This window comes from Macadamia integrifolia, chromosome 9 (genome assembly GCF_013358625.1).
Source record: "Macadamia integrifolia cultivar HAES 741 chromosome 9, SCU_Mint_v3, whole genome shotgun sequence".
Taxonomy (NCBI): domain Eukaryota; kingdom Viridiplantae; phylum Streptophyta; class Magnoliopsida; order Proteales; family Proteaceae; genus Macadamia; species Macadamia integrifolia.
Window position 1 is genome coordinate 16176098 of NC_056565.1, and position 72089 is coordinate 16248186.

At 36.9% G+C, this 72089-nt stretch overlaps 4 protein-coding genes across 12 annotated transcripts; 2 read left to right on the top strand and 2 right to left on the bottom strand.

Annotated features, from left to right (window-relative positions):
* Positions 1–4562: 4562 nt before the first annotated feature.
* Positions 4563–8418, top strand: LOC122089290 (protein ETHYLENE INSENSITIVE 3-like). The gene is made up of 2 exons (XM_042658892.1): positions 4563–4721; positions 6056–8418. The coding sequence occupies exon 2, from the start codon at positions 6209–6211 to the stop codon at positions 8039–8041; it is 1833 nt and encodes a 610-aa protein (XP_042514826.1). The 5' UTR covers positions 4563–4721; positions 6056–6208; the 3' UTR covers positions 8042–8418.
* Positions 8419–14630: 6212 nt separating this feature from the next.
* On the bottom strand, positions 14631–20881 carry LOC122088726 (type I inositol polyphosphate 5-phosphatase 10-like). 2 transcript variants are annotated; one of them, XM_042658046.1, is made up of 12 exons: positions 20652–20881; positions 20112–20198; positions 19809–19884; positions 19108–19164; positions 18929–19010; positions 18714–18818; positions 17818–18403; positions 17305–17498; positions 17021–17129; positions 16695–16843; positions 16397–16616; positions 14631–14865 (listed from the first exon to the last, which is right to left on the bottom strand). In XM_042658046.1, the coding sequence occupies exons 2-12, from the start codon at positions 20139–20141 to the stop codon at positions 14848–14850; spliced, it is 1626 nt and encodes a 541-aa protein (XP_042513980.1). In that variant the 5' UTR covers positions 20142–20198; positions 20652–20881; the 3' UTR covers positions 14631–14847. The 2 variants fall into 2 exon arrangements, with proteins under 2 accessions (XP_042513980.1, XP_042513981.1); XM_042658047.1 differs by lacking the exon at positions 20652–20881 and adding an exon at positions 20417–20497.
* A 9202-nt stretch (positions 20882–30083) lies between these two features.
* LOC122088107 (phosphatidylinositol transfer protein 3-like) lies at positions 30084–36481 on the top strand. 8 transcript variants are annotated; one of them, XM_042657260.1, is made up of 7 exons: positions 30084–30353; positions 32136–32235; positions 32833–33009; positions 33747–33845; positions 33980–34069; positions 34151–34222; positions 35612–36481. In XM_042657260.1, the coding sequence occupies exons 2-7, from the start codon at positions 32167–32169 to the stop codon at positions 36047–36049; spliced, it is 945 nt and encodes a 314-aa protein (XP_042513194.1). In that variant the 5' UTR covers positions 30084–30353; positions 32136–32166; the 3' UTR covers positions 36050–36481. The 8 variants fall into 8 exon arrangements, with proteins under 8 accessions (XP_042513194.1, XP_042513196.1, XP_042513195.1 ...); XM_042657262.1 differs by adding an exon at positions 31931–31971 and having other exon boundaries at positions 30101–30353; positions 32910–33009; positions 33980–34222; XM_042657259.1 differs by adding an exon at positions 31931–31971 and having other exon boundaries at positions 30103–30353; positions 33980–34222.
* Positions 36482–52103: 15622 nt separating this feature from the next.
* LOC122088474 (protein PHYTOCHROME KINASE SUBSTRATE 4-like) lies at positions 52104–54258 on the bottom strand. The gene has a single exon (XM_042657753.1). It carries the CDS (start codon positions 54114–54116, stop codon positions 52380–52382), a length of 1737 nt encoding a protein of 578 aa, XP_042513687.1. The 5' UTR covers positions 54117–54258; the 3' UTR covers positions 52104–52379.
* Between the last annotated feature and the right edge of the window lie 17831 nt (positions 54259–72089).

Genomic DNA, 72089 nt, shown 5'->3' on the forward strand with positions numbered 1-72089 from the left:
TATGTTGTTTGCTCAAAGAATCGTCTCTGTTACGTGCACAAATAAGCGGGAATAATTAATTTTGAAATAGGTTTTAGTTGTTTAAGAATTTTCAACTATATGTGAGTTATCGGTTATAGTAGGAGTTATTAGAGAAGTGGTGTTAGCGGAGTAAGATGTTGTAACTCTTTGTAACTGTTATTATATCCAATTTAAGAGTAAGTACCAACAAAAGTAGGGAACGAATGAACTCCTAAATTATCACTTGATCTTATCTTGAGAAGAGGTCAACTACCTCCCAATAGGCCGAGGCGTCATGGCTTCGTTTATAAAGCCAACCATATCCTTTTTTATGTTTTATTAATTTCTTTTATTTAAATCCATTTCTTATCTTAATTTTTCTGTTTTCTCTTTATGGAATCCCTGCATGCATCATCTGGTATCAGAGCTCAGACACGGCATCCATTGGTGGAATTTCTACAATTTTTTTCTGGAGAAACGAGGTCATGACTTCTTCGATAAAGCCAAAGGAAAACTACCAACATGCTAAAGCGACTTGGAAGGATCTAGATGCAATAAAGATTCAATTTACAGGAAGTGGTCCTGAGGACAAGACCAATCTTAACGGGGATGGAATGTTACGTGCACAAATAAGCGGGAATAGTTAATTTTGGGATAGGTTTTAGTTGCTTAAGGTTTTTCAATTTTGTGTAAGTTATCAGTTATAGTAGGAGTTATTAGAAAAGTGATGTTAGTGGAGTAAGCGGTTGTAACTATTTGTAACTGTTATCCTATTCTAATTAAGAGGAAGGACCAATAAAAGTAGGGAAGGAATGAAATCCTAAATTATCTTTTGATCTTATCTTGAGAAGAGGTCGGCTACCTTCTAATAGGCTGGGACGTCATGGCTTCTTCTGTAAAGCCAACCCTATCATTTTTTATATTTCATTAATTTCTTTTATCTAAATCCCTTTCTTATCTTAATTTTCTTATTTTCTCTCTATGAAATCCTTGCACGCATCAATCTCCCTAATAAATAATAGGATAAAATATCGCTACCTGTGGTGGGAGAACCATTTCTTAAATTTATCTAAATTTTGGTGGTGAAAATTACAATTCCGAATTCCGAATTCCTCATTTCTCATTTCTCATTTCTCATTTCTCATTTAATACACCCTTTTAACATAATAATATGGATAAGTTTTTTGGTAGCGATAATCTAGAGAAGTTGGATCTTATAAGTACGATATACAAAAGTTGGAAAAGCTATCCTAAAAATGTGTAAGAGGCATTACGTTTTTTGCTCATGAAAATCTACAATGACTCATTTAGATTAAAATGCAAAACAAATAAATAAATGTCAACTTGTTTTCTGTGTTACAGTAATTCATCCCATAACTTTCTCTATGAATGAAAATTAAAAAGGATAAAATTATGAAAATAAGGCACATCGATCACACATTTAAAATTTCTTATATATCTTATCACTTTAATTTGTACCAACACTAAAATTCAAAAAAGGAAGAATTGAGATTTTGAAACCATTGTTGTCGATGTTGACAGTTATTGCAACCTTATTAAATTTTGGACTCGATGCAATGGCACCAACAAATTTATCCACATTTTTCGAAAATAAAAGATTACATTTTTATGTCCATTTAGAACCAGAGTGACACATAGTTCTAATTCATACTATCATAAACCTCCTGATGTGGTTAGAAGATTAATTAAAGTTAAGTTTGGTTGTCAAGATCCTAGTTTGGCCGAATTTTTCCGAATTAAATAAAAAATTCTGAACGAATCCGAATTAAAAATAAAATTCGGTAAAAATCACGCTTTTTACTAATTTGATTTTAAAACGCGAATAATTCGGCCGAATCGAATTAAACCGAATTATTCGGTCCACTTTAAAAAAAAAAAAAAAAAAAACAAACAAAACGTCATATATGATACCCACGGTACCACCACCAATAGATGTTTTTTTTTTTTTTCATCTTCTTCTCCCCCAAATTTCTACCTCTTTCTTCCCATCTTTTTTCTCCACCTAATTCTTCTGTAATAATCGTACGAATTTACTATTTGTTTCATTTCTTTCTCATAACTTCATCAGTTCATCCTAAGATATGGGAGATATCAAGCCTCGATGGATAATTTGAGGTTCCGGGGGACCAGAACAGATTCATATCGCCGTATCGATCAATCTTCTTTTGTACTATTGCTTTAATTTTGAAAAATTAGTGCGTCTTAGTGCAATATGGGTCTTGTGAACTCAAGCAAAAAGATAGTGAAATTTTTTTGTGGTCAATTTATTTATTTGTTTTATTGTAGTTGTAATCTTGCTTTCACTGTTTTGGGGCCTAATTTATTTCATGAGTAGAAATTGGATTACAATAACCATTGTTTCCATCGCTCAATGACAAATTTTTCATAGTTTTTTACTTTATTGTATAAAGTAATTTTCTATTTCTAAGTATACAAATCAAGTTAATAACTTGATAAATAAAAAATATACAATAAACTATAAAAATAATATCCAAATTTTTTTCCCGATTTTTTTTAATCGAATAATTCTCGAATCCGAATCCGACTTCGATTTTTATTTTGTTCGCTTTTTTGACCGAATCCTTAAATTAACCAATCGAATTATTTCAAATAATTCTCCTCCCGAATAATTCTCGAATCCGAATTTGCTAACTATGGTCAAGATATGAAATGAAAAGAAAAGAAAAAAGAAAAAAAAAAACTGAGAAAAAAGATAAACACATAAGTCAATCACTACATCATAATGATTTTTTTTTCATCATACAATGATTGAGTTATCTGTCTCATAAAAAAAAATATTTTTGAATTTTTTATTTTTATTTATTGACAACCAAACATGGACAAGGAAAAAAAAATTAGGATTGAGTTTAGAAATGACACCATCAATAGTTAAATTTAAAGAGATTCATTAAGGTATTATAGGCATTTTTACAAAGCTATTGAGTGCATCACTAAAATCCCACTAGTCATGAATGTCTTTGAATTAAAAACAAACATTGCTTAAATAAGGATGAATGGTTAAACAAATCTGGTTAATCAATCGTTTATAGTTGAGAACTTGAGAATGAGCTCATTTGATCAGTTGAGTATATTGTATGCTGATTTGCAGTTTCAATTTTGTGATATTAATGTCTATATCTAATATATTGTGGTTATCTTAATCAAGTTTTGATATCCCATAATTATCATTGTATGACAATGCAGCATAAAATTAATTCTTCAATTATCATTTTACCAACAAAAATTCCATAAGTATATAGATTTTAGAGTTATACCCTAAGGGCATAATAATTAATTCTTCAATTATCATTTTACCAATAAAAGTTTCATCAGAATGTAGAATTTAGAGTTATATCCAAAGGGCATAATTGGACGAATCTTATTGAGACTATATTATGCATGGAAGCATAAGCCAAATGCAGTGGGAGTACTGTTATTAAACCTCTCTAGATTCTAGCGGTGAAAATTATAATATCGAATATTTCATTGAATGTATTATTTTCATCGTAATAGTTTGGAGAATTTGGATCTTTTAAATCTATCATGCAAAAATTTGAGGAGCTATTCTAACAAAAGAGGTAAGAATCATAAATATTTTACTCAATTATGCGGAAAATCTACAATGAATCACTTGGGATTGAAATGCAAAAAAATTAATTAATTGACAACTTATTTGATGTGTTATGATAATTCATCCCATAAGTTTCTCTTTAAATGATTAAAAAAAAAAAAATCTAAATACGGCTCACAAATCACACATCTAAAATTTTTTAACTTTCCAAAATTATCTCAAAATTAAATTAAAAAAAAAAAAGGAAAAATCAAGATTTCGAATCCATTGTTGTCATCTTTAACAAATATTGCAAATTTCTTAAATTTTGGACCCAATGCAACAATACCAATAACCTTTTCCGGATCTTTCGATAACATAAAAAGGATTACATATAAATATATATTTTTTATCTCTATTCAAAGCCGGAGAAACACACAGTTCTAATTCATATTAACCAAAACCACTTAAGGTTAGGTTCCATCCTATGGGTAGGGTCCCAACTTCTTCATAACTTTACTTGAGCTTTGTAAATTCTATACATTTTTAAAATCAAATACAAAAATATTTTTATTTTATTTTTATTTTTTAGGTCAATAATTTAAAAAAGAGAAAAAAATAACCAAGTTATATACCATGAATTCATATCCAATTATGCATCTCAATTTTATATTGGGGATAAAATAAGAGACATAAGAGAAGGTCATTTTTGTAAGTTTACAACATAGTGGTATCACCTGACTCATTTCCCGGAAGCTAGGGTTCTGCCGTTCAGGTGGTGCGGAGGTCGCTTTTTAACACTTACGCACGTCGGACCCGCGCTTTCGACGCAATTCGGCCTCGGTGCCTCACATCAATACTTACCAAAAAAAAAAAGAAAGAAAACAAGTGTCACTGCCTCTTAACCACGGTTACATTTCACCTAACCATTGTTACGAAACCCATCCAACCAATAGTTACCGACAGTATTTCTCTCACTCAAAGACGAGAGAGAGAGAGAAAAAAGAAATGAAATGCCCACTGCTCTCTAGTTCTCTTTTCTTCTGTTCCCTCGCTCGTCCTTTCTTTCCCTCTCTCTCTCTTTTTCTCTCGTGTGGCAAAGAGCAGAGCTTGACGAGGAGCTTTAATGGACGAAACTAAGCCTTAACTGGTAAGTGGAGATTTAATCTCTTTGAAGCTTCTGTAAAGCTCGTTTCTGTTTTTTTTTTTAATGTTTCGTTTGACTCATCTCTTAATGGGTATCATATCATCTCTTTGGTATGTGTGTGAATTTTGATTCTTTTTTTCTCTGATCTATATTTGTGCTTGGTTTTTCTTCTTAACTAAGAATAAGTTTCATGATCATGGCCTTTTGTTTGGGTGGGTACGTGATATGGCTTGAAGAAGTCGACTTATCCTTGTTCTGAGTTCTCTGTAACGTTATCCGATTGTTTCCTGAGTTTTTGTTTAACTATTATTATTATTATTATTATTATTATTATTATTATTATTATTTTTTGGGTTTCCGTTCGTGTTTTTGGTCGTTCTAAATTCAAAGTCGATCATTTTTCGAAATGGGTTTTTCAAATACCGGTTAATTTTGTCAATTTTCCGGCGAATTCGGCCTCAGAATCTGCGGAAACACGTTGGATCCGGCCGGTATGGGTGAAAGCTCGTGTCTTTTCGTACTTTGTGAAGGCTTTTGGGCTACTGATTCTTTTCCAGTTAAGTTGGCGGGTTTTCGTTAATTCCTTTATTTTGTATCGATTTTTCCTTTTGCTGGTAAGGTTTGGTTCAAATATGTGGCGAGGTTTACATTTTACAACGCTTCGTAGTGCTTGTGGTTTTCAGAGCGTTAGGATTATCCTTTCTGCTCTGAGGGCGGTTTGTTGTCGGGACTTGTTTTTCCGATAATCAAGTCTCCTGAGATCGGTTGGATTTTCCGTAATCTTCTGACACCTAAATTTGCCACGAACTTACCGGAGATTCTGGGTTTCGCCGTCCCTAGTTAGTGTTGCTATATAGCAAGATCTGATGGTTAGTCGAGGATCCAAATCCATCTTAGGAATGAAACTAATTTGATCTTTGTTCGTTACTGATTCTTGTTGATAACTATTGCAGATTTCATTTTGTTTTGGCTATTTTGTATTTCGTTTTTTCTTTCCAGTTTGTAGTGTTTATCCTGTTTTTGGTCAGACGATAATCTTACTCTTAACTCTCACCACCACCTAACCCCCTTTATCTTTCTATTAATATGTAAAATTATCTTTTTTTAAGTAGTTCTTCTTGTGTGTGTGTGTGTAATTGAGGAAAAAAATCAAGAAAGATCCCTTTTTTTCCTCCCTCTAGTTGTCTATCTGTACGGCATATCATTCCTGTTAACTGATTTTGTTTCTGAATATTTATTGTTTATAGTTGAAATTGGAAATACAGATTTTGTTGTTTTTATCTGACATGTTATTTGTTTCTGGGTAATTCTAATTACGTGTCTGTTTTCTTTTTTAGGGGGAGATCAGTTTCAGATTCTGATAGTTTAAGAGTGAGATTTGACGATTGGCCTTGAAATCAGAGGAAGAGAAGTGAAGTTGGAGAACTTGAAGTGGGTTCGACTTTGTTTTCTGCGAAAGCTTGGATTTGTTTTCTGGGTGTAGATCAGTGATGATGGGGATCTTTGAAGAAATGGGTTTCTGTGGGAATCTTGATTTTATGCCTGCTCCACCGCTAGAGGGAGATCTGGTGGCTCCTGAAGGTGAACCAGAGGCTACTGTTGAGGAGGATTACAGTGATGAAGAGATGGATGTTGATGAGCTGGAAAGGAGGATGTGGAGGGACCGGATGCTTCTGAGGCGTCTCAAAGAACAGAGCAAGGAGAAGGAGGGGCTTGATACGGCGAAGCAGAGGCAGTCACAGGAGCAGGCTAGGAGGAAGAAGATGTCGAGAGCACAAGATGGGATCCTGAAGTATATGTTGAAGATGATGGAAGTTTGCAAAGCTCAGGGTTTTGTTTACGGAATCATCCCTGAGAAAGGAAAGCCTGTGAGTGGTGCTTCTGATAATCTTCGTGCTTGGTGGAAGGAGAAAGTGAGATTTGATAGAAATGGTCCTGCGGCGATCGCGAAATATCAGGCTGATAATGCGATCCCTGGGAAGAACGAAGACTCTAATGTGGTTGCCTCTACTCCTCATACGCTGCAAGAGCTTCAAGACACCACACTTGGTTCGCTCTTGTCGGCTCTCATGCAGCACTGTGATCCACCTCAGAGGAGGTTCCCATTGGAGAAGGGTGTTGCTCCACCATGGTGGCCTACTGGTAAAGAGGAATGGTGGCCTCAACTGGGGTTTCCCAAGGATCAAGGTCCTCCACCTTATAAGAAGCCCCATGATCTGAAGAAGGCCTGGAAGGTGAGCGTGCTCACTGCTGTGATCAAACACATGTCTCCTGATATTGCGAAGATTCGCAAGCTTGTGAGGCAATCCAAGTGCTTGCAGGACAAGATGACTGCAAAGGAGAGCGCAACATGGTTGGCCATCATCAACCAGGAGGAGGCCTTGTCTAGGAGACTTTATCCTGATAGCTGCCCACCTATATCCTCAGCTGGTGGGAGTGGATCTTTTGTTCTCAGTGACAGCAGTGAGTACGATGTTGAAGGGGTCGAGGATGAACCCAGTTTCGAAGTGCAGGAATGCAAGCCCTGTGATGCAAACATGTTCAATATGGGGTTGAGTGGAAACAAGTTCTCTTTGCCTGCCCCAATCAAGGGAGAGGTTACTAGCTCTGATTTCATTCAGAAGAGGAAGACATCATCTGATGAGCCTGAAGCAGCAATGGTGGATCACAAGGTCTACACTTGTGAGAACCTTCGTTGCCCTTACAGTGACTACCGCTTGGGGTTTCTTGACAGAAGTTCAAGGAACAATCACCAGGCGAATTGCCCATATCGCAATGTTTCACAGGGATTTGGAGTCTCCAACTTCCAGACTAACGAGGAAAAACCAACTATCTTCTCTGTGCCATATGCCCAACAGAGGCCAGCACCTCCAGTGCAAAATCTAACTCCTCCATCTTTTAATTCGACCGGACTTGGGGTGCTACCAGATGAAGGGCAGAAAACTATTTCTGAGCTTATGTCACTCTATGATTCCAATCTTCAGCGTAACAATATCAGGCATCCTGGAAATGTTAATGTTATAGAAGATCAAATTCAAGCACAGCCAAGAACTCAACTGGGTGAGAACTCCTTTGCCAGTAACATCTTTGAAGAGACCAGTGCACCTATCAATCATACAATGTTCCCTCGAGATGAAATCCAGTTTGATCAGTGTAAGGTGTTCGATCCACCATCATTTGAGCCCAATGCTAGCGACATCGGTGGAGACTTCAGATTTGGTTCTCCTTTCAACTTGTCATCGGTCGATTTCACCGATGTCATGCCTAGAGGAACGGTGGAGCCATTGGCCTGCAAGCAGGATAATTCAATCTGGTACCTGTGAAGATAGCTTAGAGCAACTGGTCCTCATCTTGGCGTTTCGTTTGGTTAGGAGGGGACCTTGGTATCACAAAATGTAAATTCTTAGAAAGGTCTCTCTCTGTTCTGATCAGGTGAAGCTCATGCCTTCTACCAGTCAATATCCTCTTATGGATGTTAAGAACCTGCAGGGACTTTGTTTCTCTTTGGAACTTAGGAATTTCAGGTTTAGTCTTTTTAGGGTCTGTTTAGTTGCAGGATGGGAAGTGAGAACAGGTCAAGTTATGTTATGGACCTAACCCTGATTCATCGTTTTTATCAAAAGTGTTTCCAGACTTTTGCAGTTTCAATCTTTGTATTAAGATTAAACATAAGTTAAATATAGTTGTTTGGACTTCTGCAGATGATATGCTTTCTTTCTGGCTGTTTTAGACTGGTCTAGATTGTAGTTCTTTCCATTAATTTGTTGGTTCATGTTTTCGTATCTGTTCGGATTAATCTAATGTACCTTATTTTGTTATGTGGATACTAGTTCATGATGATTCTCACCTGAAAACTGAAATTAAACAAACCTTTACTTCAATTTCAAGCCGTGAACTTGGCCAGTTTAGGGTGCTCCGTTTTTTTTTTTTTTGGTTTTCCCCCATTGAAATAAGATGTGGGCAGTTGCAGAGGATCAATCGTCATTTGGTCCATCCTACGAGAATTCCCAAGTCAAATTTAACTTTACCTTATCGATGATTTCAAAAATTCATTTGATCCATCTTGGATATTTCTCTTGGTTCTTGTGAAAACCTTCTTTGACCATTGAAACTGACTTGAAACCGTGACATGCGTCTTCAGTCATGGCCCATCTTCATCTACTTCTCACATGTGCATCAGAATAACAGAGGAGGTCAATTTGCTATCTGCGTCTTCTCTCACGGGAGTTTTGGGGATTCAAACACAGATTTCTTGCATCTCTAACAGTAAAAACAAAAGGAGAGAGAAGGAAAGATAAGGACATCTCTCTCTCTTTCTTTCTCCCTGTGAGATGGGTCCCTTCTTTATCCCTTCCATGTTTCTAGTCATTTTGTGTTTTTTCTCTAGTGGTTGTGGAATAGTTAATCAAAAGACAGATGTAGGAAACCAGAAGGAAGAAGCCATGGATATGAAAGTGCAGCTATTACTCAGTGGTGGGGTTCTTGGGTTCCCTGGTATCTTTGAAGTTCTCCAATGGTAATGGGGACCTCAAGAGAGAGTGGAAAGTCAGCAGACGCCAAAATTGACTGAGTCTTTTGAACACGTGCTAAAAAAATTGAGTGATCTTTTTTTTTTTTTTTTTTTGGTGCGTGATTCCCTTGGGCTTAGGCTTTGAAATGATGAATAATTAATAATAATAATAATAATAATTTAGTAAAGGTGGGTTGTGCTTGTACACCCCACGGGTTTAGAAGAGCCAAAGAAAAAGGGTCTAAATTAAACAGTAGGGGTTTGGTAAAAGATTAGACATAGAAGGTGATAAGCTTTATTCTTTGGTCTAATTGTTTCTTGGTCTTTCTCCCATGAGCACGCAACACTTAAGACTTAATTAAGTGGTCTCCTATGGTCTCAACTCTCAATAGTCTTATAGATGGATCATTTAGAACTTTTAATCAAATATATTGACTTGATTATCTAGGGTACCTCAATTATAGAATTTAGATAAGATAACTTGATTAAAAAACAATGGTGTTTCAACTATGTATGGACATGGGAACCATAGATATATAGACCGTATGTGATCCATTCAAAACAACAAAAGGGTGTCCTCAAGATATTAAAAATTATACGAATACGTAAAATTTGTCTAGTCATAATCTGCAAAAAGCATCTGTATATATATAAAAAGGAACAATAGAATATTGATTTATCTCAAATGATTAAGACTGATTAGGATAGAGTCACTTCATGGATTGAAATATGGATATTTTGAAACGGAAATCTCAAGAAATATCTATTCGTGTGAGAGATGAGTTTCTTCTTAATTATTCCTAGAAGCTTAAACTTGTCGGGTTTCTTCTTAATTATTCCTAGAAGCTTAAACTTGTCCTTCATTATACCTTGATGCTTAACCAATCCAAGGGACACTTCTTCTGAAACCTGCATAGGGATTTCATTGAAGCGGGTATACGGAGTTACCTTCATGAAAATATGTTCTCATGTAGGAGACAAGTTTCCCTATAAGTACATGACAATGAGAATTTTTTATAATCCACAATTACAAAAGCAATGGTAAATAGAATAGAATTTTCCTTCACTCATGGTGTACAAAGAGTATGGTGAATGAAGAATATCTTCACTCACCACCATTATTGCCATTGGACAGGACTCTTTGGAATTGTAGGGGCAGTTTCAGATTTTTTCTATGAGGGGAGTAGTGATTATATGATCCTCTGACTCTGAAAGAATCCCTTCACATTGATGAAGAGAAACTTTCTCCATGGTTAATAGGGAAAAGTTCACAGAATCTCTTCACCCATAATTGTGTAATGATTCATTATTACTCTTGAGCCATCCCCCCATTGACAAAGATCCGAAGTATTTTTTCCATAATTCCCAGAGTATATCCCATGTGTGAAGATATTCTCTCTTCACCATAGATGAAGGTAAGCTAGCTCTGTCCTTAATTAATATTATCAAACTTATAAAAATTGATACTAAACTTAATCTTAGCATTTAGTAAATAAAAAACTTGATCTTAGCCAAAAGGCCAAGAAAGTTATACCTTAATGAATATTATATTATGAATTATACGGTCACGTGGGTATTAGTTCAGATGCCTTTTGTTTATATTTTTAAGTTATAAGTTGGTTGGGGTTGTTGTGATGATGAACTAGTAATCTTTTGTAGTTTTGGACCTTTGGTGATAGGGATAGGAGAATAAATTTATGTGTATGAAAGCTAGAAAGATTCCTCACGCAAGGATGTGAATGCCTTAGTTGTTTCTGATTTTGATGGGCGTGGACCATTAGTAACCCAACTTGGCTTGTTCCTTGACACTTCAGTCTTCAATATTCAATTCTAACAAGAGGAAAGTCAAGTGATTAATCCACTAAAACCACTAGTGGTGGGACCTGTTAGGGTTTGGCAAGCTGGAGTTGGGGCCCTGGTTGGTTCTTCATAGTGTTTGGTGTGAACCAAATGAATGGACAAGTTGGTCTTTAACTTCCAAGGTGATTGCTAGGGTTTCATGCGAATACAGTCGATCTCACATCGGATGTGAATAGACCAATCCTTATAGGGACTTGAGTGCCCTCTTCATTTTACTTTCATTTGAGCGAAGGAGGTTGAAAGTAAAATTTCCTCACCTAATCTTTTTTCACATTGCTTCTTAATTTTAATAATATTATACCTTAAAAACCTTTACCCCAATATACATCTACTCACTATTTTGAACCATGTTGAGAAATAGTATGGTCAAATTGATAATTGTTGGTCAAGACTATGGTCATGGGTCAAATTTGAGGTCTCTCTCTCTCTCAAATAGTGTAAGATGGGGTTACCTTACCACAGTCGTAGTTGGCAAAAGTTTTGATTGTGAAAAACAAACTTCTCTTGATTGAGACCCACGAAGACCACTGTTCATATTAAATTTATGGCATTGTGTTTGATCTCTTAAATTTAATCATAAATATTTGTCACGTGGTAACTTATATAATGACTAATTCAATTGATCCAAGCTAAATCTTATCCTTTCCATTAATTAGGTTTAGGAATCTAATCCCAACTTGAGAAAGACTGTAGGTTCTAGTTCGGATTGGTTGATGTTTTGGTAAAGAATACCACAATCAAGCACAAGGTTTTAATGCATGGTACTGGCGCCAATATCGATCACATTTTTTTTCTCTCAAAATATTGATACCTCAGTTCTTGGGACAATTTTACATTTTTTTTCTTTCAATACTACTAATATGGTAGTGGTGGTAGTTTCACAAACTGCACCCTGGGGAGGAGGTCATAGGATTGAACCCTGTCATACGTATTGTGTGAGTGTGTGTGTGTGTGTGTGTGTTTTCTTATTTATTCTGGGTAATCAATCTTAGGTTCGATTCCTCCATCTATGCATTTATCTGTGTATGTCATCCAGCTAACTATCTTAATCATTAAGGGCAAGATATCCATATTGTTAATCTAAAGCAAGGAGGACATGGATAAGGGCAAGGCCATAGTCGACCCTACCATCCCTAGTTGTCTGTTGGTCCTTTCATGGTCATAGAGTAAGGACCATGATGAACAAGAATTATCTTTGTATTTTTCTTTTTATTTCTTTTATTAACTCACCATGCGTTCGTAGAGTACTAGAACTCTTCTACCAAAAAAAAAAAAGTAGAATACTAGCACTCATCAAGAAGGAGAGACGAAAAAAAAATAAAAATGGTCCAATTATAGGCCAATAACATGTGGACCAGCTGATTTTCCGGGTCAAGGATTACCTTGGTTTTTTCTGGTCGGACACACCATGGAATTGAGAGGCCAAAGATAAGGATGGACAAAGATCTACGAGGAACCCTATAAGGGGTTTCTTCTCATTATGAGTCTCTCTAGTCACTGTTTGGTTGTTGGGAATCATACTGAATTTTCCTTCCTTTTGTTTTTTTTTTTATGATGGAAATGAAAACATGAAGTTAACCTTTAGGTGTTGGTCGGATGATTAGGCCTATAACAGATTGTTGTTTAGATAGGAACTGTTATAAATGACACCACCTCTAACCTTAAGTAGTCCCTTTAAAAAAGGTTGCCTGCACATGATGGATGCCTAATTGCTTCACGTGGCATAACATGATGGATCAAGGAGCTTTACCCAAACCATTAAAAACATTATTTTCCACCTTATGTATTGGTCATATCAATAAAGGTTCACATTAATGATCAAAGTAAAGGCTCATATTGATGGTCCCTCTTTGGGATCATTTGGACGGCTAAGTGGGGTCTAATCAATCTGGTTATTGTTGACTATATACATTCTATCAAAGTCAAATCTTTTTTCTTCTCAAGAATCAAAGTCAATCTGGTGCTTGTTAATATCAACTTTCAGGATCTACTACTTTACTTGGTGTAATAGCAAGTCCATTATAGTTGGTTTTGGAGTGGTTGGACAAGTGTTTGGTCATTCCTCCATGGGTTAGTATGTGGCCTAATGCCTTTCTTCTTTAACCTCTTTTACCTCGGACTATAGTCTTATTTTATTTAATGATTGAGTTCTAAGAAGGATTGAGTTCTCAGGGTACTTTTGTGTTTACTTTTCTTCTCTCATAGATATATCATTTCACAAGACGGAGGAGAGAAAGACACACAAAAAGGCACTAGTGTACATTTCCTAGTTTGAAACTGTTCTTTCTCCCTTTACTTATACGCAGTTTTTTTACAAGAAGATTTTTCACCTTCAAGTGACTTGGCTTAAGCATTCGGAGATTTTTATTTATTTATTTATATATAATCTAAATATGAGAATTATTTACTGTTAAAAAAAAATATATATATATTTTGGTCTCACATTTTGTGTTGCTCTAACGTACATTTGGTATGAACCAATCAAACAGTTTTTATGTCTGTTACCGCAAAGGAAAAGAAAATGAGAAATGAACATTTAGTTCCCTTTTCACAAGTAAACTGAATGGGCTTTCACAAGTTTAAAGAGTAAATTGCAGCAATAGGGCTAGTTTTTGGGTTGTACAATAACCCATCAAGTTAGGGTCCATTCCTAACACCAACCCATTTAATAAAGTGAATTCATGGGCCGAACCCAATAACAGCATCTAATTAGTTGGGCGGGATTCAATTCAGGCGGCCTATGCGTACTAAGTTACCATCACTATGTATTGCTACCTGCTTGCGTGTCAACTATGCCTTAAGGTAATGATCTTTTTCCTTTTAATTTTTACAAACTGGATTCTCTAGTTGAAGTTGATTAATTCAAATTCGAAAAGAGGCAACCCTAACGGCTGGTAGGGAAATCTTTTAGAGGAAATCAGTTTCTATGCAAAGTTCCAGTGGTATCTAGACGATCAAAAATTTTACCCACATGGTAGAATGGATAGGATTCAAATTTTATGGACAAATAGACCTCAAGTCCTGTAGTCACATCTTAAGTTTCTACCCGAAAGGAATTGCTTAAAAATTAAAGTGAATCAAAAAATTTCGATGGGCTCCATTTGTTTAGGGGGAAAAAAAAAATAAAAAGAAGCCTTAGGGTCTTAAGTCATATGATGTGGGCTGACTTAGTTGTTAGTTGGAGTTAGATTATGTTTGTATTTCCATCCTACTTAGGATAAGATTTCCGTTTCCTAGTTAGAAAGTATCCTTTCCTTTTCAGTGCAAGTTCTTTGCATTATAAATAAAGGATACAGGGAGACTGCTAGGGTATAAACATCTCCAGCTAGTTTGATGAACTTGTATATGAAACTGGACTATAATTACTTCAAAAGCATCGATGAATCATGTCGGGATTATTAAGTTTAACAATAGAAGTTTTGTGGGCAGTGATCTGGTGGCAGTGGAATTGTTTCTTCTTCTGATAGAATTGTAACTACTAACTCTTTAAAACCATATAGGATTAACCACAGCAAACACTTCATTTCAGATGCCTTGATGAGTTCCAGTGAAAGTTATGTGCTTTCAATCTAATATACATCAATTTTTTATCTGAGGAGCATGGGACTATTCTAAGTCCTCCAGTAACTCCAAGAAAGAATCACAGTAAATGGAAAAATCAGCACAAGATGAATTGTGTTAGTCCTAGCTTTTGACCTTCATCCATGTCTAGATTTCTTGCAGTACCCCCGAAAAAGAATAATAGCCACCGCATGCCTATTAAGTTTTTTCCACGACCTGCAAAAGATAATGAAAACAAGAAAGCTTAACTACTATAGTTCTAATATTCCAGGAACAAATAATGGCAATGAAAACAGATTTAAATTTTTTATTCATGATGGGTTAACCTTGGAGGTTTTATAGCTCCACACAACATGAGAAAACACTTGTAATCTCCAACTTACCATGTTAAACGACATTATGGTCAATTTGAATTATCCATTTCCCGTAAGCTATATGTTCAGTTGTTCACCATTTATTGCCTCTTTACACTTGTAACACCAGTCTCTGAAGTTTCAAATTTTCAGTTTGAATTTGTTCCCACATGAGAAGGCTAACTTCAGCCAAATCTCTGTGTGTGTGGAACCAGGGATATCACTTAATGAGATTAGTTTTCAAGTAGAATATTTCCTTGTGGGGTTTAATTCAAATATGAATTTTTTTCTGTCTTGTTCATGAAGTGAATCTGTAACTTAGTAATCATAAGATTCTGAAATACATGAGTCTATTAATAATGTTGAGTTGACCTATGGGACTTGAGATCATCCCTCAGTTGAAATTTTATTAGTCATGCATGATAACCACTAAAAGTTGGATTCAATTGTCAGTGGATCCAAAAAGTAATGCTGATGCCACCCTAACTCAGTCCCTTGAAACTTTGGCTTGTTCTGGTCAGAAAATATGGTAATGAAAAGCATTAACTCTTACATGTAGAAGTAATCTTCAATCAGAATTTTTTTTATTTTTTTTAATTTATTTTTTTCTTGTTTTTGTTTAGTTTTTAATCTGGCTAATGCTATTGGTTTAACAACTGCCAGGAAAAAAGGAAAAGGGATAAGAACTCATGTGAGATTCAATTTCTTTCATCATATATAGAAGAACAGAAGCATTAAAATGCATTAATAGACGCTTAAAATGGCTGTATGAGAAGACACACTACTTAATTTTCTTCCTATACAGAGAATTGACACTAGGGAATACTGAAATATATATAATCTGTTTAGGCTTGCCTTTGGTTTCAGACTGTTGACTAATACGACGGACTACAGTAAACCCTAATAAAGCCTCAGAATTGAAATCAATAGGAGGTAACTTATCTTGGGGTGGCTTGCATCTTTGTGCAAGTACAATGCACTGATCCAAGCATGCTGTGGTCTGACTAATATAGGATTATATATGATTTAAGTACAATTTAAGAAAATGTCCTAAAGATGCAGAGTGAACAACACAATACTGGGATACGACCCTGGAAATCTCTACATGACAAGTAAATGTGATCAAACCAAAATCTCCCAAGATATATTTTCAATTGTGCTGTGATGTAACCTTTTCCTTTTCCTCTTTTATTTCATAACAATCAAATGTAAATGATGATAAGTCAGATGATTGAGATCATTGAATCACATTAACGATGTAACTTCATTCATAAAACCCTTCCCGTCTCTGGTGGATGTAAGGTCATCTACGTGTTCCATGCTGCACTATTGTTTCTAGTAGACATCCAGACTACTATGAAGATTGTTTCCCTACTATCTGTGCATTAACTTACACATTGTCTGTGCAAATATCTTGCAGCAGTTGGAGGTAAGAGCTCTTCAATTTCAACTTTCATGTTGGAGTTAGAAAGTGCTTTCTTATTTTTTCCTTCCAGAATTGCTACCCGCACCTCAAAAGCTGCACAAACTGGCCTGTGATCAGAAAACCTTGATTCGCCACGTACGTAATAGAGTTGCTCTATCCCATTCCCACGCCATAGTATTCTATCACACCTGCACCATTTGTAACTATTCAGATTTGCTTCAGGTATGATTTGTGTTTTGAGAGAACAAAATAAGATCTAAATATACCAAGCAGGAGTTCTCCTCTTCTTTTTTGATGTTACACTCTCTCCGGCATAAGAATCTGAGTTGTTGGAGTACTTGTATGTTGGAGGGAAGTAGATTTTCCCCTCTTTCCACCCTTCAAAAACTCGTCCTGCTTCTCGTTCAATCTTGAGCTATAAAAGAAAAACCAGACATGGGATCAATACATTGTTGAGTAAGATCTTAATCGATAGGAGTTTAGAAAGTTTTTGGAAAATCATTGATATCCAGGTATGAGAAAACTAGAAAAGTAGAACCATGTACAACATTTCACTCCCATCAATGTTGGAGATTAAATACAACATAACCACCTGATCCTTCGCAAGAAGGGCATCCCAATCATTGTTCTCCAGAAGCTTTCGGGTTTCTGAGTAGCTCAAAGCAATCCGGTAATTCAAGTCCCCTAACCAAATGACCCGACTGGTGTAGTTTTTTCCAACAAAAGAAGGAAGCAACATGAGTACAGATGGGACCAATAATGGGTTGAGAGAGTCAGATATGTGTAAAAACACGAAAAATACACAAATTCTTCAACAGATACAAGAATGGACACACACACATCCACACAGCTTGATGGGGTCAGAGAAATACTCACTCGTGTTCTAGAATTCTCTCGGGGATCCTACGATGAGGTGCTTTGCAGATTTTTCGAAATTGGGTGCTTTTCAGTATCTCTATGACGTCAGAATTTCTTCTAAGCTCATCTCCTTCTTTTTCCCCAGAAGCCAAGTGACTACAGACAAAGCAGAAGCTTGTTTGGTGCAAAGACATGCTAACAGAGATACACCCCTGCAACCAAAGAATTGTTTTTACTAAAATTAATCTTGAAGCTAACGAATATTTTTTACTATATGACAATGAGAAGGGCTTCAAAATACGGCAAAAGAACACTTCTGTTGATGACTTCACAATCTATTCTAGTGTTCATCACATCTATTGGTTTGATATTGATCCTCATCATTACCAAAAGGAATTTTCCAGCCTTTGTCCTTGTAGATGGGATGTACACAAGAGGAAAATAAACATAAAATTTAGCTGCATGTAAGCTATATTTACCTGTGTCGAAGATATGTCAATGCAATTATATAGCAACAAAATGAATACATACCTTGTTTCCAAGGTATCCCAATATTCCACGCCCAACACAGGAGAGCCTCAAGTGTCCAATGTGCGGAACAAGTTCCTTCCTTGCCCAAACAGTGACAAAAATTCCCACCATCTGCTTGCTGGCTATAAGGCTGTAATTCATCTGGTTAGTGGTGATCTCTGTCATCAGGAAACTGTTTGAACCATCTTCATTTTCTGAGGAAGAGTCATCTTCAGCAACATAAGCTTCTTGGCATCTAAAACAGGAGTCCTTACTATTCTTTCTTTCCAAATCAGAAGGGCAACAATTGCAACTCTTGAGGCTTCTTCCCTTCTGTACCTTTAAGCTTCTACTGACCTTTTTAAGAGAAGGCTTCTGGAAGAATAGTCGACCACCATTGGGCTTCAAATCTTTGGATATTGGTTTTTTGCCAGAAGCTTCAGAAGGAAAGGGACAGTAATCAAGTGGGGGGCTTGGAATGTCGGTGGTGTTGTCATCTGGAGTTTTGTTCAGGGCCTGGTTGATGAGAGCTAGCCATTTTGCCGCTGGCTCATTGTCTTCTATAACTAACACATTTCCAGCATTCAAGGGAACTATTTCCTGAAAACTGAATTCCAAGGAAGAACAATAAAACAAGACTTAATTGACAGAAGAATATAAATTCATAATGACAAACTTTAAGAGAACCATAAAAAAAGTGGATTTTTAGGAAACAAGATTTTTTTGTTTTTTTTTGGTGGGTTCTCAAAAACTAAAAATGGAAAAACATCAGGTTACAAGAATCAGAATATGATGTACTTCAAACAATTCATCAAGTACTAAAATGAAAGTAAAGGTTTCGTAATTCATGAAACAAGTTTAAAGTTTAAAGACAGTATGTAAAAAATCTACAACTACAAGCCCATTGGAGTCCATACCCCAAAACATAAATGTCTGATGGATCTTCCACCTGAAGAAAATCACCAAGATTCAGGTCACTGTGAGGGCATTTTCCACCTGCATTCCAGGTTGCCACAAAAACACTGGAGGGAAAGCAAGAGGAAAAGATTAAAAAAAAAAAAAAAATAGACAGCTGAATAAAACCATGAAGACAAATGGGCTAAAAAAAAAAAAATCAACATCTTCAAAATACCGTAAAGTCTGAAAATCGGGAAAATTTGTCATTGGAGATCGGGGGCTTCTGAATTTGAAACTTCCTAGCCTTGAAGTAGATTCTGTAATTAAAAAAACTTAAAGTTAGGAAGAGATGAGGGGAAAAAAAAAAAAAAAAACAAACAGAATATGAATCATGGACCATTAAACTATCTATACCTGACAAGCTTTTCTTGATGGCTGTAGCTGAAAAAGGTGAGCACCTTTCAAACTCCACTGTTTGTTTTTCACAGGGAACAAAAATTCAAAAAGAGCAAAGCTAGAGAAGATGGGACAGAAACAGAGGAGATATATAATATTTTCTTTTCCATTAATTTCAGGTAAGATAACAAATAGGAAAAGAAAACTAGCAAATACTATGCTCCCACTCCATGCTAACTCAGCTTAACCCAACTTCTTTAAAGTGCCAAAGATGTTGATGTCTCCCTTTCAGTTCCTTCGTTTTCAGCTAAACGTGGTATTTTCTTCCTACTAGGTCTCTTGTTTTTTTGTGAGATTTGGACAAAACAATCTCTCACTCAGAGAAGGATTGTAATTTCTCCAAGAAGGAAAGCTGGGACCAGTTCTTCTAGTTTTCATTTTCATAGAACCCAATTCTTTATGGGTTTGGTAAGAAGCACAATCACTGATTCACATATCCAGAAGATCAGTTCTTACCAAATACTCTGCAGATTCTATCTACTGAAAGGAAAGGACTTTAACCAGACAACTAATATCTATATTCATTTGATGGATCATGAGCGAAGGAATTCTTGCAAAAAGACAAGAAATTGAAGAAGAAACTTTGTCATGTACCCCAAATTAACCAAAAAAAAATTTTGTTGGATTCAATCCAGAAGATAGAAGTTGCTAACACTCACCGGAAGAATCAATTGGTCCTTCCCTCTTCTTCCTTCCTTTATTCTCCCTTGTTCGAAAGATTTTTCGCAAACGAAACTAAAATATCCACAAAAAAGGAAAAAAAAAAAATTGTTATTAGCGGCATGAACCCATCATCAATAAAAGTTGACTAAGCCGAGTAAATTTTCCCCTAGTTAAGAATTATGATTCGTTCAAAAGACAGAAAATAAATAAGAACTAGCATTAAAGCCATGAAAGAAATAAAAGGAAAAGAATAATCCAGGAATTAGAATCAAAACAGATGAAAAAGAGAATCATCAAACCTTTTTCCTTTCGTCATTCCCAAGCGTCATCTCTTAAACAATCCAGAAGCCAAAAAAAAAATCTCAAATCAACGCCAACCCAGAACTCTGTTACATCCACAAAGAGAAATGCAGGGTCAGAAAAGGCTTATTTCGTTCTAATCGAAGAGAAATAGAAAAACCCACCAAAATAAAACGGAAGAGAACTATGAAGAAAGAAGAAAGAAGAAGTCCCAAAACCAGAGAACATGCATGAAATGTAATCAAGCAAACATCCATGCGTATATGTGACGAAAACCTATCAACCAAAACTAACAAAGACTTACAAACCCAATGAGATATGTCAAGTTAGACAAGACCAAGAGCCTCCCAATTTTCTCCCAAGAGAGATGAGAGAGAACCTAAAAACTGAAAGAATGAGAGGAAACCTGAAACATTCTCTCCCTCTCAAGCATTGGGGTCTTCAATTAAAAGTTCTTTCTGACTAGAAGACTTCACGTGGAAAGGTTTCAGTTCGTTCAAAAACCATGAAAGATGGTAAAGTGGGGGCAGTCAACTCACAACTGTGTTGGAACTTTTCGGAGTTTCGAACCATCTCTTTCCAGTTGCCACCAATGTTAAAAGAGCGTTGGAAGCGCCGTTATCTCGTCCTGGTCTGGGCTCTCCTTGTTTTCTTCTCCAATGAAGTTTTTTTCTCTATTTCATATTCAGTTCCCTCTTTTTGAGAGCTTGAGTAATGAGACTTTACTTTCTTGCTGACTTGTTCGTTCTATTGTTTCTGTGGGTCGTTGTAGAGAACCCAGCTTTCCAAATGCCCTGATGAAGAGTGAGGACCATGAGTTTCTCGAAAATATAAAAACCCCCAAAAGAGTGGAAGATTCGAAGGGCAGAGACTCAGAGAAACAGAGACAGACCTTATTTTTTCACTATTTTTGGAGTCTTGCGTGGTCCTTAAAACTTGAAGCAATGTTCCTACTTTCAATGAGCCTTGTCTAACACTAAGTAGGGGACCAAACACCAAGTCACATGACCATTTTGCCCATATTTTGGATTTCCCATTTTAACCCTATAAGTCCATCAGCAACTCAATGATGCCACTAGGGTTTACTAGGGCTTTCCTCATGATCTGTGATTCTGTGGAGCCTCTATTGTTGGATTTTGTTCATTGACATCCCTTGAGGTGTCAATTAAATTCATACTTCATTTTTTATTTTTTATGGGGTAAACTTCACTCCCCTCCCCTGAAATAAGACGAAATATCAACTGGACTCATCATCTTTGCAAAAATATCACTCCTCTCCCCTACAAGAAAAAGATACTATCTAACAGCCCCAACCGTTAGTTCTAGCTGTTAAGTCAAGTTATTTTTCATAATCCCCAAAATACCCCTTGTTATGTTTGCCCTTAGTGGGTTCAACATACCAACGCGGATAGGTTTCTTTCCAAGGGTTCTCCGCAAGCGAGAGTACCCTCAAGCAATTGTATCTTTGTTATCAAGCAACGAATCTCCAACAAGTTCATCGTGTTTCGTGTTGGAACGTGAAGGAGAATTGCCTTATCAGACCGAACCTACTTGCGATGCAACTAGCCGGAGGGATCCCTGATTTTTTGTAGTACTGCGGGAGCCTCTAGACCCTCTCTCTCTCTCTCTCTCTCTCTCTCTCTCTCTCTCTCTCTCTCTCTCTCTCTCTCTCTCTCTCTCTCTCTGGTACTATTCCTTCTAAAATCTGCACTTGGTTGCCTTTCCTTTTAACCCTAGATCTCTCCCAGAATGATCTCTCAAGTCCCATACCTTCCAAGTTTATCAATTGCAAGTATCTTAACAGCCTTATCCTCAGCAAAAACCACCACTCTAGTTCCATCCTTTATGAGCTCTTGGGTCTCACTAGTCTCAAGAAGTTCTCGGTTGCTAATAACGATCTCTTCCTCTTCCTTTCTCTTCTCGATGTGGGTGCTTGCTTCATGATAGTGTAACTGTGTTTTGCTATCATTTTAGTTCTTCTGCCGGTGAATCTGTTAGAACACAAAACCCATCAGTCCCCCATTTCAAAAGTCTTGATGATTTATTGCTTTTCTTTGACGGCTTGGTTGGTAATCAACCTTTCCCATCGATTCAGGTTTTCAATCGACTGTTGGGGGCCATTTCCAAGATGAAATAGTATCCCACAGTTCATTCCCTGTTTAAACGGATGGACCCCTTAGGGATTCAACCCGATTTGTCTACTTTGAATATCTTAATCAATTTCTTAAGCCACTTTGAGTCAGGTGGATTTTGGTTTCTCTGCATTGGATAGCATCCTGAAAAGTGGTTATGAACCAGATTTTGTCACATTGAGCACTCTGATTAAGGGGCTTTGTTTGAAGAATGAAATTGGAAAGGCAATGGAGTTTTTCTACAAAATGGTGGAGTTAGGGTACCCGTGTAATGAGGTCACTTATGGAACAATAATTGATGGGCTTTGCAAGAGCGGAGATCCAATTAAGGCCCTTATGTTGCTAAGGGAGATAGAAGAGAATGGTAGGTGTAACCTGAAGAGAATGGTAGGTGTAACCTGAACTTAATCTTGTATAACATGATCATTGATGGTCTTTGCTTAGGTATTAGACAAATAGGGTGGTATTTTGGGGATTATGAAAAAAATTAACTTGACTTAACCACTAGAACTAACGGTTGGGGCTGTTAGATAGCATCTTTTTCTTGTAAGGGAGGGGAGTGAAGTTTATTTTGTTTTTGGTACAATTTTAGTCTATAGTATAGGTAAAAGGTTTTGTGCACGTCTTCAATCATGATTTGAGGTAATGGTATCATCATATCACCCTATACAATCCTGTATCAATACCATACGGGTGAAAAAGTATGGATCATGGGTAAAACAGTTAAAAACCGGATTTCTTTGGAACCCGAAGGATAAGTTTATCCGATATGGAAATATGGATGTGTATCATTTTAAAAAATGATCGATACCCATTCTGATACCATGCACTAAAATTATGGCCATGCTACCAAAACCACCCCTACTATCGATTCGCACCATCGTCCAACACATAAACTATTCATTTTAGTATAATATATATATTTTTCTATCCAATCATTTCACATGTTTATTTGTAATAAGTGTTAGGCAATGATATTTTTCTTCTTCTGATGATAAGTCAGTTTAAAAATATTTGTACCTTTATTTAAGATAACTTTTGAAGACAGGACAGAGATAATCCGAAAAGATTACATCATTTAAAAATAAATGGAAAGGAATCATACAATCTCTAATTTAATACTAGGACTAAATATGATTGCAATAGAAATCAGGAGTAAAATAATTCAAACATAAAAATAAAAACTTTTATATTCACTCCTTGACATGATTGTGAAAAATCAAATAACAGTGAAAAGTCATATAATAGTGGCCCAAATTATTTGATATCTTAATGGATCTATGTGTAAGAAACTCCCAAAATCAAATATCCTTTCAATCCTTTTTTTTGGTAAACCCTTTCAATCATAGTTATATACGATACTACAGTAACAGATGGGACTTGAGGGAGAAGGCTAATTAGGGGCAGGAATCGGTCAAGTTGATCTACCACTTAGTATAAAGGATCAGACTGTTCTAGTTTAACATTTAGGTATGCCAACATTAAGTAGAGGTAGGAAGTCATTTTATTTAATGAGGAAGAAAAATAGAAGAAAACATGTTTTAATTGTGTGTTTGTGTAAAATCAGTAAACCCCAAAGGGATATAGCAGAGTTGGCAAGTAACCTTCGTTTCAGAAAGTATGTGATTCTAAATTCAATTCTTTTTATCTCTTTGGGACCACTCACATGGGGGTGTTAGTGGTTTTCATTGCTTTTAATAAAAATTGAACAGTTCTCATTCAACCCCACTATGACCCTATTCATATCGTTGTGAAGTCGATATGGCCCGTAGCACTAATCAGACCGACGGCCAGGACAGTCGTTGTTGGCAAAAAAAAAAGAAAAAAAAAAAAAGAAAAAAGAAAAACTAGTTGAAGAAGAAAAATATGTAATTTGGCACAAATACCTACACCAATTCAATATTAATCATAAATTAAATACTACACCTCTCCACCTCATTGGGTAATCTACCTAGGATTTTCCCCAAAGAATCAATAAAAAGTACCCTAAACCTCTAATTTGTATACAATTACAATTTTACCTAGCATGTGTATATAATGGACTTATGGACTCATAGCTGATCCAATATAAAATATACAAACCCAATAAACTACTGTGTAGATAGAGAACTAACCAAGACTCTGACTAGGTATGATAGGCTCCCCTCCCACTTTGAACCACCCATGTCTTGGTTGTTGCCATATCGCCACTGTAAGGGAGAACTTATGGTATCAAGATTTAAGAATTTCTTATTGTGCAGTTGAGACTTTATGCCCTTCATGTTGATGTACTCGAAAGGATATTAAAATATATAACAAGGAAAAGGAGAAGGAAAGCCTACATGGCCTCCCCTCCCCACATCAATATAACTCTCAGCGGCTGCCAATCTCCTGATTTATGGGCCCCAAAACAAACAAAATAAGGAGAAAAAAAACAAGAAGTTGCTACACCGATGAGGTGCGAGGATGGTTTTATACATAGTTGGGTACAGAAGTCATTTCATATAAAAAGGAGAGAGAGAACCATTTTCCATGTTGTTGTTAGATAATATTTCTAATTAAAAAATTAATATATTTATTCTTATGCCTCATTTCAAAGTATACTTATAAATTACTTTAAAAAAACTGTGAGATGCACAAAAAGTTCTAAATCTAAATTATTGATGCATAAAATAAAAGGGAAAAAAGGGAAAAAAATAAAAAATTTAATCCTTTTAATATGTAGAATCAATTATAAATGCAATTAGTATTATTAAAAATGGATATAGCCATATATGTTTAGTATATCTGATATATTGGGAACCATAGAGTTTTCAGAACAGAGGAGAGAGAGAGAGAGAGCGAGAGAGAGAGAGAGAGAGAGAGTTTTGTGAATTCAGAGGATTTCCTTAATCAAAGGGACTTGTGTGTTAATTTATTCAAATAATTTATAAATAAAACTATCAAGGGTTGGCATTTAAAATTTAAAATTTTTTCCTTTTGAAATCCTTTTCAAAAAAAAAAAAAAAAAATATTAGAAGGCTGGCTTGAATGCTTGTGAGTAAGGGTGCAACACGGCCGGGTTGGGCTGGGTTTCTTAAAACCCTAGCCCAACCCTAAGTCCCCTTAATTGGGCCCAAATCCGCCCTGAGTCAGCAAAACTTCAATCTTGGCTCTACCCTTCAGGGTTCAGCCTAACCCTTACCAACCATAATTGGCCCTTATTTTTTAGGGTCGGGCCGGGATGACCCTAATTGACTCTAGCCTTTGTTTGCCATCAATGGCTGGATATACTCTAACACTGACCCTGCAAAATATGAAATAACTTAAAAAAAAAAATATTTATAATAAGGAGGAGATAAAAAATACGTCACAAATTTCTTGGCAAAAAAAGCAAGAGAGATTTTTTTTTTTTGGTAAAAAAAGCAAGAGAAAATGGTGAGAAGATATATTAGGAGTATTGAGGTGTCAATGACTCAATTTCAAATAATATATAAAATTATGTTAAATTCAGAGTTAACATCAGGGTCAACATCAACGGCAAAAATCAGGGCCGGGTTCAGGGCGGGCTATGCAGGCCAAAGACATCAACCCTTACCCGCCCTGACCCTGACTTAGGGTAAAAATTTTCAAGGTCGGGTAGGCTCTCAGGGCCAAAATTTTTGGGTTAGTACTTGTTCGGAATCAGGGTGAGTCAAGGGCGAGTTCGGACCATCAAGGCCAAACTTGCACCCTTACTTGTGAGAAACAACTACTACATTAGGTACCTCTCTCTCTCTCTCTCTCATCCTTTTATATTTGTGTATCAAGTATCAGCAGATATTAGGGTAAATGTTTTTCTGTCCAGGTATCCTATATGTCTCTCTTCTTCCCCTCATGAAATGACATCTTTGTCTCTTAGTTGGGGAGGTGAGAGAGAAACATAAAGGACACAAGAGCCACGCTCATGAACAAAGAATACTTTGCCTAGGACACAATATGCATTCACTTCTTTGATCTTGTCAAGAAGCTCTATAGTGTTATTTGGATATGAAAATAATACAGAACACCCTTTACGCCATCTTGGGGATTTGTCTTCTCTAATTCCCCTCTATTATTGTCTTCAATAAAAATAATCAAGACAACAAAGAAGATATGATGTATATTTTCACACCCTCCTACTCCATAAAATCATGGTCATATTAGGAAAGCGAATAACTTGTAGTCAACAAGAGTAATGGCAATATTTCATTTGAATAATCAAATTTAAGTAAAGAAAGCAAAAAATTTCATGGGCATTATTATGTTCAGTGTGTTTGTTTGATAAAGAGACAATAGAACCTTATAAGAATAAACAAACAGCTTACAAGAATCTTGGGGATTATCAAGGGAATAATGTCGTGGCTTGCATAACCCCTCTCTCTCTCTCTCTCTCTCTCTCTCTCTCTCTCTCTGTGGGGATTAAAAAACAGAACGGACACTACTCCACACACCCCCCACGAAAAAGAAAAAAAAGTGTTTTCGATTGGCATCTTCTTTCTTAACGTGGGAACCCTAAAGTTTGGTTGGGGGGAGGGGGGTTGTTTATGCAACTTGCAGAGCTTCCACAGCTCATCTCCATCTCACTAAAAGATAAGTTTAATAACAATAAGTCAACTCAACTCAACTCATCATTATCATCATCCTTTTCATGTTGTAATGGAGAAAAAATCCTATTAGCGAGTCTTGTGTGGGTAAGAGCATCTTGTAAGGCCAATAGGAGAGCACATAGAAGCATTTTTAATGCATGAGGCTTGGGACAGCATGGTCTTTCCCACTAACCTGTGTCAGGGTGAAAACTCCAGATTGGTAGGGGTTTTTTTTTTTCTCCATTTTGCAATTAGAGAATTCTTGCACCGCATGTGTAGGATGTACATGCATGTTCTTACAAAACTGTGCTGGCCTGGGGAGGGGGGATGTATCATTCATTGAATTGGTCTTTCATCTTTAAGGGTCATGCATCACCCAAAATTTACAAGTTTAGGAAACCTAAAATGATAAAATAATGTTTTCATCATGCCCACCACTTTTCTGCCATGTGGACTAATGATTTGGTCAGATAAATGAGATATGCTTTCGAATTTATATTATTTTTGGCAATGAGATGCCTTCATATACCAATGTTAAAATTTGTTGAAAGTTATCGGCATATCTCAACCATGAGACCCATCATTTATTAGCTTTTTTACTTAATGAGATTATTCAATGGATATTGTTGAGCTCTTGTTGGCCTTATTTCATTGACCTTTCATACATCTTTTTCTAATTCTTATAATGATGCTTGAAGCATAGCCAAAAAAATTCATCCGAATCGAATTAAAGAAAACATGAAACATGGTAAAGAGCAATGAAGACTTGGTCAAGTTTAGGAAATGACCAGATTAGGTCCGAGTCAGTCCAAGTCTTTATTGACTTGGTATTTTTGCTCAAGTCATGTGAAATTCATCAAGTTTGATTTTTTTTTTATTGAGTCATATATCATTCATAGACCATAAGTTTGGTCTACAACTAAAATAAGACCCTAGAATTATTGTTTGTAATCTTAATAGTATCACTTTTTTTTTTCTCTTAATTTGTGAAGCAACCATAACCTTAATCCTTCCTCACTTGGAGAAGGAGAAGAAGAAAATTATTAAAAAATTAAGATGAATACATGACTCGCTCTTAATAGGTTTGAATCACTAAACTCACTAGGTTTTGAAAAGGCAAGTCGAGCCAAAAAACCTAGTTTTCCAACTATGGCTTGAAGATGTTAGATTGTTTTGAAATTTTAATAATAGATGATGATATATATGGATAACATGTTCATTAAATTTTGATCTAATTAAATGCTTCATGATAGATTACAGAATCATGACAAAATGAGTGCAACATAATTGAGGGAACGATGGTACCCTAGCCCCTGACTGCTGATAAAAAATAGATGGTCTATTTTGGTAAAAATAGAACATGGGCCACATTAGGCTAGACCCAATTGAATAGAGCCCAAAGTTGAGGCCGAATCAGGTTCATGTGCAAGATTGTTTTCATGCGATCCTAGTCCTAGCATTTGAAATCCACTGAGTTTCACTGCATTTAATGGATTTCAAATGACAAGACTAGGAGTGTATGAGAACAATCTCGTACGTGAACCTGATCTGGCCTCCCCAAAGTTCGTAATCTCAGTTATCTAATTAGGATCAATCTCATTTGTTACTGATCCGAATTGTGGTGAGGGGAAATCAAAAGAGGGTAATGGAAGAGTACAACAAATTGGACAAATGTCACAAAATAACTTGCAATTATTGCAAGGAGGAATGTCATAAAAAGAAGAAGTGCAGAAGGCGTAAGGAAGATAAAAAAGACGAAGAAAATGAGAATGAAGATAAATCATCAAATGGTGTTGTTGTGGAAAAGACCTAAAGTGATGGAGATATTACCCCAAGGGGGTTGTCCCATTGGTAATTCGTAATGGTTAAACCGTTAAAGTGCCTCTGGAAGGATCTTACCTAGGTTCCCTTTGATACCACCCTTGTTTTTTCCTTGGGGCTCTCACCATTTTCGGAGTGGAAATGGTTTGTGGAGGCCCGTAGGGACTATTCCTACTCCAAAGGATAGGGGATACCCTTCGTTATCCAAAAAAAAAAGTGATGGAGATATCCTTGTCACTACTTTATCTCAGGTACGAAAACTTCATATTAGGTTTTAAATTCTAGTTGCTCATTATATATGTGTTTAATCATGATCCTTTCACTACATAACATACATATGATAGCGGCACTGTCAAAATAGAAAATAATATTGAAAACAAGGTTGTCATGATTGGGATAGTATGAATTCACATGTTTGATAGGTTGTGTGAATTTTAATTGGTACAGGGCATGCCCAATTCTAAATAATATGATTTTATTGGGAACATTGGATTCAAGAGGTTTTTATATGTTCATTTGAAAGTAGAGTTCCCAAGGTTTCTAAAGGAGCCATGGTCGTGATACAGGTACAAATGATTGGAAAACTATACAAACTTGTAGAGAGTATTATTACAAGTGGAGCTATTGTTGAAACTCATACAAGTACAAGTGGATTATAGATATAATATACATGGTTCAAATGATGAACAAGTGCAAGTGTAATAAGAATAATGTGTCTTCCACTTCGGATTTAGTGAATGACAGTGATCTCTTGGAATAGGTTGTAGCAGTAAGCGGTGAGTAGTACGGAACACCACCGAATAGGGATGTGGGCTATGACAATTTAGGATATGGTGAACAAGAAAAGACACCATAGGTGGGGTGTGGGCCATGTTGGTTGGGTATGGTAGATACGAAGAGGCAATGACGGATGTTGAAAAATTAATAACGTTGGCCTTGTTTAGGATGGCTAATCAAGCTGGATATTATGTCTCATATTATAAAGTGGCTCATATAATTACTAGAGGGTTTATATATAGCAGATTTTGAATCAATTACATGTATGAGAGTAAAATTGTAATTATGGGAGAATTATGATTTTCTATATTATTTATGTATGTCGCGGGGCTAGTCAGGTCGAAGGCTTAGGTACCCATCTTTAATTGAAAAAAAATATATATCTATATATATATATATATATTTATGTATGAAAAACACTAAACACAAACAACAGGAGATTTCATTCTTTCCTCAGTCAATTGTTTTCAAATGTGATTATTAATCATATCCAACAAAAAATGTCAAATACTGGATAAACCATAGTTGGAAAGATGGTTTTCTGACAAGAATCATAGTTTCCATCGCATGTCTTGGGGACGGAAAATGATTTTATAGTACTGCGTTCTTAGTTCTTACTTCTTACCATCCATTTTATCGCTGCCGTCAAGGTGTCACACGCACACCCGCTCGTCAATAAGTATAACCATTGGATTAGATGAGCAGATTTTGTCCTTATCTTTCTGTTTTTTCTAATAAGATTATGGTTTTCGTTTGTGGTGATTAAATTTCTTTCCAAATTGGTTAATTGGTGTCTTTTCTGGTTTTCCATTTTATTGTTCACCTCAACATTCCTCTGTTCTTCTACCAGAAAATAAAAAAAGAAAAAGAAAAAAATTCCTCTGTTCTTGGGAAAGCTTATTTCTGTATGGGTCAGGTCGAAATCCCTCTGAGAGTCTCAGACTAGGTATGCATCTCTTTTCTTCTTTGCCTTTTTATTTTTTTTTCCATAAATCATTATTTTGAATTTCCAATTTTCTATTGGGTTCGCTAAAATTTTTCATGTTTGGGTAATTTTTCCCCCCTCTGTTAATTTGGGGTTTGATTGAGTATGCTTTCTGTTGTTTCATATGGGTTCAATTTTCAGAATCAATGACGATTTTTTTTTTTCTTTCTTTTTGACATGTGATCGTTGTTGTTCCTTCATGTTTTTCAATATTCTCTTATGGGTGCTTTTTCCCGCCAATGGTTTACAATGAGATATGGATTGGATTTTTGGAAATGATTTTATGTTGCTTTATTTGTTAATTTCTTTTGGTTGAAAGGAATGATAATGGTTGTGGAATTGATCATCGACCCATAGGGCATCGTTTATTGAAGATTCTGGGTTTTGATGAGTTGGAATAATTTTTGTGAGTTTTGGGTTCATATGACACGGTTCAAGAACCATCTTCACCCCTTTGCTGTTTGGAAAAGGCTGAAGGAGCTTTTATATAGTTATGAGATTTTGATGCCCCATGTGGGTAGTTTCCAAGTTAAAACAAGCATGAATTTAAATTTTGATCAGTTGGTGCAGCCTTCATGCTTAATGGGACTAGATTTGTAGATAAAATTAATGGTTGTTTTGGCTGAAAATCTTGTGGAGAATGCCAAAATTACCTGGGAGCATTTTTGCTTGGATTCATTTTTTGTTGTGATATTACATGGTTATTTACTGCATTCTGAGGAAGAAGTAAGACAGAATGTGAAGTGTAACTTTCGGAACTTGGCCCAATAGATTCGTAAAGTAATAGAGAATGTGAAGTTGAATCTTCCCTGTGAAATGGGTGGAACCTCTTTTGTGCTAAAATTTGCAAAACTCTGTTAGATAGATAGATAGATAATGTAAATCTCCACATTCAGTTGAGTATAAGAGTTTCTCTGATATCAGAGGGGTTTTGTTGATTAAAGAAACTGAGGACATTCTTTGCCAGGTCTCCTCCTCAAGCTTGGACAGCTTCATTAAGACATATGTTGACCTTCATCTTTGAACTTCTCATAAACATTTAAATCAGGCAATCTGTTCAATTTTCAGTCGGTCTATAAACAAGCAGGCTCGGTCAGGTCTGCGGGCTTGGCCTGAAATTGACACCCCTATCTTAAGGCACAGAGGCACTAGAAATATTGGGGTAGTAGTTTCTTGTCAATTTTCATCTATATTAACTTATTATTTATGCTATAACAATTTCTGCAGCATTGTAGAGCTGGGTGATATGGTTACTTTGGAAGTTGACATAGGGATCCATACAATTCCAAACTAAATGGCTTCATTATATGAATCCTTGTTTTGCCATTCTACCCTTTTCTGAGCCATATTTGTTAATCCCTGGCCTTGCATGTCCTCCCTTGCCACTTCTCTCGAAGTCATTTTAGCCTTGCACCATGAATTGATTTATTATTTGAATGCTCTGAATTGGTGCATATATCCAAGTATTTTCCATGAATTTTACCAAATTCACTTGATTAAAAGTTGACACTGATTATGCATCCGACCTTTTCCAATAGGAGCTTTGGTGTGGAAAATCTAACATTTCATTTATTTAAAGGTACAAGATATTGTGCATCCTCAGAATATCATATTATACACATGTTTTTTCATATTGAACTGATCAACTAACCTAAGATGTCTGCTGGAGCTCTGACATTTTCTATGTTATAATTAACTTTGGAATTTATGGTAATTATCATTGATTCCTGCAATCACCTTCAGCTGTGTATTAGATCCATTTATTTTTGGAAAGATGTCTTCCATCAAACTGCAAGGAAGTGGGATAGAAAGAACTTTGTCACATGAAGAGCAGCAAACTAAGGTACATTTGAATTTCAGCTGCAATGATTGATCGGATATATTTATCTTGCCTGTCACTGTTCTTAAAATGTTATTTTAGTTTCAGTATGAATACCCACATCAGAAAGCTATGTTGAAGCCATCCTCTTGCCTCTAGTGTGCATCTCACAGACCTCCAAAAGGGTAATTGTTATAATGAAAAATTTGTTCTCTTCAAGAGCATTTTGTGAGTGAATAATTAGCCGGTTGGATGAACGTGAACATCCTTCAGGCAGGATTTTGGTTGGTTGCCCGCTTTATTCACCAATGTTGGAAATAGATGGGATTATGGGGATCATCTGGTCTGGAAGATATTTGGATTGGGATGCATAAATAATGGTCTCAGATCCTTTAAATGTGTGCTGGCTTGTGTGCCAGATTTTACGCATACAAAATATATAGGTAGGCAGCATGGGAAGCTTCTTCGTGCTCCTGTCGTAAGGGGCATTTTTTCCCTTCCAACTGTTCTACAGTATAGGATTATCCTTAATTGAAAAGTGCTTGTTATATGTCAACAAACTACTCAAGGAAAAGATACTGTTATTGGGTGAAACTAATGAGAGTTGCAATTTTCTTTCAGATCAATGAAGTTAGACAGCTTTTAGGTCCTATTGCTGACAAGCTGCCGAATTTCTGTTCGAATGCTTCAATATTAAGGTATCTCAAAGCAAGGAATTGGAATTCGAAGAATGCATGTAAAATGCTGAAGGAATCCTTGAAGTGGAGGCTGGAATACAAGCCAGAAAAAATCCACTGGGTATGCAACTGTCTTTGTAAAATTTTTTCTTATGGGTGATTAGGTTTCAGAGAAAAGATTTGTGGACATCCTGCCCATAGATTCTTAGGTGGAAGGATCTCACATTTGTGCCATGTGTAAAGATGATGTGGTAGTTTTCACCATTGGATATCTAGAGAATGGTATGGATTGGCCACGTGTCAAATTTCACACTAATTTAATCATTTACCCTCCCATGTAATTTCATACCCTGCCATGTATGTCCATGCATCCCCTTGGTGGTTCTGAATTTTTCAGTTTATATTCTGGCATGTGACAAACTCCTTTTGGATGAAACTACCATATCGGTCGGGAACCTCGGGTCTACCAGTTTACCAAATTTCAGCCCATCCAACCTGCTATGTGGCACAATTTGGTCTTCTGTCCATCTAAGAAAATGTGGCCAGCCTGTCCACATAACCTTATATATATATTATAACTATAAGGAAGTTTCAACTTCTCCCATCTGCTAATTAAAAAAGTAGAAATCATGAAAGTTTCGTGGGTCTTATGATGCCTAACAATTGTGGAATTGTGGCACACTTGCTCATCTGCATTTTGTTAGCCTAGTGTGTTCTTAACTTTGGAGCTTTTAGTGGGAGTTGTCACCAGTTTGTGACAATGGGCTTGATAAATAATGCAGACATGCATACCCCAAACTAAGAGAGGGTTGGGATTATTTATTCTGTTACTGAAGTATTTACACTTGTGCTTTGCAGGAGGATGTTGCCTGTGATGCTGAGACAGGGAAGATCTACAGGTCCAACTACTTAGACAAGTATGGAAGGACTGTTCTAGTCATGAGACCTGGTTTCCAGGTATGTAACATAAGATGCAAACCATAGATTACATGAAACATTGGAACAATGTATAGTTTAAATTTTTTATTTCCTTATTTACTTATCTTTGGGGAGAAGTATGGTTCAATGGTTTCTTTCTTTCTTTCTTTCAGAACACAACCTCGACAAGAAGGCAGATAAAATATTTGGTTTATTGTATGGAGAATGCCATAATGAATTTGGCCTCAGATCAGGAACAGATGGTATGGCTAATCGACTTTCAAGGGTGGACTATGGGGTGTGTATCAATGAAGGTCACTCGTGAAACAACTCGTATATTGCAGGATCATTACCCTGAGAGGCTGGGCATAGCAATCCTCCATAATCCGCCAAAAATTTTTGAGTCTTTTTGGACGGTATGTCACCTAGTATTGTTAATTTTTCAATACCAGCATCATATCACGAGCTTTAATTCTCAACCATTTTGAGCGTTGAACTTTGCAATTAGCCTTGGGAACTGAAATTACTTACAATGGATTCAAGTTCATGGTATTATAGGCTCTTCCTATGTGCAGATATGATACTTCGACAGTATGGCATAGGAGTTAGAACTTGAATTAGATTTTGGATTCTTACACTGCGTTTATGACCACAAATGGACTAAATAGGCCTATGGATTATGGGCCCAGAAAGAGTTAAGAGCTTGGAAGTTAGAAGTTATAACATAACTAGAAGTAAGAATTAGTTTGAAGCAAGCTTCAGGAGACGCGTCATATGAAGTAAGTTTCAGTTCCTGCAACTTTTAAGGTGGTGATCAAGTACAAGAAAAGAAGGGCCAATGACAGTTGCAGATTTTCTGTTCAGATCCCTAGTAGTTTCCGCAACTGCTGTTTCATTTCTTGAATCCTGGTTTTTAACTACACAGAAAATAAGATAGTTTGGAACCTAGTTGTCAATTTCTTTTCATTTTGGCTGAAAAAACCCAGAACATTTCGTTTTGGTGTCTCCACTGAAATTATTTAATGTAGGAGCTAGTTCCAGGTAAGAACCAACCCTACAGTAGGATCGATATTCCAGTAGCTGATAGAATCTCCAAGAAACTTGCTTTCCAGAAATCCAAATTTGATGGTGTCGCAGGAAACTAGTAACAAAAATTAAAGATAAACAAATAAACAGAAAAATAGAGAAGGGCAAGGGGGATCAGTTGGGTCGAGTATCTCACTCTTCCCTAAGGCATCTAACCCAATCCGTCTCTCACAGCACAGCATCTCACAGTTTTCCAGTACAACGCTTTCTTTCTTAAGGAAGAGTATCTCACTCTTCCCCAAGGCATCAATCCCCAATGCTCAAGTGCTCCTTTTTTGGATGCTCATATGACCTTCCAGTTTTAGGTTAAAAGGCTGTGGAATATTCAAGTTTCAGTCCAGCAAGAGTTTCCCCACAACCAGTCCAAAAGCCCTGTTTGGAATCTGAGCACTCCCCTATTTATAGAGGAGCTTTCCAACAGTCAAATTTCTAGCTGTTTTGCCTTTTAACGGATCTATTTTAGAATTCACCAGTTGACCCCTAATTAGAGCCGGTCTCTTGCTACTTTGGAGATTAAATATGAATACCTCTTGGACTCTACCGGTTGATTGTCCGGTCGGCCGCTACATCAACCGTCTTCCTGAATTTCCATGGATTTGTTTACTTCCTCAATTTTCTGTGTTTTCAGTTCTTCAATGAGTAGTAATGCAATTCCACGGGTTTGAATTCTTCTGAATATACTGCACTGCAAGCTACAATAGGTAATTTTTTCATTACAGATGGTGAAACCCTTTCTAGAGCCTAAGACGTACAAGAAAGCGAAATTTGTATATTCTCATTGCCCAGAAAGCCAAAAGATATTTGAGGACCTTTTTGATATGGACAAGCTTGAATCTGCATTTGGAGGACGAAACACAGTTGGGTTTGACTACAAAGAATACAGTGAGCAGATGAGAGAGGATGACAGGAAGATGACTGATTTCATTAACTCAGGATATTCGCCTCCATCAGTTTTATCTGATTTCCCGCAGTCAGAGTCATCAGTTTCAGGATGTGGTTCATATGAAGAAGTGTCTTGTGGAGATGATAGAATTGATCCGGCAGGTAGTGATGATCTTACAGATGAGAAGATACCTGGCCACCTTGGCTGCAAAGATTGTGCTAATGTGCTTACAGAGGCTCAGGAAAAGGTGATGCAAATGAGTGAGTCAGCTTAAAACTTGGGAAACATGGGTAAGGGCTTAATCCATTTCTTGTCAACCAGTATATATGTGATGGCCAATGAATCTATTCCAGGATTCACCATATTAATTTTATTCATTTAGCAGCTTTATATAGGCCATAGCTACGCATATGCAGGCACAAATTCACTATGTGATGACGCGTAGTGGGTCATGATCTTGAGGCTAATTTTTTTGCATAAACCAGGTGATTGGGCGGATGAATCACCACCACAAATCTCCTTCAGAAGGAACTCTGCTTCAATTTTGTCATTGTATAAATTTAGATATTGTTAACTGTGATCGTCTTGATTCAAGATCCCTGGTTTGTCTGGATTATATCATCAGTGGGGGTGGTTGTAACTCTGTTGGGAAAGAATCGCATAACCTTTCTTCAATTTAGTGGAAAGTACATTTAACTGAACAAAATCTCTTTGAAACCCTCTCCCCAATGCGTCAAAATGGTCTGCAGTGAAGCGGTGAGGTGCACTGAGCTCCTTTAGCGATTTTGGTCAGTTGGGTTCTGTCTTGGGTGCCCGCTTCAGATTGGGTGGATCATGGATGACCCTGTGGGGCCTAAGCCAAGCTTTTCAGCTAGCCCCACATCTTTGGGTCGTTTGGTCTGTTTGTCATATCATTGCCTGTTGCGCACTTTTACTATAACAGATTTAACTAGACTAAACTAAGCTCCCTTGCGCTCTCAAACATGAGGTAATAAAATGGCCAACTCACCCCTACCCCTGGATATGCTCAAGCTCTTCCATTGACCCTTCACTGGCGCATGAGCCACATAGCTTGACGGCAAATCCCTTCCCATATATGATAAAGAGTCATTAAGACTAAGAATGAATTAATAAATTGACATGAGAATTCTTAATGTACAGTGATTTATACATGGTTAGACTACATCATTTTCTCTTTATGTGCTCATGAAGTGGGAAACCCTCTCCCATCTGTAAATTCTGGAGCCTTTTTACTATGATTCGTCCACCAATGTGCTGGTTCTGTTTTCACAACAAAGAAAGTTGTAGCTAGAGCATCCACATAACAACCATTCTGTCCAGCCCCGGTATGGTGATGTTGTTCAAAGAATACACTGACTAGAGCATTATTGCGAAAATTACCAGAGCTTCCAGTTATTCTCCCAATAAAACAAAATTCCCTGAATGTGAAAGCACAAACGTTACCCCTAGCTTGATTTACAATCCAACTGGAGGGGTAACCATTCTTCACATCTGGGTAAATCGCAGCCTCAGGTATTGAAACTTCTCGTTGTAGATCAATACCTATTCCACTTTCATTCATATCAAATTGCACCATACTAAGAGGATTACACGTGTGCCAATCCTTATTATAATACCTTAATATATCATCAAAAAAGAGCCTCGGTCCTGAAAACTTGGTAGCAATAAACTCAAACTTCACATATGTCCCCATCTCGTTAACAAAGATTCGATTCATCCTTTGCAAAAATCCCAAGAAGTCGGCTCTTCCACCTAACACCCGAGAAGGGGTGAACTTGACATCTTCTAGCTTTATGCTTAAGTTGTTGCTGGCATTAATAATGTTGGTGTTTGGTTCTTCAGGAGCACTTAAGGACTTCTCAAATATACCCTCGCCATTGGCATAGACAAACCAAAACCCTTTATCCTCATTAATAAGGGTATGTTTACCAATTACTCGAAGTTTCACCATGATCTCATTGGGCAAGGTGACATGAACTCTCGTCAAAATACCCTTGAACATCCCTACCATTGGAATATTGAAGTACCCATATAAGATGGACTTACCGTCAATGTTATCAATTGATTTTGCACCTATCTCCTTGTGCTTGAGTTGAGCCACACCTGTTGTTGAATCGTGAAAGATAGCTGGGAGATCATCTATGTTCATCAGACCAAAAGCTTTGACTATAACACTGGCATCGATAAATAAGTGGGACTCCATAAAATCTCTTAAGATAATTAGATTCTTAATGAGATCCATAGGAGTACCTGGACTCGTTTCCATGCCAATGGTTAAGCCAGTGCGTTGGTGAAATATAGTTGCAATGGAGATGAGTATCTCGTTGGTGGTTCCTAAGAAAGTGGCACCGAATTCTTTGTTAAGGATCAGATCACGTACCATCAAGAAAAAACTCAGGATTAAACTTCCCAGTGGTTCAAGACCAAAGAAAATGAGTATTCTCTTCATTGCCATTGTGACCGAAGTGATCGTTATTCGAAATTGTTCCCAATTCCATCTTTTACTCTTCTTTTGCAGCAACTCATTAAGCACATCATTCTTCTTCGCCAATTCAGCCTTTGTATTATCGAGGAGTCTTTGCAATTCGTTCACCTCTTGCGGCTTTGGTAACGGTACATTTGAGAAACCAAAAGTGTCCAATGGAACCACCGTTTCTAGGAGGAGGAAATCAAAGTCTTCAAGGTTGTATTCACCATTGACGTTGCGCTTTGGGACATGTACAATAGCCTTTCCTTGACGGTTAACTCGAAAATCCCTTGAAAATAAGAAGCTTTTGAAATCATCACCCTTCGGCCCATCATAGACGACATCTGTATTCCGTGTCAATTGTAATTGTGCAGAAGATATCTTCAGGTCGATTGAGAAGACCTCTAAATCTGCACTCACAAAAAAATTATCACTTTCCGACCAGCTCATATTTATTTCTTAATAAACGAAAACACAGACGAGGCTGAAGGTCACCTTGGTCCTTTATATAGGTAGCAGCCAAAGAGGAATATGATTTGTCCTCCCCATATGTGGCGTAAGGGAAAGAGAGAGAAACAAAGAGAGGAGCAACCGAGCAAGAATATGATTTCTTCTTAATGAATCTTCATGGTTATTCCTAAATTTCTTCGTAAGCAAAAGGAAAAAGAAAAGAAATGTAGAACGAAGACGTAAACGGGAGGAAACAGCTTTGAATGTTGCTTTTGCTCAGCTATGGAATGACTTTGTTCGGTAATTTAATGGTTACTTTTTGTAAGAGAAAGGTTTCACTTGGTTTCGAAAGCATTTTATATGGTATCAATTTTTGTACTAACCATCTGAACAACCCATGGATGGGTCATCATATCACTGAATATTACATTGGTATTTGATATCAGGAAGAAAACAAACAGTCATCCACTTGAACTATAAGAATATATTTTCTTAAATCTTTTGTTTTCAACCTTAAGATATCAACATAGGTCTGGTTTAAAGAACTTGGCTTCAGGGGCTTCTAGAAGGCAAACATAATACTTAAATACTTACTAGTTTACAAGACTTTTGTTTTAGGTAAGAATTTTTTGAAAAGTTTAAATACAAGGAAATGAGCGAAATTGAAGTATTTCCACAGTGAATGATAGGTATATAGAGTTTTTGAGCCAGCATATTTCCCACTCATGGTATTGTAGCTCTAGGAGTGACCTACGAAGTTAGGAGTTGAGGCTCCTTTCTAAGTGTAGCTACAGAAATTAAGGGTTGTAACTAATGATATTAAGCAGTGGTCGGTGCTACCTGCTATAGTGTGTCTATAAAGTTGTATTATATATCATACCCTAGCCAAATTTGGGTTATAGTTCAAGCGATCATTTGCAATGTGAACATTGTAAAATTAGTGGACCACATATATTTTGTCTGGTTGATGTTTGTATGTGAATTTATGCGTTGAGTCTGAATAGTTATGTGATGGTGGTAAATGAGTGGCGACTCCCCATCACATAGCAACAATAGTGGATGCGAGGAATGTGTGAGATCTTCCAATCGGTCAGAAAGTTAAATCCATCATTGATTCACCCCCTCTTAGTGATTTTCTAAATTCAACAAATGTCTTAAACAAAGCTCCCCCAAGAAAAAGAAGTTGCAAGAAACCCAAGGGGGTAGCGCAGTTGGTGAGTCGTAAACTAGAACGTCTTAAGTTCGACTCCCACTAGGCACACCTTGGACCACTCACACTGGGGTATTTAGTGCTCTTCACTGCTTTCAGTGAAAATTGAATGGTTCTCATTCAGCCCCGGTATAACCCCGGTCCATGCTGTTGTGGGGTCAATATGGGCCCACGGGACTACTTAGGCTGAAGGCCTGGATACCCGTTGTTAGTAAAAAAAAAAAAAAAAAAAACATAGTTTCAAGAATTGGTCAATCCTGATTGGAGTCAGCTGGCACGGACCCAATTCCTACCTATCCTAATCGCCGATGTCTGAATCGGAATCGGATCAGTCAACTCCTAGGCAACCTCTTATATGGAATAATGGATATGTCTATAACGGATGTATGTACACATATTTCATACAGGCCCAAGTAGCCCATAAAAAGCATAAGCCCAATTGGCCCAAGCCCATGAACAAATGAGTATTCAGAAAAACAGATTTACGTTCATTTCATGTATTGCCAAGTTATAGATATGATTGATATAAAGCAACCAAGAAACTATAACTCTAATAGCGGCAATCCTTGCATCCTTTGCAAATATATCAAAGAAATCTATATTCTTCTTTTGCCTAAATTCGTTAATCAATAATAGCCCAACAATAGAAAATCGAAATAATTTGTACCCAAACTAGATCGAAACCAAACCTCCCATTATGGAGACAACTTCAACCAATTTCACCTCGAAACCGATTCAACCCAACCTACCGTTTGACACCCCTACTCCAAAGTGTAACACTCTAACTGTTACTCGCATCATCATATTTCTTCCTCCCCCAACTTTACCAACTATAGTCCTAACTAACTCATTGCTTCTCATAAATGGGAGACACTAAGGGCCCGTTTGATAACATTTCTGAAGTTTCTGTTTCAAGAAATGGCAGAAACAAAAAATTTTCGTTTCTAGAAACAGAAACGGAATTGAAGATGTTTGATAAGTCATGTTTCTGGAAGTCGATAGTAACCAGCAAAAGAATGGCCACGAGTTGTTTCCAGAAATGACGAAACAAGTCGTTTCTTGAACAATAAATAGATAGAAATTTCTATTTCTATTTCTGAAAACAAGTGAAACGAAACAGTTTTATCAAATGTTTTTTTTTCCGTTTCTGCCATTTCTGGACACAGAAACGGCAGCAACGAGTTTCTTGAAACGTTATCAAACGGGCCCTAAGGCACCGTTTGACAACTTTCCGTTTCTACCATTTCTGCATTTTTTTTGTTCTCAGAAACAGAGAAACAACCTAAAAATTGTTTGATTAAGTTGTTCTGTTTCACCCGTTTCTAGAAACATAAATCAAAATTTATGCCTATTTACGATTCTAGAAATGACTTTGGCGAAACAAGTCCAACCTATTTCGTCGTTTCTAGAAACGAATTTGAGAGGAAAAAAAAAAGGCTGTTGTGCCCAATAAATCTCTCAACTATTTAAACATAAAACGAAGGAACCGAACCCTCTCTTCCTTTTGGGTATCCGATGATATTATTAGGTTTTTTTAGTGGCATTATGTCTGCAAAAAAACGTTTCGAGAAATAGGTTTATCAAACACTAAAAAAATTTGTTTTTGTCTCCGAAAAGGTAAAAAGTCGCTTCGATTGTTTCTACACACAGAAATAGCAGAAACATTATCAAACGATGCCTAAGATTTTGCTAATCAAACATGAAACTTCAATCGAAGATTCATCTTACATTAAGAACTCTAATAATTGAAATTCCCAAGTACCAGTGATCAGTGTAGTTGGTCTGAGAGGATGAGAACTATGCAGTCCTACCCTATGAATATTTGTATTGTTGGATCAAGTGTGCCCCTTCATTAGAAAAATAGAATAATAATAATAATAACACTGACAGTGTCACGAGTTGTCTCTAACTGCTCTCTTCAACCCTTCTTTAAGGCATTATAAGGATATATTTACTCTCATTTTATTTTTTTGGTAAGGTATTTACTGTCATTTATATGGTACGTACGTGTGCAATGTGAGGGGCTTGACAGGTAACGGCCTTGATTTCATCAAAGATGTTGTAGAAGAGTCCTAAAGTGATGGAGATATTTATCCCAAGGTGGTTTTTCCATTGGAAATTTGTAGTGGTTAAAGTGCCTCCGAAAGCGTCTTACCTAGATTCCCTTTGACACCACCTTCCTTGGGGCTCCCACCCTCTTTGGAGTGGAAATGGCTTGTGGAGGCCCCTAGGAGTTATTCCCACTCCAAAGGATATGGGGACACCCTTTGTTATCTGGAAAAAAAAAAAAGTGACAGAGATATCCTTGTCACTACTTTATCTTAGGTACGAAAACTTCATATTAGTTTTGAATTCTAGTTGCTCATTATATATGTGTTTAAACATGATCGTTTTGCTATATATCATACATATGATAGTGGCTCTGTCAAAATAGAAAATACTATTGAAAACAAGGTTGTCGGGATTGGGATAGCATGTATTCACATGTTTGATAGGTTGTGTGAATTTTAACTAGTATAGGACATGCCCAACTCTTAAGTAATATGATTTTACTGGGAACATTGGATTCGAGAGGTTTTCATATGTTCATTTGAAAGTAGAGATCTTATGGTCGTGATATAGGTACAATGTTTGGAAAACTATAAAAACTTACAGGGAGTATTAAAACAGGTGGAGCTATTGTTGAAACTCATACAAGAAGTACGAGTGGAGGATATATATTATACATTGTTCAATTGATGAACAAGTGCAAGTGTAAGAAGAAGCATGTCTTCCACTTCGTATTTAGTGAATAACAGTGATCTCTTAGAGTAGGTTGTAGCAGTAGGCGATGAGTAGTATGGAACACCCCGAATGGAGATATGGGCTATGACAATTTAGGATATGGTGAAAAAGAAAGGACACCATAGGTGGGGGTGTGGGCCATGTTGATTGGGTATGCTAGATACTAGATATGAAGAGACAATAACGGATGTTGAAGAATTGATAACATTGGCCATCTTCAGGATGGCTTGCAAAATTCACAATCGAGGTGGATTTTATGTCCTATATTATGTAATGGTTCATATAATTACTAGTGGGCTTGTATATGTCAGATTTTGAATCTTACATTTATGATACTGAAATTATAATTATGTGAGAATTATGGGTTTCTATATTATTTATGTAACAGTAGACACAAACAACAGGAGATCTCATTCTCGGTCAATTGTTTTCAAATGTGATTATTAATCAGATCCATCAAAAAATGTGAAATATAGTAGATAAATAATAGTTGGAAAATGATTTATAGTACTGCGTTCTTATTTCTTAGTTCTTACCATCCATTTTATCACTGCCGTCAAAGTGTCATACTCACACCAGCTCGTCAATAAATATAACCATTGGATTAGATGAGCAGATTTTGTCCTTATCTTTCTGTTTTTTCTAATAAAGCAGATTATGGTTTTAGTTTGTGTTGATTAAATTTCTTTCCAAATTGGTTAATTGGTGGCTTTTCTGGTTTTCCCTTTTAATGTTCAACTCAACATTCCACTGTTCTTCTACCAGAAAAATTTAAAAAGAAAAGAAACAATTTCCTCTGTTCTTGGGAAAGCTTATTTCTGTATGAATCATGATCTTGAGGCTAATTTTTTTACATAAACCAGGAGATAGGGTGGACGAATCACTACCACAAATCTCCTTCAGAAGCAACTGTGCTTCAAATTTGTCACTTTATAAATTTAGATGTTGTTTACAGTGATTGTCTTGATTCAAGATCCCTGGTTAATTTGCCTGGATTATATCATCAGTGAGTGTGGTTGTAACTCTGTTGGGAAAGAATTGCATAACCTTTCTTTAATTTAGTGGAAAGTAAATTTAACTGAACAAAATCTCTTTGAAACCCTCTCCCCAACTCATCAAAATGGTTTGCAATGAAGCAGTGAGGTGCATTGGAGCTCCTTTAGCGATTTTGGTCAGTCAGCCTCTGTCTTGGGCTCCTGCTTCAGATTGGCTGGATCATGAATGATGATCAAAATCATCTGTTTTTCTCATCCCTGTTTTTCCTTGTTTTGCTACCTGCAAAATGCGACACGTGGACAACAAGGAGACCAACGGTCAAGATTGGGTGATGATTATTACATCCGGTGCGTTGGTCTTAAAGTTGTCCACGTGTCGCGTTCTGCAGGTAGCAAAACAAGGAAAAACAGGGACGGGAAAAACAGAGGACTATTTTCCCATGAGTGATCCCATAGGGCTTCAGCCGTTCAACTAGCCCCACATCTTTGGGTCTTTTCGTCCATTTGTCATATCATTGCTTGTTGTGCATTTTTAACATAACAGATTGACTTAGACTAAAATTTAACATTTGATTAAACTAAACCCCATTGCGCTCTCTCACATGAGGTAATAAAATGATCACCACACCCCGCCCTTTGGATATGCTCGAGCTCTCCCATTAACCCTACACTGGCGCATGAGCCACATAGCTTGATGGCAAATCCTTTCCTATATATGATAAAGAGTCATTAAGAGTAAAAATGAATTAATAAATTGATACGAGAATTCCTAATATACAGTGTTTTATACATAGTTAGATTACATCATTTTCTCTTCACGTGCTCACGAAATGGGAAATCCTCTCCCTTCTATAAATTCCGGAGCCTTTTTTCTATGATTCGTCCACCAATGTGCTGGTTCTGTTTTCACAGTAAAGAAAATTGTCGGTAGAGCATCCACATAACAACCATTCTGTCCAGCCCCGAGATGGTGGTGTTGTTCAAAGAATACACTGACAAGAGCATTATTGCGAAAATTGCCAAAGCCTTCCATTATCCTCCCAATAAAACAAAATTCCCTGAATGTGAAAGCACAAACGTTACCCCTTGCTTGATTTACAATCCAACTGTAGGGGTAACCATCATTCACATCTGGGTATAACTCAGCCTCAGGTATTGAAACTTCTCGTTGTAGATCAATATCTATTCCACTTTCATTCATGTCAAATTGCACCATACTAAGAGGATCAGTCGTGTGCCAATCCTTATCATAATACCTTAGTGTATTATCAAAAAAGAGCCTCGGTCTTGAAAACTTGGTAGCAATAAACTCAAACTTGACATATGCCCCCATCTCGTTAACAAAGGTTCGATTCATCCTTCGCAAAAATTCCAAGAAGTCGGCTCTTCTACCTAACACCCGAGAAGGGGTGAACTTGACATCTTCTAGCTTTATGCTTACGTTGTTGCTGGTATTAATAATGTTGGTGTTTGATTCTTCGGGAGCACTTAAGGACTTCTCAAATATACCCTCACCATTGGCATAGATAAACCAAAACCCTTTATCCTCATTAATAAGGGTATGTTTACCAATTACTCGAAGTTTCACCATGATCTCATCTGGCAATGTGACATGAACTCTTGTCAAAATACCCTTGAACATCCCTACCATTGGAATGTTGAAATACCCATATAAGATGGACTTACTGTCGATGTTATCAATTGATTTTGCACCTATCTCCTTATGCTTGAGTTGAGCCACACCTGTTGCTGAATCGTGAAAGATAGCTGGGAGATCATCCATGTTCATCAGACCGAAAGCTTTGACTATAACACTGGCATCGATAAATAAGTGGGACTCCATAAAATCTCTTGAGATATTTAGAGTCTTAATGAGATCCACAGGAGTACCTGGACTCGTTTCCATGCCAATGGTTAAGCCAGTGCGTTGGTGAAATATGGTTGCAATGGAGATGAGTATCTCGTTGGTGGTTCCTAAGAAAGTGGCACCGAATTCTTTGTTAAGGATAAGATCATGTAACATTAAGAAAAAGCTCAAGATTAAACTTCCCGGTGGTTCAAGACCAAAGAAAATGAGTATTCTCTTCATTGCCTCCGTGACCGAACTGATTGTCATTCGAAATTGTTCCCAATTCCATGTTTTATTCTTCTTTCCCAGCAACTCATTAAGCACATCATTCTTCTTTGCCAATTCAGCCTCGGTATCATCAAGGAGTCTCTGCAATTCGTTCACTTCTTCAGGTTTCGGTAATGGTACATTTGAGAAACCAAAAGGGTCCAATGGAACCACCGTTTCTAGAAGGAAGAAATCAAAGTCTTCAAGGTTGTATTCACCATTGTCGTTGCGCTTTGGGACACGTACAATAGCCTTTCCCTGACAATTGACTTGAAAATCCCTTGAGAACAAGAAGCTTTTGAAATCATCATCCTCCGGCCCATCATAGACGACGTCTGTGGTTTGTGTCAATTGTAATGGTTCAGAAGATATCTGCAGGTCGATTGAGAAGACCTTTAACTCTGCACTCACAAAAAAATTATCACTTTCCGACCAGCAGCTCATATTTCTCAATGAAAGGAAACACAGACAAGGCCGAAGGTCACCTTGCTCCTTTATATAGGTAGCAGCCAAAGAGGTATATATTTTCCATTTCAAACCCAGGAACTGGTATTGGAGTTGATCCGGTCTCAATGACTTTGTCCTCCCCATATGTGACGCCTGGGAGAGGGAGAGAAACAAAGGGAGACAAAGTGAGGAGCAATCGAGCAAGAATATGTGTTCTTCTTAATGAATCTTCGTGGTTATTCCTCTATTGACCGGGTTGAAATCGTCTGCAATTCCGATCTCGTACAATTCTGTGCAATACCACCTTCAGGCGGTGACACGTGTATTGATACCGATACAATGGTCTAGATCTGGTACAACTAATAAAACATTAAATCAGTGAAGAGGCATTTAAATCAGATCTGGACCATTGCATTGGTATCAATACACGTGTCACCCCCTGAAGGTGGTATTTCACGGAATTGTACGAGATCGGAATTGCAGATGATTTTTTCCCCTATTAAACGCTTTGTTCAGTAATTTAATAATGGTTACTTTTTGTAAAAAAAAGGTTTGACTTGGTTATATGATTTAGGAAGCATTTTGTATGGTATCAGGTACAATTATTTTAGAATATTTATCAGATCATTTGTTTTTTTTAATCAAGATGCCCAGGTTAGTTTACGTGTCCTTTGATTAATCTCTGTGTGCCTTTCCACATAATTTTCAATTCGTCCTGACCATCTGAGCAATATCATTTAATATTATATTGGTATTTGTTATCAAGAAATAGTCGTCCACTCTTATTAAAAAAAAAAGAAAAGAAATATTCTTCCACTTGAACTATAAGAATTTTTTTTTTTTGAATCATTTGTTTTCGACCTTAAGATATGAACATACGTCCGGTTTAAAGAACTTGGCTTCTAGAAGGCAAACATAATGCTTAACTACTTATTTATTGTTTATACAATTTTTTTTTTTTTTTGTAAGAATTTTTTGAAAATTTTAAATATAAGGAAAAGAGAGAAATTGAAGTATTTCTATAGTGAATGATACGTATATAGAGTTTTTGTGCCAGCATGTTCTCCAATCATGGTATTGTAGCTCTAGGAGTGACCTATGAAGTTAGGAGCAGTAGAGGCTCCTTTCTAAGCGTAGCTACAAAAATTAAGGGTTGTAACTAATGATATTAAGTTGTAGTCGGTGCTGCCTGCTATGGGTTTCGATAAAGTTGTATTATATATCATACTGTAGCTAAATTTGGGTTATAGTTTAAGCAATCATTTGCAACGTGAACATTGTAAAATTAGTGAACCACATATATTTTGTCTTGTTGATGTTTGTATGTGAGTTTGTGCGTTGAGTATGAATATTTATGTAATAAATAGTTACAATCTTTAGAATGTAATCTTTTCTCTTTTGTAGGTTTTTCTTTTGGGTTTTGCGAGTGTCAGAATGATTTGTATCTCATGGGTTGGGGTAAGGCGGGCTACGTCCCCTCCCCCCCCCCTTTATTTCTTCATATTTTCTTTATCTTATTTAATAAAATTTTAGGGGCTTCCTTGAGTCCAGAAAATATTCGGGTTAAAAAAAAAAAAAAAATGAGTGGTGACTCCCCATCACATAGCAATGATAGTGGATGTGTGGAATGTGTGAGATTTTCCAATCGGTTAGAAAGTTGTGAAAGATTCATCATTGATTCACCCCCTCGTAGTGATTTTCCGAGTTCAAAAAATGACTTAAATAAAGCTCTCCCAAGAAGGAGTTGCAAATGAGTGAGCATAGTTTCAAGAATCGGTCAATCCTGATTGGAGTCAGCTAACACCGACCCAATTCCTACCTAACCTAATCGTTGATGTCTAAATCAGAATCGGATCAGTCAACTCCTTGGCATCATCTTATATTCTCATTTTTCTTTTATTCAAAGAAAACCAAGAACATTACATATTAATCAAACTGTTAATAGATAAGTTCTCATATGAGATCCTAATTCTACGATCCATAGCCTTATATGCAAACCTCTTAACAAGTTGGACAAGGTCATCGTTTTTTACACAAAAGGTAGGTTTAGAGAAGTAACTGTCCAATTCAATTCTACTCGATAATGTGGTCCATGGCCACTTCAAAAAACTGTTCAGCTTCATTAGATGTTCAAGTTCTTCCAGATCAATCCAAATTCTATCCACGTCTCTTCCTTGCTTTATAGATTCTCCTACGCCATGTAGTACTCCTTGGGCTGCTCCCTCAAAAGCCTTTCCTATCATTGCAAAATTTGCAATTAAAAATAAGCAAATATTTTGAGTACAAAGGGCAGTTACCCATCCTGAGATGTTAAGAGACCAGTTTGACATTGCAGTTACGATCAGAACATGTTCATTTAAAAAAATTTGTTGAGATAAATTGGAAGATATTGGTTCCCTAACAATCATTAAATAGGCAGTAGATGGCAGTCCCAGATGTAAAGAAAACCATTGGTGTACTTGGTTTATTACAAGAATAGGATCCGGGGATTTTGAAGTTATAAAAACCATGTTCCTATGCTTCCATAGAAAATAACAAGTTTTGATAAAACCAGTAAAGAACCTGACTAAGTCAGCCTTAGGAATCGTACCCGAATTAAATAGATACATTATTAAAGCATTGAAAGATGAAAATCGGAAAAACTCTACTTTTAAACCCAATGGACCCATTGCCTAGATCATTTTCGTGAAATCACAGGTAAGGAAAACATGTTGAGTGTTTTCTTGTTCCCTATGAGAAAGGTCACAAGTGGTGTCTAAATCCAACCATTTGTGCAGAGTCTCTTTAGAGGGGAGTCCTTCCATAGCCAATCTTCAAAAGAACAGCTTAAATTTAGGGTGAATTTTGAGTTTCCAAAAAAATCGCCACCATTGAGAGCATAGAAACAAACAAGAACATCTGTTAGAACACCCACATGTATTAGTATGCAAACAATTTGTAAGGAATTGAGCAGCTATCTTTGTAGTTAATACCCCTTTCTTTGATACATGACATCACCATTTATCAGTATTAGGAGCTATAGGAAGCTTGGAAATCAACCTTGCTATATGGATAGGCATAATAGAAGATAATAAGGATGCATTCCATTGATGACCTACCAACAAGGCACTAACATTTTCAATCTGAAAAGAATTTGTTTGGTGTGTTAGAATTAAGACACGATTAGTTTCAGAATTAAAAATCCAAGGATCATGCCATACCAAAGTATTAGTCCCATTACCCACTCTTCGATAAATCATGTGCTCTAAGGTAGGGAGAATACTTACAATGGCATTCCAACAAGTGGATCCCCTAGATTTAAGAGTATGGGGGTCAAAAATGGATCTGTTGTGGAAATACTTAGCCTTGAGCATGCAGGCCCATAGACTTTGAGGGTTGGTAAGAAGTCGCCATCCTTGTTTGAGAAGGAAGGATTTGTTCTGAGTTTCAGAGATGTAATCCCAAACCTCCCATCCTTTTAGGTAGGCAAATCTTCTTTCACCCAATCAAGTGTACCCGTTTTTGTGAAGGGTAGTCACCATTCCAAAAATGTGAGTAAATCGAATCAAGCTTCTTGCAAGTAACTTTAGGTAGTGCAAAGCAAGACATTAAATACAATGGGATAGAAGATAAAGTTGATTGGATAAGAGTGGATCTACCCGCAAAGGTTAACAATTTAGCCTTCCAAGTGCTCAGTTTTTGTTCCACTCTATGAACCAAATTATTGAAGTTGGTCGATCTAGCCCTGTGGTGATACAAGGGCGTACCCAAATAACCTATATCAAGAGGCATCTCCTGGATTCCCATAGATTGACACAACACCATTTTTTCTGTTGGTGAAACATTAGCGCTAAAGGCCAAGCCACTTTTTGAGAAATTTATCGAAAGACCAAATAAGTCATTAAAAAGATCAAGAATACGCTTAATAGTGGATAAATCCTCATGAGTGGCTTTGCAAAAAATAAATGTGTCATCAGCAAAGAATAAATGAGAGATCTCAGGGCTGTCTAGAAATCTTAATACCTCTAAAGAGATTAAGATCCCTATAAGTACAAAGCAAACGAGATAGGCCCAAATAGCCCATTTTCAGATCAGATTCGTCATTCTAAAGCCGATCCCATTTTCAGCCCAAAACAGCTTAGTATCAGTTGAATCAGATCCTAGAGCACACCCTTTCATCATATGGAATAATGGATATGTATATACACTTATTTCATATAGGCCCAAATAGCCCATAATAATTATAAGCCCAATTGGCCCAAGCCCATGAACAAATCAGTATTCAGAAAAACAGATTTTACATTCATTTCATGTAATACCAACTTATAGATATGATTGATATAAAGCAACTAAGCAACTATAACTCTAACAGCGCCAGTCCTTGCAACCAGTGCAAATATATCAAAGAAATCTATATTCTTCTTTTGTCTAACTTCGTTAATCGATAATAGTCCTAGCTACCTCATTACTTCTCACAAATGGGAGACTAAGATTTTGCTAATCAAACATGAAACTTCAATTGAAGATTCATATTACATTAAGAACTCTAAGAATTGAAACTCACAAGTACCAGTGATCAATGTAATTGTTCTGAGAGGATGAGAACTACGCAATCCTACCCTAAGAATATTCATATTGTTGGACCAAGCATGTCCCTTCATTAGAAAATAGAATAATAATAATAATAATAATGACAATGTCACGAGTTGTCTCTAACTGCTCTCTTTAGCCCTTCTTTAAGCCATTATAAGGATATAGTTACTCTCATCTTTATTTTTTTTGGGGTGAGGTATTTACTCTCATTTACATGGTACGTGCGCATGCGATGTGAGGGGCTGGATAGTTAACGGCCTTGATTTCCTTTTTTCATGAATAAGGATACTCCTTCCATGCTCCCACTCCTCACTTGAGTATGAAAAGCAATCTTGAGGGTATTTTTGTTGTTACACCTCTAAGCTCCAATGCGTCACTATCCGCTTCTTAAACCAAAATTGGAACATTGCTCAACCTGGACCCACTGCACCCTCTGATACTGGAATGGAATGGGACAAGTCGAATTTAGAAGACAACAGGGGTGGGAAGTGGCAATGCACTGCCCCAGACCCTACATTGGTCACATACCAGACCAGCCCATAATTAGTGATGGATCAGCTTTAATTGCATCTCCCCACTTATATACTTTGAAGATGCTCTTCTTACAACATGAATTAGGGTTTCTTCTTACAATATGAATAGGGTTTTGTTAGGTATCCCTATTGAATTGTTTTTTTTACTCTCTTCCTTGTGGTCTAGTAGTTATGGTTTGAGGAATTGGAAATTTGGCCAAACCCCATTCTAATTCTGATTCTAATTTCAACTATTTGATGTTGGGGCTTCGACTACTGCAAGGTCTGAAGGGGCAAATGTATGCAGTCTTACCATTGCTTTGTAAGAGAGGCTTTTTTAAAGATAATTCAATGATGAATAATATTGAAAATAAGCAAGTAGTGAATCTAGTGTGCTAGGAAACTTCTGTTTGAAGAATAAGCGTTAAAAGGCCAGTGGATCGACTCCTATCACATGGATGTATCAGTTTACATTTAGTGTATTCCTCCCTCCCTATCATTCCACCTCCTCCTCATGTGTGTGTCTATTCACTCATAGCTCTTAGATTCATAGTGCTATTGCTAGCCCTTCCCTACCTTCTTAGCTCGATTGAGGAATTACTAATGAAATGCCAACCATTATCCTTTAGCAGCAATCGCCCTGATGGAATACCTTTCATCGAGCATCATAGTAGCAACGTCATAGGGCCCTAAAGAGCTCGTTCACGTTTAATGTTTGGTTGAATAATAGATCATGCGTCAAAATCAATACATGTTTTAAGAGTAAAATTCTAATGGGTAGTTCATTAAAAATTAGTAAACAAAAAAATTAAACCAGAAATTCATACATAATTTTTTTTTATGGATGGATAGAGATTCATATATGCATGCATGTGCACGTGCGGCATGGCTTAACATAGACCATTAATATAAAAGGAAAGAAATCACCACTAGTTCACCAATCACTTCCACTCCTAATTAACAACATGATCAACATCTTTCTAATTAAATCACTAAAAAATGAAAAACCCCACCTGTGGTTTTATGGTTATTAATGTGAAATGGAGGCACGAGCCACGCGAGCAGAATTCGACCTTGCTATCGGTGGCTTACCGGAGGCCCTGGCCTTATGCATTGAGCTTAAATTTGCCAATCTCGATGTCGCCGGAATTTGACATGATTCAACTAAGACAGCCGGAGTACCGACACCGGCGCCACGACATTGATCAGGCAATTGTTTAACTGGATGAGGCCCTACACTCACTGCCTTCTCACATCTGCAACTCAACAATCCATTTCCCTTCCTTCTAATGTTACTATTGGCACCACCAGCATTGGCAATAATCTTCTCAGATTCTCTTTCATGCTCTGATGTCGCCGTCGAATAGTTTGTGACACTTCTCCGGTCGAACCCTTCTGCTGTTGTAACACTCCAATCAATACTAACCTCACTAGGCTCATAAAATTCAGTTGGGGCAGTTGAAGGGGTCATAGTTCCATCAAGGCTTCGCCGGAACTGTAACACTCCATTGCCATGTCCAAGAACTCGCCTTTCATCATTTCTTGAGAACTCATCGAAAGAATCTCTCCGGTGATACAATGGATACATTGTTGTCTGAGTTGAGAAGCTTTCAATTTCAAATAAGTCAGAGCTTGTGTCACTTGCTACATCATCATCTCCAGTAGTTGCTCGAGTTTTCGGACTCGTCGGAAAAGTGAAGCTCTGGGTTTCACTGTTGCCGGGAAATGACATCAGCAGCTGCCGTTGAAGCTCTGTAGACTTCCTTACCACTGATTCGTCCGATGGTCGGAAGACCTCTAGTGATTCCCTAGGTGGGTCTTCCAGATGAATTGCTAGCTTCCCTCCATTCGGGACTACAGGAGGATTTAGTATAGGGAAGGAGAAGCCACCACCACCCTCAGTAACCAACCTCCCGGAAGAGACTATACGGTGGCCGCACTCCGACGAAAAGTGGTTCCCAGACACTGATTTCAATTCTGTCCTTTCATCGATTGTCATACTTTTATCATCCACTTTTGCATTCTCCTTGGATACTTTTTCCACAGTAGCTAACTCCTTTGCTTTCTCCTTGGCTACTCTATCATGAGCACCTTCCCCTGTTGAAGAGCTCTGTTTCTTGGGATTCAAAGATCTGTTTGAACTACCTTTTGAATGAAATGGGCTCTTGGGATTTGATGATTTCTCGTCCACTTGAACAGATTTCTTACCAGAACAGGGACATCTTGTCCCAAAGAGCCACTTGATTGAAGGTCTTCTTCTCTTCCCATCCAAAGGTAGATTTCTCATAGAAACTGAGATTGATGAACCTGGTGGAATTGACAACAGACCAGACTGGCTGTTCCAGCTAGCTTCAGATGAAGCTGTTGGGGTTGCATGGAAGGATCCACTTCTGTAATTCTTCCCATGCCCATCAACAGATGAAACAGAAGAAACCCTTGAAACGGTAGAGAGGGCAGACCTATCAGGAATTCTTTCAAGATTTAAAGTAACAGTAGAAGTCTGCTTCTTCTCCTTCTGATCTCTACCTTCATTGAAGTACTTTTCAGCATCGAAGATGCTGATCTCTGTATCGTCAATTTGCCTCCTGAAACGTTCTTCAGCAAGCAGCTTGGGTTCTCCTGGTTTTGTATAGGAAGAGAATGAAATGTCTCTGAGGTGGGAATTTGGTGGAAATGATGTATAGGGAAGCGATGGTTCATTCTGTTCAAAAATGGGTTTTTGTGAAAGGCCACCATTAAAGGTCTCAGATACTGAAAATCTTTCCATCTCTCTGTCTCTCTGTCTCTCTCTCTCCTCTCCTTCCTCCTTTGTCCTCTCTTTCTGTCTCTCAGTAGAAACAAAAGCATGGGGAGAAAAAGAAAGCTCTGGGCACTTAAAGCTGAGTTAGCCTTCTGAAATTCTTTTTCTCAAGAGTGCTCTCTGTAATTCTGAATCGCTCAAGTAGAGTTTGGCAACAGTCCAACGGTTCAGTCCGGACACTACACGACTCGTCCAGTCATCCATGGTTTGAGGTATCGGTATCGCTAGTCATCGTATCGGTGAAATGGTATGAACAAGAAATAAAACAGTAAAAAAACCATTTTTAATGAAAATCAGGGGTAAAATTGTCTGATAGGGTCAATCTATGCCGATATCATAAAGGAAAGTGATGACCTCATCCAATAACAAAAGTCCCTTCAAGGCTGGGTAAATGTCTAGATGGATAAAAAGTGATATAATTAAATGAAAAGGGCTAGGCATATTGTTGGGTGATCTGCACCTCCTTAATTCTTAATCGTGAAATTTTTTGTTCAATTCCTTTTGTGCATGAGACATTTGTATGTTTTCAAAATTTAATGATTATGGAAGTTTTTAAAATTTAAACTCATTTTAACTCTTCAAATACGTTAAACTTCAACAACAATTCAATTTAAAAAATACACAGGTGTCGCTTGCACAGAGATAATTACACGATTAAGAATTTGAGAGGATCTAAATCCGTGCACAACCCAGGTCACTTTGTCTCTCTGTCTTCCTTTTCAAAATGACCTTTATGCCCCTTCCTTCTAAAAAAAAAATATGAAGATACTTTGAACTTTTATTCTCAAAAGTTATTTAATATAATATTTTAAAATAAATAAAAAAGATAAAATTTTGAAAATAATTCAGTAAAATATTTTTGTAAAATGACAAGATCTACTACCGTTCAAGAAAAACTATGTTAAGAGGGAAAAAATAGTAAAATTATAATTTATTAGTTTACCATTTTAGTTACCATAAGAATTTCCCGAAGATAAAAATGTATTACCTATGCAAAGATGATTTTTAGATCGGATTTGAGTGCTCACATTTCTAATCATAATGTGTTAAAAAATAAAGGGCCCATAAAAAAGAACATATCAATAATTAGATTGCCTACATACGTTTTGGGAAAATAATAATATTAAAGACTAAAGAAGAAAAAAGAAAGAAGAAAAAGATTATGATATCCTGATGATTAGATCAAGTTCAATGTTTGCTTTTCAATCATATATTGATTACAAAACTTTCTGAAAACTAGAGACTAGAGACGAAGAACATAATATTATGATTAGATTGAGTTGATTGCTTACTTTTGATCCATCCCATGATTAAAACAAATTGTAGTAAAATATCTTGTTATCCAAGTTTATTCAAGCCTCATGTGATTTGTAAAAAAGGTATACCCAAGGCTTCCATTGCAGCGTTTGTGGAGAGTCATAATGTAGGTAACCTTAACCCTATTTCACAGAGAGACAATTTTCAAACTCAAACCTACAACTAGTAAATCACAATTGAGTAATTTTACCATTGTGTCAAGGTCCACCCTCTCCTCATGTGATTTATGTAATTAAAAAAAGTATTTTGAGGAGAGTCATAATGTATGTAACCTTAACCCTATTTCCAAACTCAAACCTACAACTAGTAAATCACAATGAAACAACTTTATCATTGTGTCGAGTTCCACTCTCTCCTCATGTGATTTATGTAATTAAAAAAGGTATTTCATAGCGTGCGAATCAGGGGATTAACCTTTTCAATGATTTTGAGTTCAAAAATGTCAAAAAAGACCAAGCAATGGCCGCAACAGTGGGAGCCACATCAAAGTGCATGTAGTTATCAACAAACCTTTATAGATGGTGAAAAGTTTGGAGAGTCATAATAAGATATTATTTGCAAGGTGATACTAATAGCATCAATTATCATTTTGCAAGTATATTCATCCGTATATTGATTTGTCGAGTACAATCACTTTACCAACTCATGTATTTTGAGAAAATATAATTGTTCTTCTAAGGTCCTTCATGAGAATAGATTTACTTCCACACCCCAAGGTGATAGCTCAGTTAAAAAAAAAGATCAACACCTCACATTTAAGAGGTCATGATTTTAGCTCTCCTTGTGGGTCTTACCTATAAAAAAAATAATATTTCCTTCCTCCTTGGCTTTTCGCATTACTCTACAAAAAATAATTTGTATTTCCATATGTTACCTAATTAACCATAGAATATTACCCAAATTCAAATCAGTATTTCATTAAAATCATGTTCTATTTGAAAAAAAAAAATCTATATTTTTTGGGTAAATTGTGGACAACATTCATATACCTTGAAATCTAGTCAATACATTAAATTTATATCATAGAGTCAACCAAATATATAAAAGATATTGTTGGTGTGGAGCAATCCTGAATAAAAAATTTCCACCATTGATTGTTCCGTATTGGTATTAGGGAAAACCTAATAAATTAACAAAGTTAAAATTTAGGGTTAACTCTTTGTATGAGAAGTTTAAAACCTCTGAAGGAATATGACACACTAGCAAGTGTGTCATATTCCTTCAGAGGTTTTAAACTTCTCATACAAAGCTAATTCTCACAGAAGAAAACAAAGTAAGAGGAGGTAGAGAGAGAGAGAGAGAGAGAGAGAGAGAGAGAGAGAGAGAGAGAGGCAGCTGGTAGCATGCCTTACCCCAAGCTCTCTACTTATAGAATAGAAACCCTAATCTGCTAAAGGTACTACCTATTGATCAATAGCTAATTTTGACTCTTGTCTAACATGTAAGGACAACCTATAGATCAATTGAAATCTTGACTAATCATCTTTGAAATATCTCTGTGAAACAAGGGAAGGTAAATTAGTATCTTAGAGATGTTCTCTAGGTCTTAAGGTATGGTTAATGAACCCTAAACCCATTTGATTTGTTTCTTCTCATTGTTCGGTTGATTTGGAGCAAATCTTGTACTTAAACTTCAAAGTTTAAATTACTGTGCAATTAAATAGAGTAGTACAATTTTGAGTACAGCTGTGTTTTTTGGCGAGAGCTTGAGGTAGGGTCCTTGTGCTGGGATTAAATATTTGTAGACATAATTTCTGTCCTAGTAAGGACTGAGGAACCCTAAATGGGTCCCACCTTCATGGATATGCTTCTGTGACATACTGACATTCCATGGTCTGTTGGGTATAATGCCCTTCTTACAGAGTACTATCCTCAATAATACTCTTTTCCTTATTATTTTGTAATCTTAAGACCTCAAAAAATAACCATACACACCATCATTGTATGGCATAGAAATATCCATATAGTTATACCAAAAAAAAGTATATGACAGAGAAATATCCATATAATTCTACCAAAAAAGAAGTATCTATATAGCTTCCAATAAACGCTATGTGGAAAAAGTAATAGAAAGGGGTATCTGTTGTTCCCATAATATGACAGTGGTTGAGAAAATTCAACATTCATATATTTGTGTTAATTTGGCATTTTTTTTTCTTATTAAAGGTTTCATGTTAGCATATATTGTTCTCTCCATTTTTGTTATCGAAGCTCAACCATGCAATCTCAAGCATCATTAGTAATAACGGGATGGCAAAAAAATGGAAACGGATGGTATAGGTTTTAAACAGTAAAATTTTTCAAATGATACAGTCAAATAAACGATAAAAAATAAAAAACAGTAAAAATCGAAAAACGGGCGGTACAAGTTTTAAATGTGTAGATTTCTAACAAACAGGACCAAAAAAATGGTAGTATACTCATATATATATTTATAAATTATTATATGAATATCTCCATCTAGTGTTCAAAACAATTACAATATTTAACATTAATGCCTATACATCCCATGTCTCATTATAAGTTTTAAGACATATCATTGAATATCATCCAACACCAATTCTAAGGCACCGTTTGACAAAGTTTCGTTTCTATTGTTTCTGTGTTTACTTGTTCCCAGAAATGGAGAAACAACCTAAAAAGCATTTGATAAATTTGTTCCGCTTCACCCATTTCTAAAAACATAAATCAAAATTTATGCCTATTTACAATTCTAGAAACGACTTTGACGAAACAAGTTAAACTTGTTTCGTCGTTTCTAGAAACGAATTTAAGAGGAAAAAAAGATTTTATGCTCGATAAATCTCTCAACTAGTTAAACCTAAAAAGAGGCAACCGAACCCTCCCTCCCTTTTGGGCATCGATGATACTATCGGGTTTTTTAGTGGCATTATATCTGCAAAAAAACGTTTAGAGAAACAGGTTTATTAAACAACAAAAAATCTATTTCTGTTTCTAGAAAAGTGAAAAGCCGTTTCTGCTGTTTCTAAATACAGAAACAGCAAAAACGTCGTCAAATTGTGCCTAATAAATTCATACACCACACATGCCCAAAATCTTATTGAGCAATGTGACTAGGTTATGGTGTTGTTTATTGTTGTCAACATAGTCAACACACTCTCGAAGTGATATATGTTCACTTAGAGTTAGGAGTAATCACTTTAAAAATATTTTTCAGCAAATGCATTAATTTATAGCTCAATTTTGGGGTCCGTGAATTGAATTTGAGTTGAAGGTGATATGAGAAATATAGTCTATTGCGTTAGATTCAAGTTGGTGAAAGCATCAGGTCAATCAGAGTTCGGGATAGAGATATATGGTCAATTAAGTAGACATTATGTTCAAAAATCAAGTATTAAAAAACGTCATAAAAACGTGAACGTGTTTAGAATGGAAATGCTTGAAGTCTACTGTTTAAGTATCTTTGGAAAACCTACGGTAAAACGTGTTTTATATGATAAACAACAGAAAAATGTTTGAAATGGAGTTTTAAGAGTCAGGTGAATCTTCACGTACATAAATGTACGTGAACATCTCTGATCCATGGGTATGGCATCTATTAAATGAGGAGAGAGAAAATAGATGCCATATCCACGGATCAGAGATGTTCACGTACATTCACGCACGTGAAGATTCACTACTCTCGAATTTTAAACGCATTTTTGCTAACAGTGATATCAAGTGGTTGACACGCAATTGCAATCGTGCTTGTATCTGACTAAAGGGTGGATGGGTCGTCAGTTTTTGGAGAGGATCCGTATCCTTTGGCATGCTGCTTGTTATTCTTAAACTAGAGGTCCGCAGATAAAAGTAAAAAAAAAAAAAAAAGACTAAATCTAGCACCTTTTATGGCCTCGACATTAAGGTTGAGGAACATACGAAAAGTGGGAAGGACAGGGAAGAAAAACATATGATGGGAGTCCAATAATTTGATGGGTTCATTTTTTATTAAATGTTTGGGTCACATTGTCGTTTGGGTGGTTGGTAGTAAGGAAAGAAAGAAAGAAAAACAAGAAAGGAGATGGAAGGCAACCCTTTTCCTATTCAGCACATCTCTTATTATGTTGTAATGAAATAGAACCCATATGCTCTGTCGGCATTACACGGCCGGCATGGATTCCCAGCCGGAATCTTTACATTCCGGCGAAGACTTTGGGGAGCTGCCATCTAACATCTCCTGTCTCTCTCTCTCTCTCTCTTTCAGCTGCTTGTACGTAGGCCTGAGGCTCCAGTAACATTCCACGTGTTACACATTCAAGTGATTAGGTCCTGTGCATGATTAGGTCCCAACTTAGTGGATTATTTTCATATAAAATATCAGTCTAATCTGAATTTTTTTTTTGGTAAAAACTAATCTGAATGTTACTTTTAGAACTTTTTGAAAATTTATTTGTAGTTTTTTATAAGAATAGAAAAAGAGAAATATATATTATCTTGAACTGTACAGTGAGAGAGAGAGAGAGAAAAAAATACTTCCAATGCAATCGGATCTGGTTGGGCCAGATTTTTTAAAACTCTAGTCCGATCCTAAGTCTCCTCAACTAAACCAATGCCAACCTAGTCCAAGGTTGAAATGGGATATTTCAGCCCAACTCAACTTGAACTTGATTGATTTTGATTGGTTAAGGTTGGGCTGGGTTGATAGTAATTGATCCTACTAATCCCCTTATGTATGATGTTCAATATTAGGTGGTTCTTTGTCCAAGAACATTGGCATAAGGTCTATCTCTCATCTCCCCAAAATAAGGGGTAGAGATATCCTTTTACATGAGGAGGAGAGAGAAGACACATGGGAGCACTAACGTAGACTATGCTTCCAGACAAAGTTCTTTTTCCCTTATCAAAAAAGAAACCCGAAAAACAAAGTAGCCCTTGTGCTCAAACATTAAATGGGGCGAAATGCCTACCTTTCATGAAAGGTGGAATTTTCTCCTTTGTTGATGCTCTCGTGTGTACTCTCACATTGCCTTTTAAGGAACGCTCTCCCTATATTTATATATGTATTATAATGTTATTGAAAAATAAATTGTAACATTTTTTCATCTTTTTAGGTTGTCGCGCTTCTCCTTTTGATGAGGGTAAATCCTATAATTTGTAATTATAGATATAGGGTCAAGCCGAGCTTAGACTAAGGCCTAAGTCTATGGTTGAAAATCTTAGCCCTGGGCTGAAAATCCCATCCTAGGCCCTGGCCTGGCCCGATCCATGGACTGAAAATCCCAACCAATTCGATGTTGGTTTGGGTCCCACACCACATCAATGGTAGCATGTGGGATGATATCATCAGTAGGGATCAAGGAGGAGAGAGAAAATGAACAAAAAGACCCTGTCAATGAGAATAATTTAAGCAGATAATGGAGAAATAGAAATTTTTTACAATAAAAAGCTGCTTAAATGTTTTCATAAAATGTAGTTACTGGTGTCACTAATTTTTGCTAACAGTTGAAAGGGTGCACAATATATAATATAATCATTGGTACAGATGTCCGGATATATTCATGATGCATGCAGAGTATGTAAAGTACTTAATTGAATTAGACTCTAAAATTTGATACAAATGTTAAGCTAGACCATGTCCTCTCTATCTATTATTAGAATGAACCCACAATTTATCCACATGATAAAATAAAATTATAGACTTGTTTCGTAAATTATTGGTTTTTTCGATAATTTCTTAAGGGATTTTCTTATCTATGCACTTACAGTGTCAAGTAATTTGTAATCTTTTTTCCTTTTTTATTTTTCTTTTTATATAATACAAATTTAAAAAAAATATTATCATTTTATATATGTATTCGAAAATTGTGCAATACAATAACAATTTTTATTAACAATGTAATCACAAGTTATTTTCAAAATTTATCTGAATTTTATTTTATTGTAACTTTGAAAACTCTTAAGAATAAAACAAAAGACAAATCAGTAGAGGGTTTCTAGTTCCAAATACATATTAAGATGCCATTTAGAAAGTCCTTTTTCAAAAAGCTTTGTTTCTAATTATGGACAAATTACAAAAGATTTTAATCACTTAAGCTGTGAAACTTGACATTTGGCAACCTTGAAGAGTGATGTAAATAATAGGGGTCAAAGTTTCTGGTCCATAAACAAAGCTTACAAGCCGCGAGGGAAGGTATGAACTCAAGACGCCCTAGAAACTGTGAGCTGCCATCAGACCACAAGTCACTTAGTGCCTAGATTAGCTGACAACGGCACAGGATGAAACATCATGTAAATGGGACAGAAGAATCATTTCAAACATGAAAGAGAGATAGACACAGAAAACGCTAATATAAAGTACACCAACAATGTCCAACCTTTTCCCATTTACACAATATAGATCTAACTCTTCATGTATCGCTTATATGGGTCATTTCTTTTCTTGGCTTATGTTATTTTTTTTTCTTCCTTTTCTTAACTTTGAAGGGAGCAATCTCTCTCTCTCTCTCTCTCTCTCTCTCTCTCTCTCTCTCTCTCTCTCTCTCTCTCTCATGCTTTTAATTGCGGAAGCTGGACTGGTTCGTGAGTTGAGATTGGAGCAAGGAGATACAATGTTACATTGTGATAGTCAGAGTGCCATACATCTTGTAAAGAATCAGATGTTTTATATAAGGACAAAGCATATTGATGTGAGATTTCACAAAATCAGGGAGCTTGTGTCAGAAAGTAGTATTCACTTGAGAAAAATTCATATAAATCTTAATCCTGCAAATATGTTTACGAAGCCAGTTACTACAGAGAAGTTCGAGTCATGTTTAGACTTGATTAATATTACTCATTGTTGAAGATGAGAGACACAAAAAACAGGTGCGGATTTGTACCTCTGATGAGGTATAAGGATGAAGACGTCTACAGGTTATCTTTACAGGATGCTCGACAGAATTCAAGCTAATGTGGAGATTGTTGGTGTATGATGTCTTGTATTCCGTCGTAGTTTAATCTAGGGAGTACTGGTGCAGCACCTCGACAGGCAAGACAACGGTCCTGCTAACTGGTTAGTGGACCACGGGGGTTGCAAGGGGGGCATCCTGCATAGCACTGGGTGTAGGGGGGTGCAGCTCCATGCTCGAATTTTTTATTTGGGGGCAATTGTGTACTTTTCAGATTAGGGTTTTTTGCTATATATTTGTAACGAGAGTTTCTTTCTCTATAATTCAAGCAATATTGAGAGGTGTGAAGGACGAGCATTGTAATCATATTCTCCATTGATAGTGAAGTAGGATCTCATCTCACTGAGAACGTAGGCAATCTTACCAAATCTTATAAATCTATGTGTATTATTTATTCTTGTTTTTCTTATTATTTTTACATCATTTTAGGGTTATGTTTCTACATAAGCAAAGCAAAAATATGGAAGAGATTAAATGGGAGTGGAGGGATCCTCTTCATGGGTAGTTGGCCTTTTGGCTTTACGTAAAGGAGGGCCTGGCCTGGCCACTTGATTCTTTGACACGACGGAAAGTGTTGTAAAGGGTTACCCCATTTCCATTTTTCCATAAGAGGTTCACAGTTGTCTGACTTAAAGTTTGATACATTTTGCAGGAAGAGCATGTGACGTTTCCCCCAAACATTTTTCTAAGCTCTAAGATGTCTTAAGGTTTGTGAGTGGATCAATACTTTATGAGTAGGGCTACATTAGGTTTGATCACTCCAACCATCGGCGATGTCCCTGGCTACTGAATCACTTCTAGATATTTGCCAATATAGGCCTTTGATCAAAGATGACAAATGAGCAACAAAGATCAGAAAATTTGTAAGTCTTTCAAATTTCTCATATTTATTAGGAAAATTTATATGATTATTTAGTTTAATTTTTTTACAAATTATTCATCTAAAGTTTTAGTTATAAAAATACCCAAAATCAAGTTTATGTTTACAAAACGCTAATCATTTACCAGTGTAAGCAGTAGTTCCTCCAGCTTCAGGTCTGCAAGTGTCACTTCTCGCTATGTATGGTGGTCCTTTGCTTGATCGCTTGACTCGGTCTTTTAGCTAGGAATCCTTTCGTCTAGGCCCCTCGTCCTGAATAGTTGAGTGAAGGCAAGCTTCTTAAGATATTCCTCTCCATCCGCCACATTGAGCTTCAATTCTCCCACGCCTATCTCCAATGCTACACGCTCTGTTGACTTGGAACTCTTCTTAGGTTGATCGTTAGATGGCTTTGGGTCAGTAACCTTTGAGGATGCGAGACAGGGTTGTGTATTAACAGCATTGGGCTTTTCTTCGACTGCGCTCTGTCAATCAGGACTTCATGAGATCTCTGAGTGGTATGAAACCATTCAACCTCTTAAACAGTCTTGGTGTCATCGAAAAGATTTGTGATTTTAGGTATTTTTGTTAACTGAAACATTGAGTACGTAGTTTTGTAAATCTAAGCCTGATTTTGGATATTTTTATTGACTAAAACTTTAAGTGAATAGTTTTGTAAAAAGAAACCCATAAGCAGACAATCATGTAAGTTTCTCTATTTATTATACGGGAGCAAGATTCTAAAACTTGGGATTGATTAAAACCGATATATATATTAATTCAAATCAGTGTGGATAATTAAATTTAGGTCAAGTTTTGGAGATTGACAAAGAAAATTCAACATAAGAATAATTTGGGTATAATGGGATTTTGATAGACAAAAAACAGATCAAAATTTTCTAAATTGTTAGAAAAAAAAAATCAATTCTATTTCTATTTAAAGAACGTTGACCATCTTAAAACAATGTGAACAGCCTCAAATATGATGGATTCATAAGATAGGGATGAACCAGCATTAAATTGACACAAAGAATTCCCCATCAGCTCTACCATTTAGGGCCGACAACTCACTCTTATTTGATCTGATCTCTTTTGTCCTTAACAAGAAAATTGATAATAAGATTTTTATTTCTTACTTCTTAAAAAAGAAAGAGATCTCCAAATTCTGATCACAAGGAAAGTTAATCTAGTGAAAGTGACACTGGGATATGTAGCCATGTCAAGTGTGGGTCCCATTTGAATATCTCACCTTAGTACATTTAAAACTATATATTCCAAACTAATTTTCCCTATATTAATGCCACATAGAATAAAATTGTAACAAATGATGTGATAGCATGTCCCACAGAAAAATGTGATCAGAACCACGAGCTTGGAAATGGTGGTTCCAACATTACTATCATATGAGTCATAAAACAATTAGTTTGCTCTAGGTGTTAATGATATGTAGTGGTGGCTTCTTTTGTGTGACAATCACAAAATGGGGCCTGATGGTTCCTTTTCACTTCTTGTCCATCCAAGCTACAGATCTCTTGCAACCAGATCATGTTTCATCAAACTACTTATAGATTTTCTCATCCTTAAAATAATAATAATAATAATAATAATAAATAAATAAATAGTTTCTCTCACAAGTATTTTGTGTATGAAGATTATTACAAAGGGAGAATAAATTATATGTATATGTTTTTATTAAATTGTTTTGTCAAACACAGATATATATATATATATATATATAAAATAAAAAATAAAAAATTATCTAAAAGTTACTTCTAAGAGTCACTATGCTTACTAAAGTATAATGTTTTTCACTATTTATCTCTCACATACATTTCAATAGCTTAGATTTAAACTAGAATAAGTAGGGAAAGTTACTCAAATTCTGGTTTAAAGCTTTAGTAAATTACCAAAATGCCATCATATGGAGGTGAAAATAAAATACAAAATGATATCGTGTAATTTTAGCTACTTTATTTACTTATTTTAAGCTGAAATTGAACCAAAGAGATGTTCTTAGTCCTTTATCACATGGATTAACCTATGTACTAGCTTGTGACAAATAATGAAATGTTATACTTCACTAGGCATAGTAAGAGAAAAAAGAAAATCCTTGTTTTTTGGAGAAGACATATTGGACGTTGTATAGTATCTTAGCTTATATTCGCTATTCTTCCGTAGGCTTCTTATCCTTAATTTTCATTTTATTTAGTGATAGGGACAATATTAAGATAGTTCCTTTATTGCTGCTTTTGCTTTAAGTTGAGGTAGAAGAGTGTTCTATTTCTTTCTTTTTCAAATACTAGATCGGGTTTTTTTTTTTTTTTTTTGACATCCTTTCTTTGATCATTGATGGACTTGGGCAATGTACTTTATTAATTAAATTTCAATGATTTTTTTCCTTCTAAACAAAATGTCTTGTGGGTCCTTTTCAGCAAAAAATTAAAGCTTTCATGACTAGAAATGAACATGAAATAGAATCATCTAATACATGATGAGTCATATAATTAAAATTTATGGGTTTAAATCAATTCAATTTTTTATATTTATTTACTTTTTTCTTTTCTTTTTCAAGGGTATTAGGCCAGCAAGACCCACCAAGGGCCACATAGAGACCCGCAAGGGGGCTGAACAAAGGACCCACACTTATTGCACTACTACAACTATTACCATTATTTTTTTTTTTTTTCGAGAAAGTGAGAGGAGGGAGGAGGTGGAACTTGCAATTTTCCCGAGACTTACACTAGAACCCAACTGCTTAGCTGCCTACCACTGAGCTAGAAGTGTGTCCACAAGTAACTAGACTCATTATTTGTTCTATGGAAGAAAGAATGCTACACGATAGTGTGTACTTTCATCAAAACACAACAGATGCAAAAAGACCACGTATGCCACCTTATATTGAAGATGTTCGTGTATACCCTCCCATTGACTATAGGCATTTGTGTGTACATGTGCTATCGGATAGCTTTCTCTCACCCTTGTTTTATATATTTTTGTCTGACCACTTGGCTTCATACATGAACCTTATTCCTCGCCAAAATTAAATGAATTTACATAACTTGTCTCGCATCGATTAGGCACTAGAACCACCATTGATTCAATTTCATCCACTACCAGGTCTGATAATTTCGAAGTAGATTCTTGTATAAAAGGAAAAAAAAAAAGAAAACCACCACTTGTAGGTTCAGAGGATGAAGATTATCTTCTATAGATAACTACTAGGAACAACCCCTTTCTTTTCTAACCATTAAATTTGAAAAAAAAAAAAAGTTGTAAACAAAAAAGAAACCACTCTTTTCTTATGCAAAGAAGATTCATTCTAGAGAGAGAAAGAACAAGAACAGGGAACATGAGTTTGATTAGCCTATTCATAACCTTTCCTACAACCTGAATGACTACTCTTATTACTATTTAGAAAGAAACTAAACAATCCTACTGACATAAGAGAACATTGGAGTCTTGTAAAGAAAACAAAATCAAAGCTATCAACTATTGTGGTAATCCCCACCTTGTGTTTCTATCTCATCCATTCACTGTTTAGAGATTCTTGGAAAACTCTATCAGTTAAGCTTATCCTTCTAAGTGGATATTTGGTCAAACAGATGTGCTTTGAAAGGACCATTGGGACCATCTGATGCATCTTTGGATCATCCGTGGATGCCTTTTAACTAATATAGACACTTGGTTAGGCAAACAGGCTTTCAGCCCAAGCCCAAACGAACAATGGGTTGTTGGTGAGGGGATTTGTGCCTAATTAAGGTCTGCTCTCTTCTTTGAAAAAGGGCTAACAAGCCCAGCTGGGAACTATGGGTTTAAATCATTTTAGGTTTGTTTAATTTAGGAAGTTAATAGCGGGTAGTGCCCAAGACTGACCTATGTTTGGGCCAGGTTACAAGCTAGGAGGGCTGACCTTGGGTTGCTCACTTTAAAGATCCAGTCTCCATTCAGTTTTGTATAGTCTTAATTAGTGAAGACAAAATTATTGGTAATCTAACTCTGTTAGTGAGACTTGAGTTTTCAAGTTTTATCGAGTTCAAGGTCTAGTGTCTATGGAAGTTGTTATGTTTATCATCTCAAATTCTTAACTTGTTTCGAAGATTGATTCACTTCAATATATTTTGGTAGCGATTTGAATAGGATTTTTTCTGAGGTCTATGATGGTAGCAAAGGGAAAGGGGTTTGTACAGTATAGGGGTGTCAATTCCTAAACCGAACTGATAAAATCGGCCGGATCAAACCGATAACAACACGGACAGGACCGAACCGAACCGAAGCCTTATTGGTTCGGTTCGGTTTGGAGTATTGCAACCCCAAAACCAATCCGAACCGCACCGAAAACCGGATGAACCCGAAACCAAACCGAAACTGGCTCAAAACCCAGACCGACACTGAAACCAAATCAGTAAGAAACCGAAACTGTAATATCCCGCTTCTTAAACCCGGTCTGATTTCGTGGTTGAACCGGTTTAACCATGCAGGAACCGAGCCAGAGGATGTTAGAGCGGGTTCCTTATGGGCTATGATGGCACGGGTGACCTTAAACACCGGCTGGCCCGACAAGTCCGAGCCAGTGCCAGAAGAGATGGGAGTACCCAAACCGTGTACGTGCACCTACCATAAGGCTATGTACGGATAAAACAGGTATTATATCTGTATTTTAAGATATATATGTAGGCTACAATGTATGCCTGGGGTGGGGGTTTGAGCCGAGGTCTGAGCCCGGTCAAAATCCCAAGTTTTGACTCTCGGATGGGTATGTCAGGTGGGTACACCCACCCACCTGAGTGACCCATCCATCACTATTCACTTAAGTAGGAATAGTATATAAAGCTTTATGACTTCTTTTCTTTCCATTTATTACCCTCGTACGTTTGGTGAGAAAAGTAAAGAGGAGAGAGAAAAAGAAAGGGAAGAAGAAAGGAGGAAGAAGAAAGGAAGAAGAAAGGAGGAAGGATTTCAGCGGCGTCGAAGCTCGATCTTGCCATTCCGGTGCCGGGAGAGTAATCTTCAACTCGAGATCTACAGTTGGAGGTAAGAAAAGCTGGGTTTTATAAACATTCGCCAAACCCACGCTTTAAACCCTTGGTTCGAGTATGATTTCTTAAGATCTTATAAACACCTCTTGGAATGATGGATCTAAGGTTTAATAGATGATTTATGTGTTGATCTTGAAGGATTTGAAGAGATATTGACAAGGTAGAAGGAGCATGGTGAGTTGGAAGTGATTTGGAGGGTTTGAAGTCATTCTTGAGCAAAGAAGGTAAGATGGTTCCCCTCACTTGAATCTAACTTAAATCTAAGCTAGAACCATCCTATAGGACTCTAAAGGTGTGAGGAATGGGTTGAGAAAAGCCCCATTTGGGTCCCCAAGGAATGGAGGAAGATGAGAAGAAACTGGGGTTTTTCCGCCAAAACCGGCGGGTACAACCGGTGGGTCCCTACCCACCTGAGACACCCACCCGAGAGGACCAGGGGGTCCCTGGCCAAACCGGCGGGTAGGACCGGCGGGTCCTACCGGCGGGTAGGAACCCGCCGGTCCCAAACCGGCGGGTTGGACCGGTGGGTGGACAACCCACCTGAGTGACCCACCTGAGTGGACAGAATGTGATTCTTAGGTCCGATTGAGCCCAAATCGGACGTGGGACCTTCTTTCGACGTTCTAAACACGATTTTGACGTCGGATTTCATTAATTTTGATTCTAAATTGGTGAAGTACTAACCCCGCTCAATTTTGTTAGGTTCACCAAAGCCTTCCCGATTCGCTCCGGATCTCACCCGTACCGAGCAGGAATCCTTGTGCGCTACAAGTAAGTGGAGAGAGGACGTTTGGCCTTGTTTCAAGGCATTTGTTTGGCATTCATATAACTATATCTAATTTAGTCATGTCATCATGAATATGCTATATAGATTAGTCATTCCACTCATTGATGTGCATATATGCTATGTTTACTTTCAATTGCAAATTAAATGAGATGTTATATGTTGAATGTGGACATCATGTTGCATAATGCATTGATAGATTAGATGCCGTGGTCGGCTTGGAAACGAATGCATTGGTGGCCCGTGGTATGGGACACGGAGGTACTATGCAGTCGTACTGCATATAGGAGCATGCGGTATTAGGATTCTCACCATCCCGTGCTACGACCCTTCCCAACAGGGGTTGAGGTGTTGGGTTGCCATTTGGGGGGAAGCAGGGGTCGCGGTTGTCGGACACTGTGGCGGTTAGGCATTACGCCCGGCGAGTCGTGTAGGACAGCTGGCAACCCCGGTGGTATTTCAAGAGGGTCAATCGTACTGCTTTTAAATTGCTGGAGTCAGCACTGTCATTTAATTTATTTACATTTCTGTTGAGAGCCGGTGGACGGCATTGTCTTTATTTTTCCGAGTACTCACGGTGGGCCTTCTCCAACAGCCATATGGGCGTATCGCGGGAGGGAGTTCGCGGCTCGTACCCGGAGTATACGCGCACTGTGGTTGTTGTAGCACTAAAACCAAAGACTTAGTAATGTTGATTAGGTGTATGTGATTAAAATGATTTGCATGGCATGTAGTGCATATGATGTGTTGTGATGTGTGGACTGTTGTGTGTGGTCCACCTCTCTACTTACTGAGCTAGTGAGCTCATTCCACGTATACACCCCTTTTTAGATGATTTTGCAGGTCATGCATCTGAGGAGCTTGGGGTGGGTCCCGCAGTCGAGTTTCCTGATGAGGACTGGTGGACCCCTGATGAGTTTGAGCACGGCGTAGACTGCGCGTGTGAGAGCTGTGTTGCGGGGCAGCGGTTCTGAGGCCGAGCTGAGCTCCAGCCTTGATACCGATGCCGGGCTGCGTACTCTGATGTTTTTGATAATTTCCTGTATATAATTGATATTCAAACTTTATTCTTTTTGTGTATATATATCATGCCTTTGGGCCCAAATGTATATAATTATGGTATCGCCATTTGGGTATCAGGTATATGGGAATTATTACAGGTAAAACTTAGTCTTCCGCTGATTTGATGAGTTGATTTTAGTGTGTGTATGCTGTGGTGGAATACAGTGTCTGATGATCCTGGCAGGTTTGGGTTAACCGGTGTTAACTCGGTCACCGCTCCGGTTCAGTGCGAACGGGGTGTGACAGAAACACTCCAAAATTCATTTAAAAAAGTCAAAATTTGCATAGTTTTGTATACATTTGTGTGGAAAGTCGAATCCAAACTGGACCAAAAACGAAAACCAACCCGGTTACAAATCGATTTAAGAAACCGAAGACAAACCGAAACCAAACCACACAGAAACCGAAACCAAACTAAAACCGAAATTTTCTTATTGGTTCGGTTTTGGTTTCAGCTTTCCCACACCGAAACCAACCCAACCCAGACCGAAACCGAGCCGAACCGACCGATTGACACCCCCAGTACAGTATGATATGACCCTTTATCGATTTTACTTGAAAGAGTAAATATATGTACCATTGTCTTGTTATGTAAGAAAGTGAGATATGGGTACTTTTTTTTCATGTTAGGGCTTTTGGGCGAGAGTTTCTTACTGTGATTTGGGTGTTCTTAAGATATCTACATTGTACATGGTTTCAATTAGCGGTCTCATATCTGTCATATTGGATCGGTATCAATTGAGACCGATCCCTGATTGATCCGGATTGGTGATCCATATCACTTCAGGAGTAAAATAGTAAAAAATTAATGTTTTTTTTTAAATAAGCAGAGTAAAACAAAACTGATACCCACCGATCTGATTGGATCCGGATCAATATTGGATTGATATAGGCAAATACCGATACTAATACAAATACCATTGCTTAAATCTATGTCAATATAACCTTTCTTCCAATATAGTGAATCATATTTTTTTTTCATTTAAAGACGTAGCACACCACGTCAAAATGTAAACTTCATTAAATCTCTATCTTGCATTGATCTGTGTGGTTTTTCTTTATTTTTACTTTGGTGTTTACTTTGACAGAAGTTTTAAGATTTAAGGTTGCATAGAACCTCGAGAAATAAGACTAGAGATCGAGGAAAAGGCATCTTATGGTCTGCTGGAATGATTCTCTGGTTATGGACTCATTATAAGATGGTTAATTAATCACGGGTAGAGAAATAGTCTCGGATCTGGTTTCCTCATTTATAACTGTCAACTGTTCCATAACTTACGGTAGGACACGTGGTAACGGTTGGGAAGCGTAGGATCTCATGAAGATATTCTAACGATCTGAACTCCACCTGGCCCTTTACAATTATTGGGGTTTGACCGTTAGGCTTCCCTCCGCGATTACTTTGTCGTGTCTCCCATTTTCCTCTAAATAATATAAGTTTTTTTCCATTTTAAGCTTTAAAATACATAGCAATCTTAAGTTCTTAACCCGATGGACCTATCAACTGAAAAACATTTCACCTTTTTTTTTTAAAGTAATTTCCCTTGTCCTTATCATGTGGGTCTCATATCAATGATATCACTTTTCGCACCACCACTGGTGTGGAAGTTTCCCCACACATGTAGGTCCTTCCTGATATAGTCAAAATAACATCTCGGTGGGGGGCAATGACACGTGTCGTTTCTGAGACACGTGTCCTCCGCCAGACGAAGGTTCCAAGAAACCACTCACACTCGAGCACGCTCAATCACCGAGGCACGCCCGTAGAATCACGCGGGATCACGTCATCTGCATGAGGGGAATATTCCCCCTAGAAGGTTGGACATATTCGAGTAGGACTCTAAGAGGGAAGAAGGGGGAAAAACCCTAAGGCCGAAGAGCTATATAAGGAGGCACGGAAGAAAGGGGAAGGTAAGCTCTGAGACCCTCACCATTACTCTTTTATTGAACTGTGCGGCCGACCCTGACTTGAGCGTCGGAGGACTAACCCCGGAC

Bases quoted from the DNA above. Each gene is read 5' to 3' on its own strand.
- LOC122089290 (XM_042658892.1), top strand. From the start codon at position 6,209: ATGATGGGGATCTTTGAAGAAATGGGTTTCTGTGGGAATCTTGATTTT.
- LOC122088726 (XM_042658046.1), bottom strand. From the start codon at position 20,141: ATGACGCTTGGGAATGACGAAAGGAAAAAG. The intron at 19,165-19,808 runs GTGAGTGTTAGC...AAAAACAAACAG, and splicing joins AGGACCAATTGATTCTTCCG to TGGAGTTTGAAAGGTGCTCA. The intron at 16,844-17,020 runs GTGGTTATGTTG...TTTCTTTTATAG, and splicing joins CCCTTCTTGCGAAGGATCAG to CTCAAGATTGAACGAGAAGC.
- LOC122088107 (XM_042657259.1), top strand. From the start codon at position 32,167: ATGTCTTCCATCAAACTGCAAGGAAGTGGGATAGAAAGAACTTTGTCA. The intron at 32,236-32,832 runs GTACATTTGAAT...ATTTTCTTTCAG, and splicing joins ATGAAGAGCAGCAAACTAAG to ATCAATGAAGTTAGACAGCT. The intron at 34,223-35,611 runs GTATGTCACCTA...TTTTCATTACAG, and splicing joins TTTTTGAGTCTTTTTGGACG to ATGGTGAAACCCTTTCTAGA.
- LOC122088474 (XM_042657753.1), bottom strand. From the start codon at position 54,116: ATGGAAAGATTTTCAGTATCTGAGACCTTTAATGGTGGCCTTTCACAA.